The 53,374-nt window shown below is 29.1% G+C and overlaps 5 protein-coding genes across 5 annotated transcripts; all 5 read right to left on the reverse strand.

The window, feature by feature from the left end:
- Positions 1 to 6,399: 6,399 nt before the first annotated feature.
- On the reverse strand, positions 6,400 to 8,742 carry LOC119666720 (pickpocket protein 28). Its single transcript, XM_038076003.1, has 8 exons — positions 8,670 to 8,742; positions 8,443 to 8,596; positions 8,169 to 8,369; positions 7,932 to 8,037; positions 7,544 to 7,692; positions 7,279 to 7,483; positions 6,618 to 7,209; positions 6,400 to 6,551 (listed from the first exon to the last, which is right to left on the reverse strand). The coding sequence occupies exons 1-8, from the start codon at positions 8,740 to 8,742 to the stop codon at positions 6,400 to 6,402; spliced, it is 1,632 nt and encodes a 543-aa protein (XP_037931931.1).
- Positions 8,743 to 10,915: 2,173 nt separating this feature from the next.
- On the reverse strand, positions 10,916 to 13,307 carry LOC119666721 (pickpocket protein 28-like). Its single transcript, XM_038076004.1, has 5 exons — positions 13,212 to 13,307; positions 13,004 to 13,152; positions 12,149 to 12,942; positions 11,862 to 12,086; positions 10,916 to 11,127 (listed from the first exon to the last, which is right to left on the reverse strand). Exons 1-5 carry the CDS (start codon positions 13,305 to 13,307, stop codon positions 10,916 to 10,918), a joined length of 1,476 nt encoding a protein of 491 aa, XP_037931932.1.
- Positions 13,308 to 16,678: 3,371 nt separating this feature from the next.
- Positions 16,679 to 20,734, reverse strand: LOC119666722 (pickpocket protein 28-like). Its single transcript, XM_038076005.1, has 6 exons — positions 20,577 to 20,734; positions 20,320 to 20,520; positions 20,097 to 20,205; positions 18,166 to 18,314; positions 17,134 to 17,927; positions 16,679 to 17,064 (listed from the first exon to the last, which is right to left on the reverse strand). Exons 1-6 carry the CDS (start codon positions 20,732 to 20,734, stop codon positions 16,679 to 16,681), a joined length of 1,797 nt encoding a protein of 598 aa, XP_037931933.1.
- A 1,912-nt stretch (positions 20,735 to 22,646) lies between these two features.
- LOC119666724 (pickpocket protein 28-like) lies at positions 22,647 to 26,140 on the reverse strand. Its single transcript, XM_038076006.1, has 6 exons — positions 25,956 to 26,140; positions 25,661 to 25,861; positions 25,482 to 25,593; positions 24,680 to 24,828; positions 23,105 to 23,901; positions 22,647 to 23,041 (listed from the first exon to the last, which is right to left on the reverse strand). Exons 1-6 carry the CDS (start codon positions 26,138 to 26,140, stop codon positions 22,647 to 22,649), a joined length of 1,839 nt encoding a protein of 612 aa, XP_037931934.1.
- A 4,940-nt stretch (positions 26,141 to 31,080) lies between these two features.
- Positions 31,081 to 33,595, reverse strand: LOC119670181. The gene is made up of 3 exons (XM_038080346.1): positions 33,208 to 33,595; positions 32,569 to 33,152; positions 31,081 to 32,510 (listed from the first exon to the last, which is right to left on the reverse strand). The coding sequence occupies exons 1-3, from the start codon at positions 33,370 to 33,372 to the stop codon at positions 31,160 to 31,162; spliced, it is 2,100 nt and encodes a 699-aa protein (XP_037936274.1). The 5' UTR covers positions 33,373 to 33,595; the 3' UTR covers positions 31,081 to 31,159.
- Between the last annotated feature and the right edge of the window lie 19,779 nt (positions 33,596 to 53,374).

Raw genomic sequence — 53,374 nt, forward strand, 5'->3', positions numbered from 1 at the left:
GAGTCATGACATGAATGAAAAGATCGAAGCCAATTGATTTTCTTACTGATGTTTACTTGTACATATTTTGTTAGTAGCAATTCTTCGTTTTTATTTTTTCTATATGTTTTTCTAAATAAGTTTTAAACTACATTTTTTTTTATTTTTATTTTCAAAAAATATTTTATTTTTTCCTTTTTCTGTTGAATGCGTGTGAATTTTGCCGCCCTGGAGATAATGTCGATTCTATATATATACATGTCAAATATCTCTAAAAAAACTGCTGGCCTATCTTATAAGTGTATACATACGTTAGATGCGTAAACTAAATACTTTGTCTTCATATCTTTTTAATATTTCCTTCAATTTGTGGCTAGGCGATATGTGAAATTTTCCAGATGTTATTTGTTGGATTTGGTACATTCGAATTATCCACAGCTCGTGGCTCCTAAGAACGTACAAGTAGTTTTGTTCTATTTTTATTAAATTTTTAAAAAAATAGAAAAAAACTCATATCACTCTCACATGGTAAAGTGTGTAGCAAAATATGTTTGAAGAGTTTACTTGGCAATTATGATTGAGTTTCAAAGCCACTTTATATGTCGTTAAGTGCGCTGTTGTTACTAGCAAAATACATTTGCCAAATGACACTCTGTAGATAAAGACACAGATTTCTTTCAATTAATTGACATTTGACATATTTTGTCATTTGTTATATGTTATGTTATATGTTGTGTCGGAAAGTGGCATTTGTTACACATGTTTAGATATTAGCTTTGAGTGTTAAGTAGCGAATTTGATGAAAGCATTTATTGCAAATTATGTTATTTTCTTCAAATTTAAATGTCTGATTTTGGTACTTAATAATTTTTGTCGACATATTTATATTTCAGCACATTAAGTTTAAGAAAATTTCTTAAAAAATATTACCAAACGAGATGGTACTGTTAGGAGAGATTTCGAAAAGCGGTACTTGGTAACCGTTATAAATGGTAGACTATTATAAATGTTAACAGATTTTGCGCTACGATCGCAATAGGTGAAAAGCATCGAAAGCCACAATGTGAGACTTGAACCCACTAAAACCACCTCTTAGGTATGAAAGGAGAAGATTTCCACAGCAATGATGAAACATCATTCCAGTAATCATGGGTTCATCTAAATCAGAAAGCAAGGGCATGAACTAGGTATTTCTTTTAAGTCAATTTTCTCTATAAACTGAATTATTGAACATACATTACAGAGTTCTTTTTCTTTCTTTAAAATATTACATGATAGTAGACATCATTGATTTAGGTGTTGTGACTAATACTTCATTCATTCTATTCACTCATGTATTTTATTAACTCAAATTTGTGTTTGGTGTTTTATTGATGTGATTATTGCGATTTTCAAGCATTCCAATTTAACAACGGAATGAAACTCTATTAAATCTGCTGTCAAATCTGCGTGCCCAGGAAACTTCATTCATCCTATCTGCTCATACACTTTTTTAACTCAATATTGTGGATCGGGATCTTTTTGATGGTACCATTGCAATTACCGAGCACTCGAATTTAACAACGGAATTAAATCCACTGTCAAATGTGTGTGCTCGGGAAAATTCATTCATCCTAACTGTTCATGCACTTTTTCTTACTCAATTCTGTGGATCGGGATCTTTTTGATGGCACCTTTGCGGTTTCCGAGCACTACAATTTAATAATGTATTAAAATCCTACTAAATTCGTTTTCTTGTGGAATAAGTTTATGATAGAAATGAATCATAATTGCATAAGGTCACTAATAGCTTAACATTCCAGTTAACTATTCAAATAAAAAGCTAAATTATTCAGGAACTATGCCAAAACGCTCTTCATCTTGACAATCTTGTGTTGCTATCTTAACAAGATTATCGTTTGAGTATACAGAACGTAAGTTCCGATGGGGCACATATCTGATAACTGAGCTTTCTGTCGCTGTATGGCTTTGATTTGGTTTAGGAACAAAATGATATAACGAGATCATATAGCTCTATCTGCTAACAGATATTTTGGACTTAATTTGAGGGACTGGGTTTTCAACTGTTCGGTAAGAGTCAGTGATCTCCCATAATCGCAATGTTTCACTTCGTTAGAAGCTTGGAATCCAGTTAATTTTTATATCAATCTATTCTGTTCGGATTAAGTTGGATTTTTCAATTTCAAAAGTAATCTGTGCAAGTGTCCAGATGCTATCGAATTGGTTTTGTGTTATTATACGTCAACTTCTCTGAACATGGCATGCATTTGTTATCCGTGTATTGAGACTAAAGACAAATTTCAAAAGTCTTTATCATCGATTACTCAGAATATTGAATTTGTTAAAAGATAAATATTTATAAATGATCAAAATATATATATATATGTGTGTATAATTATTTTAAAATTAATTTATGAGTAAATTCATTTAATTTTTATAAACAATTTTCCACTATATTGTTTAAAATTATCGACAAAAAATAGCGGAAAATTCAGTTAACATTTGTTTAAATAAAATTATATTTACTTTAAACAAAATATCCAATTAACATCAGGTAGTGCTGTATACCTATATACTCGTACTAATAATACATTAGATATGTATTCCCGTTTAAAAATAAATTTTGTTATTTTCTTTATATAGAAAGAAGCACATGGATGAAAGCATGGATTCGATTAATAGAATTAGTCATAAAGTAAGAGTAGAATATTTACATTCAATTTTTATTTGCATATTCAGGCTAACAAACGGTTCTCGAATCCATTCAAGAATTAAAATAGGAATTCGATTGCGACTTTAAGGAAAATATGCAAATTATTTTTGCTTTAATTTGGAATCAAATTAGTTGCCAAATACCAATTACTACACTTGTTTATAATTGCAATATTATTTTAATTTACTTAATTATTTCGTATGTGTTCAGGAAATTTTAATTGAAAAGGTTTCGGTTTGTTCAAAGAGATTTTTGCGAGCTGATAACACGTAATGTGGCGTCAGAAGTAATCGATAAATCGAAAATATACGTTAACACGGTGTCACTATCCGATGATGTCCAACCGCAGCGCCACTGCCAATTCGGGTCAAATTTTTACCCACTTTTATACCGTGTAGTTACCTTAGCCCGACCTCAATTTCCGGTTTTGTTTAGAAATATTTTCTAATTTTGGAATGGTTTGCTTATTTTTTGGTCTCAGTTTATTTTGTTTTGGTTAATTTATTGCTTTTAAAATGTTCCAGCTCTTTTTGGTTTTATTGTTAGATGTTTTATTTTTTTATTTTTTTATTTTTTGTTTGTAATTTTTTAGAATTTCAGCTAAGTATTCGAAAAATATTTAAAAAATTTTTTTGCTACGTGCACATTCTTTTGAAGATACATATTTTAAGATGTAGTCTTCATGAGGTGTTCGCCACGTATAGTTTTTTAAAATTTTTCCGAAAATTAGAAAAATTTTTTTCAAAAAATAGAAAATTTTTTTTTGCATAAAAAGATTTTATGGTTTTATTTTTTTAGCTATACAAATGCTCAAGTTCGCAGTTAAAATTTAAAAAATTTAATATAAAATACATAGACAATAAAAAAATGTGTTTATGGTTGAATTATTTTAGTATTAACAAATGGTTATTGTTTATGTTTTGCTTTTTGTAATATTAATAGGTTGGACTAATCCGGCTGGCCATTAGCTACGCATACAGCTATTGATCTTTAGCGATATCACATATAATAAAACTACTAAGTAGACTTTATAATAGATATTTTTGTGCATTTAAGGACTATTTGAACCTGTACTTGTGAAACGAGTCCTTAAGCAGTTTTTTAAGGTTTTAAAAGTGCGTTTTTAGACCAGTCCTTAGTAGGCTTTAAACATAGACCATATTTGAACCTGTACTCAGGCACAGTGCTATCAACGCTGTATTGAATATTTATTAATAAGAATTGCAATTAAACTGTACTGTACATTATATGTAATACACTTTAAGTTATTATGATTGTTTTGCATGTCCTTCTAAGCATTATTCCTTGTTTTCAGCTTTCGTCCGTTTTGGTATTTGCAGCTAGCTTACTGGTAGTTTTTACTATATTATTGACCTAAGTCAGTTATACCTTGCAGTTTATTTTCATAAATCTGGTTCTTATATTTTGTTCTTAAAGCATGCGTATACTAACTTAGTAAGCAGTTGTTCAATTTTCAATACTCTTTGATATTCCCACAAATCAAGGGCTTCGTTAATCTGTATGACAGATATTAGAAATTTCAATATACTAAGCTTTGTAAATTTATTAATGGTCCATATTTTTATGAACTCTTAGATAGGTAGTTCAGAATAGTTCAGAATATTTGCATAACTATTAGCTTTAACATGCTTCTAATATTCAGATGTAAAACATAGCTAAAACATAGCAACTAAATAAAATACAAAGAGATTCATACATATACTTAATTAAAAGCAAAGTAAAATGGGTCATATTACACTTATCACATCAATTAAGATACTCAGAGTATCTTCCGTATTTGATCAATGATTAACAAAAACCGGGAAAATCATCTTACCGGTATATTTGTCGAAATGTTTTCTATTTCAAGCAAAAGTTTCTCAAAATGATAGCGAGAGAACCTACTAATGCTGGCATCTAGCTTTATTTTACTATTATTTTGGGAACTTTAGTAACAATTTCTTAGACAAAACTAATTATTGAATTCTTTTAAAGGCAAAAAAGAAACACACAGCGTAAATTATGGTTTATTTACCCAAAGAATTGTTAGTTCTAGATCTGTCTCCATTGAAACTGTTAAATTCAAGTCGATCCGAAGTAAGGAAAATCTTATATCTAGGTTAATTATTATTAGACTTGCATAACACTTGTATGGATACATGGACTCGACGATATAAAAACATTTGAGAAATATTTAAAAGAAGCGGCTATGGAAGGTAAAATAAAGCAGCTGCTTATTTTATGTAATGCGATTGTCAGAAAACGGATCTATTACCTTATCTCAATTTCTATGAATCGAATGTCTAGCTTTCTGGGGTATTTAATACAGTATTTTGATGATTTAAAGCGGTATTTACGTCTACATTAGCGCGAATAAGTAAGTTTTCGACACCATATCATTATACTCGTAATCTGAAAGATTTTATCGTTACAGAAGGTTATGAGAACTGTATAATAAGTTACACAATAAATAATACTGACCGATTCCCTGGAAAGTATGAAAAATCAGTAAACATTTAGGTCCCTATATAAATCCTTAATGACTTATTCTGATATTATGATAAACTTTGATTGAGAGACCATTTTCTTCCTCTACATTTTTGATTCATGTCGGAAAATGTTCTTTAATCTATCAAAGTCTATTACAAAATTCACTAAATCGTATGAGTACACATCGTACACATCGAACTACTCCCGTGCATAGAATTTTCTTCAGCCCCTCTTTGATATGACATATTGCCAGTGACTTTATAATTGTAAACTGTTGTAAAATTTTCAAATTTGAATAAGTAACTTTGATTATTCCGAAAATAATATGAATAAAAAGATAACGTGAAATGTATATCCTAAATAAATATGTTGCATTTGTTTTGAGAACGATGGAGACATCCTGTGTGTTCAGATATCTAAACATCTTGTGTATATGACCATAACATGTTTTTGTTATTTTTGCTGTAATATTAGTTCCTAATCTTGTTCCAACTATATTCATTTATGAATCCACAAATAGTTAAATTTAAATGGAATTTCTTTTCGCATTCATAAAGAATTTTTTATAAATAAGATAACCGGAGCACTCTTTGGTGGGATCAGTATTTATTTTTTAGAATAAAAGAAACCGAGAAAGTAGTCTATAATGTCAAAAGTAAGGTTTTAGAATATATAATATTCTTTGATCTAAAATCGTATGGGTGCATTAATGAATAGTGACCTACATCTTAATACTATACCTGGTGGTATTGATAAAAATAATTAAAAATTATGAAAAAAGAAATAAAACAACAGAATAGTAAAATTGATAATTAATGTATTATTTATTTTTTCTACAATTATTAACTTTTTTTAAGGGAACTAAGATTAAAATGTTTTATAATTTTTTGATATATATAAAATAGTAAAGGCTTCTAACATTGCGTCTTAATAAATCATATAAAGTATATTTAATATTAAAAATAAATTTTGTTTTTTGTGAGTAATTTCAATCAACATAAGGATAAACGAGAGTATTATCGAACTTAATTTTATTTTGTTGCAAAAGTATCTGATCTAAATTATTTTTGTATTTTAAATTATTAAAGTTTTTTTTTGGTGTGTCCATATTCCAGATTTTTGAAGTAAACACTTTTTTGGGTGACTTACGCTTTAAAAATTTAGGTAGCTAAAAATAAATAATTAACCCTCTCATATACAATTTATATATATATATATCAATTAACCGTATGTTTTAATCGTTTTCTACGACGTGAAATATCCATGGTACGTAAAGCACAATAGGGTCGCACAGTCACATAATAAACCAATTCTATTAAGGAGAAAATGCTGAAACCCATAAATAAACCCAACAAACCACCAGTATTCGCTTTATAAAGAGACAAAAAAATTAATTTAAAATAAAATTGTATGTAAAGTATAATTCAGTTCTCACATAGGAACTCTGTAAATCCAAACATCTCTGACTTAGTAGTGCTGCGAATAGCATTTGAAGTATAATAAAAATTCAAAATTGATAGATCACCAATATCTTTGTTGCTTACATTCAGTATTTCAGAAGGATACTCATCAGTACAAAGAAATTCTGCATCTGTCATCTTAGTAGAAGTAAGTGTAACTCTATAGCTTAACTCAAAGCAAGCTGGCAAACATGACGCACATGATATATTATTATCAGTAGATTCAATAGCCGCTTGTATACGATTTGTGCAAGTATTATCTTTCGGTCCACATATATTTACTGAAGAATTTAATAGTGGTAAATAATATAGCATACAATCACATTCACGTATAAGTATTTTAGCTTCACATTCCAGTTCACAGTTTTTACGTGAATATGTCTTGAAGTAGATGAGATCTCCTTCATCCGAAAACAAACATCGGCGTACTTGTTTTTTGATGCTACGTATGCTTGGTATAGCATCTTCATATATTGGCTGAATGGGTATGCGTGTCTCACGTCCAGCTGTTACCAAGAAACCGTAATTGCTTATTTTAGGTAGCTCAGCTGGATTATGCACTAGAACCTTTTACATTTGTTGAGAAACGATTGATTTCAAATTTATTTTATTGCAAAATTATATAGTTGGACTTACTTTAAAACCATGACTTTTAGATTTGCTGCAATAATATTCCGAAGAAGATGCGTTTAGGACAACTGTTAGACCCATGCGTTTACCTGTGCCACCAGAAGTTCTTGGATAATAACGATCTGGCAAGTTACCGTCATAGCCTTTTTCGGCTGTCCATGGTATTGCGGTATAGTTATCATTTACTTCTGGGGATATGCGACTTTCATTGCTAATTAAAAATTAAACAATTTAATAATATTTTATGATATAAACAAATAAATTAGTTAACTCGTTTCTTAACATAAACACAGGATCTAATGCATTAAAAGTACAACAAAGACCATCGTCAGTAAGTAAGGAATTAAAAATTAATGAACAATTTTCATTTTTAGCACCAAAACTACAATATAGCAACATTTGTTCACAGGGTTGTGCTACCTATAATAAAAATAAATATCTTATGTGTTAATATATTTCAGTAGATTTATCTATATTTATAAATATAAGTATAAATCTACATATAGATTTATGTATTTATAAGTAGGTCTATAGTATAGTTATAAATTTAAGTAGATTTATCCATACTTATAAGTATAAGTATAGATCTATATATAGATTTATGTATTTGTAAGTAGGTCTATATTACAGTTATTAATTACATCATACTTTTAACTTACATCTATTAATACTGCTCTAAAATTCTTCCAAGTGCCTTTGAATGTAACTTGCAAATCATCTCCTTGATCACATAAACTCATCAGCAAGGAATAGTTTGCGCTCCGTCTGGCAAATTTTCATTAAAAAAATGGTTTATATGATAGATAATATAATAATACAAATGTATAATTAAAATATTTGCAATAAGTAATAGGTTATATGTGTTTGATTTTAATGAAACTCTTTGTTTGATTTACTTTGGTATTGTTTTTACTTTACTCTTCAAAGCCAAATTTAGATTACAAATCGTGATTGCTGGGAATGGTATTTTAGTTGCCATAGTTTGCTTAGCACTTGTCGATATAATAATTGGTGAAGCTGACCACTTAACATATACATTCGATATAAAGAACCCGGATAGTAAGACTACCAGTAAAAACGATAAACCGAAAAAAATTCTATTAAAAATAAAAATGAAATGCTTTTAATAACTTTGTATACGTTGATGTATTATGGTCAATCTTTAACTACCTTTCTGTAATTGTAATCTTATCCTCGGCAATATACTTTAAACCATGTAGTGTTGTATTCTGCAAATAATATTTTATACTTCTCTTCACTGTTTCTTGACTACAGACAAATTCATCGTCGCTGGAATTGATAGCTTCTTTGATTTTATTAGAAACTAAATATAAATATTTTAATTACAAATTTAATAATTAATTAATTAGTTTATATCTGATGTGCGATTTATATACCTTTCTCCTTGTTCTTTTTAGCAGTAACTTTGGATTTCTTCTTCGAATTCTTATTTTCCGTTTGGATTGCCATGTTTTTCAATCAAATTCTGAACAGAAACTGTAATGTAAGTACTCTTCGTTTTACTTTAAAAATCACTGTTCGATGGCATTCACAGATTACAAAATAGTTGAAAAATTTCAATTTTAATCGAATATCATCAGGATAATCATATTGACTTTAGGCAAATAAAACTTTTACAAAATATTTGCAGTCATGCCATAAAGTGGATAAATATGGGCGTTATACTTCTATAGTATTTATGTATGTCTCTCCTCTGTTCAGTTCAAAATTTGAAGGTGTATGAATTAGTTTATAGCAATGCAAAGAGTTTTTAATCATAAAATGTTTTACTCCTACTTTTACCATTATAATTAAGAAAGCCTATACTTATATAAATTTTTTTAAGATATTTGGAAGGGCCCAATATTTATTTCAACAGTGTATAGACTAATTAATTTAATGAAATTTTTAGTCTATTAAGAGTAATCTTTTATACTCGTAATCTAAATTCTAAATAAAGTCAAATCTGACGTTGACCCTACTTTTAAATAGAAAAAAGAAAAATAGTAATCAATTGCAATCGCAAAATTTTATTATATATTTCTATTAAATACATAATTAAATAATTTTTTGGCTCCCCACATAGATGTTTTTTATGTTCTCAAATACCGAACACTAGTCCCACTTTCACATCTAATTGTTTATATACAATTTTATATTGCAATGTTTGAACTGAAATTCTGCAAAATTTGAAGCTCAAACCCTTGAGGCTTGTCAGTTTATTGCAGTTGTTTCACTTACTCATTTACTTGTTCTGTTATATTTAAATAATCACATAAACCACAGCTATACAGAAGTGCTTTTTAATATGAAGAAAACTTTATTTTGTTAAATTTTGATAAATTGAAAATAGGTAGTCTGGTCTGCTATATTACCAACACTATTCTAGGTTACTTAGAAATAGTAATAAAACTAAAGTACGAATACATCGAATGGCTATAGTGCCATTTTAGACCTTGATACCACCTAATCCAAAGCCAAGAGCATTCTGGAGACTTTCCAATTAGGTTCAAGAGTGGAGGGAACCTCCAATTGGAGGTTCAAGAGTTCTCCCCTCGTGAATAGTTAACGAGGGGAGAATTCCCAAAGAAAAAAATGGGTGTTTTAGTTCATATACTACATAGTAGGAGCCGGATACACTATTCCGGTGACGGTTGGTTTGACAGTGCATAAAGTATTCCACTTCATTACCCTCAAAAACAATAAAATGCCAGTTTTACGTAAAAAGAGCATAACACTTAAAAAAGCCTTATCATTCGAATCAATTCAGATATATTAATTATATGTGTGGAATTAGTTAGAGTGTTTTATTTGTATAGGCAATCAAAAAAATCTGACGCAATTCAAAAAGGAAAAAAAACGAGTTTATATGCTTTAGAATAGTAGGAATATGTTTATTCTTTATTCCTTAATATAGGAATACAAACTGAAGATGAAAAACTTCTTTTTCGATGGAACTACAATGTATACTTCAGACCTCTTGTGTAATATTTCTACTCTTCTCAGTCTGTTTTACAACCATTTGTCAGTTAATATTGTCTGAAGTATATTTTTATCGAATCAAGTCGGCAGGATGTGGAAAATCTTACCATTCTAACTTAACCAAATTTAAAATAGAACGGATCTTATATAAAGCTTATCTATGTATTGTATCTAGCATACCTTTATTTATTTAACAGAACAATTATTAAATATTAAAATATACTGTTCAGATATTTGAGTGTTATTTGTATATGAGATTTTCAATTAATTAATTATATATTAATAATACGTTTAAATACATTGGTTGCTGGCTAAATGAAGAGTGGACAGATCAAGAAACCAAATGTCGATTAGAGATGAAAACTCTTTTCACAAATTCAAGAAATTGCTATGCAATAGCAACATGAACTTACGTATTCGCTACCTTAAATGCTATGTCTGGCCCATTCTACTCTATGGCTTGGAATCTTGGACTTTAAAAATCCAAACAATAAACAAAATCGAAGAGTTTGAAATGTGGTGCTACAGACGTATTCTGAAGATTCCTTGGACGGACAAAGTTTCAAATGAAGAAGTTCTAACAAGATTAAGAAAAGATAGAGAACTCCTAAAAACTATCAAAATAAGAAAAACAACGTATTTTGGTCATATCATCCGAGGTTCAATATATGAATTGCTGCAACTGATTGTGAAAGGCAGAATCGAAGACAAATGCCGCATGGGAAGAAAACAGATGTCTTGGTTGAGAAACATCAGACACTGGACTGGGTAAAAAACGAGTGGAGAGTTGGTACATACTGCTAGAGACATAGGGAACTTCAACAACATTATTTCTAACATATTGTAATTTATATGATTGTATAACATACAATTCTTGGAAAAACAATTAAAGAAGTAGAATAGCATTAAAATTTTAAAAGATTATTCGTGTAATTGAAGAAACGAGAATGAATTTTTAATATATGTAACTACGTTCTATTTTTTAGGTCAATGTAATAGAATAAAAATGACAAAAGCACATTTCTATAAATAATAATTAGTTAGTTAGTTAAATTAATTTCAATTGAATGATAAATTTGTAATATTTTTATTTCATTAAAATTGCTTTACAAAAACAATATCAGATGGATTTGAATATTTAGGTCGGTTAGATTAAGATATGATGAATATCCTAGCATCCAGTTAAACCCGTTGATAGTCAAAGTCATCGTATGAATATCTAAGAGTTTAAAATCACTTCAAACTTTTAAGGTAATATAATGTCCTTTTTAAGAGGGGGTATTGTTAGTTATATAGATATTCGAGAAAGTAATACTCTAGTATGTAAAAGCATTATTCAGTTTTATTTAATTAGATTTTAATTTAATTTTTTTAAGCATAATAAGTAATTACTTTCACTTTTTTAAAGTGCTGTACTTATATAACATATGAATTAATTTAATTAATTTTGATAATTGAATTGTTTTAATTATAAACTGCAAAATATGTTTTTAATTAATTAATATTTCCGTTGGTAAACAATTGTAGTTTACTATCAGCGCGTTTGGAATTATTTTTGATAATAACTTCATTTAACAGTAATTTATCTAAATTGATTTTTCTTTTACTTTTGAATTTGTGTTGATAGTCGGAAAAACTTTCTTGAAAATTATTGCGATAATTTCGATTTGACTCATTAATATTTTGTTCATTTCCTCCTGCACTCTTAACCTCAATTACATGATTATTGTTTCTCAAAGTTTTCCATGGGCGTATCATAGCAAAAAATATGAACTCTGCAAGTGAAATGAAACTAAAACCAAAAAATAAACCTATAATGCCACCGACACTAGCTGGAAATAAATAATATCACATTAAAAGTATAGTATGTTATAATTTTATTTTATAGACTTACATAAAAAATCAGTAATGCCTGTGTATTCAGTTTGGAGAATACTTCTGTAGGAGTTCTCTTTAAAATATAAGTTCACCACAGCCATGTTTCGTTCAACGTAAGCACTACTATAATTATTTAATTTTTCACTTGATATTTTAAAACCCAGATGAGAAATTGGTGCGGAAAAAAAATCGGGAAAGTAAGTGACATCATAACAACTCGGCCAACACTGATTGCTACAATCTAACATATCGCGATCGTTCAGTATACCCAAACGTACACTTTCTACACAATTCAAATCGAAAATACTACAAATACTTTCGTTTCCATACATTTTTGGCATGAAGTGCGAAATGCAACCACAATGTTTGTACATAATCCGTGAAGTGCACTCAATTTCACAGTTCCGCTGTGAGTAGTGTGAAAAAACGATTAATTTAACTTCATTTGCGAAACTACATTGACGAGATTTCATTGCCATAGTGCGGAGTGTATGCATTGATTCTGTTCTTTCGGCACGTAAACGAACTTTCGTCTCGCGTCCTGGACCGAGCAATAAGCCAATCTCACGCATATTCGGTGACTCGGATGGATTATGCATTAAGATTTTAAAACCAATACTGTTCGAAGATGAGCAATAGTAATTTTCCGATTCGGCATCTAAGATAAGTGACAAACCTAATGATTCGCCTGTACCAGCAATAGGGCGTGGATAAAAGCGTGAAGGTAATTTTGCAGGATAACCATATTCCGCATTCCAATCGACAGGCACATATCCATCATTATTCGTCACATTCATATCCAAATGAGACCTTAAGATTTAGTGAGAATACTACTTAAATATATTTTTTTTATATTAAAATCCATATTTACAATGTATTATAACGAAAAGAGGGATGTACCATATTGAAGACACAACACAGACCTTCATCGGTTACAACGGGATGAAATAGATCATTACAATTCACATCCGCTGCTGCATAACGGCAGGCGATAAGCATGTAATTGCAAGGCTGCGATATCTTAAATGAATAAAAAATATTGATTAATGTAAAACTAATTATATTTTGAGAAACCTTACATTTATGATAAATTGCTCAAAATTACTCCAATCTGTAATGGAATTGGCTATAGACGTATTTATATTATTGGTGTGCTTGCATAGCATTTGTAGCATTGCGTATTCCTGTGAGGAACTATTAAGAATTTTATAAATGAAAATAATTATTATTAATTTTTTTATACACATTTTTGAAGGGTTAATTGGTCAATATCCTATTCGATGATGTTCTAGATCGACATTGACCAATTAGCCTGTGCACAAATATATGTATAAAAGAATAAATTAATATTATTTTAAATATTACAAATTACGCAGAAAAACTTACACCGATAAATGATTAACTCTACTTTTATAAGCTTGATTTAAATTACATATGGTCACTGCTGGAAAAGGGTCATCACTTATAAAATTGGGTTTAGGATTAATACTAAAAATGACTGGCGTTGTAGTCCATTTCTCGAAGACTTTCAGCAGAAAATATACTGAACATAATACGACTGATATGAAAGCCAGTATAAAATATAACCTTTAAGAAAATTATTGTTATAATCATTATATTCCTGAGATAGATAAAGAATATTATTATATACTTTTCAAATTTATTAAAATCCTCATTATCAAAATATTTTACTCCATGTATTGTTGTATTTTTACAAAATTCGCTTGTATTTTCTTTAAGAATATTCTTGACTGCTTTTAATTTCTTTTTATCAAATTTTTTTGTAGAACTTATAACCGAAGTATCGCGTATCTTAACCATGTCTATGTTAATCGATCTTTACACACCGAACTTTTAACTAGAAATGTTTAAAAGTAATATGTATTAAGGATTTTATTTACTTTTTTAAGCAAATTAGCCAAAGGTTTTTTTAAGGGCAAGATAATATTATGAATTATGGGTCTTGCAGTTCACTTGTAATTTGAATAAAGTATTAACAGTCGCGACTAGTCTAGAACAGTTAATAACTTAATTCTATGTTCAAGTAGTTGATTACTTTCAAACTTTTGTATTTTAGTATTAATTTTTTAAGAATTATTTCTTACCCTTTACTTATATTACAAAAGTTCATAAGGCATACATACGAACACATTTTTTAAGTCATAAACTTAATATGTAAAATAAAATATATATTTTCAATATAGTATCAATTCTAAAACTTTATCATTCATACTTTGAGTTTGCTATATAGTATGTAAATGGGATGTTTGAAAAGTATTGCTTCAAGACATGAAGCAATTTATGAATAATACTTTAAAATCTTATTTTGACAAACATGACTTGTTTTTACAGTCAAAATTATTTTTAATAATTTTTTTGACCAACCGACCATACTTGTTTATCTCCGTTTTTACAAACACTTGAATAAACAAGTATGGAGTTGTGATTGAATTTTAATAGTTAGAAAATAATGTGACATTACTAATTAAATTCGAATTACTCTAACATAAAGTTTATAGGGTTTATAGGTTTATAGGTTTATGACTTTAAAGATGGTTGCAGCAACTTAGTTCTTGTAGATTATTGTGTCCAGTTACATAGTGACAACATTTATGAAAACAACGAAAAGTGCATTAAATGGTATTGGATATAAGCTACTGATATCATAATCGGCTAGCTATGCATCAAAAACTCCATGATTCAAAGTGACTGGACAACATAAACCTTTTCCGTACAGTAAAGAAATGCTTGTCAAAAACAAAAAGATATCTAAGATTTTATTAAAATGTGTTAAGTTTAACAAGAATAATGAGTGAATCTTTGAAAACAAAAGATTCAAAGGGACGAAGATTGTATTGAAGGAATCTTCAAACTATCTAAAGATTCAGGTCATTATGACCTGAAATAACACCTTCATAAACTACGATTATCTGCTAATTCGGAATGCAGATTATACATCAAAGATGAGGAAACTACTATGCATATTTTTTGTGACTGTGCTGCTTTAATAACGCACAGAAGAAACTTGATTCATATGGAATTTCTATTACCAGAACAGATTAAGAGCTGTTCTCTTGATTTAGTTCTGTTTACAAAGTTTTAAAAACTTTGGGTAATTGTTGATGTAAATGGTACGATAGGATTTCACGTCAAAGCTTTACTAATAATAATCTAAAGATTCAATTCAAATGGGCTTCAGTTTGTACTTCAGTTACCATGGGCATATACATATATTAAGGGTAACACATTTACCATCTGCCATCTGGAAATGCGATTTCGTTCGAATTGACTAATCGTCACAGCGACTATTTATTGTTCCCAAACAAAACATTGTTAGAGAATGTCTATCGATTAAAGAAGATATTAGAATAAATTCAAAGAGCATAATAAAATATTTATAGTGTTTTTTCTATACTAAAAGAAAAAATTTTTTCTAACACCCCTAGTGTTTATACTTAATGAAAAAGAGTATAAATTTTATAACAAATTCGTTGAATATATTTAGTTTGGGAATAAATTATTGTATTGGATTGCTCACTCTCACATTTATTAATTCAGATATAATTAAACTATAGATTAAGGCTTATACACATCTTAGTCATTCAATTATTATAATGCTGATATATTTAATGAAGTATACAATAGTGTAGGTATCAAGTCGATTCTACCATTTAGGAACTGTATTTACTTTATAAGTAGCCTAACTGTTGTAAAATAATTGAAAGTTATATAAAATAAAGCTAAATTTTTCTTGACTGCTAGTCTAATATAGTAGTTCAAATTGGTGAAAATTTTATATTTTTCTACTAGGTAGGTAGGGAGATTGGCCAGCTTTGATGGTCAGCCAACTAATTCGGTAACTGATTTAATGACTTCCAGTGACCTTTGATTGATAGATTATTTTAAACTTACAAGGATTTGATAGCCTAATATTAGCGATATAACACCAGACAACGAATTCGATAACGTATCACAAACTGTAAAGTCATGAAAAATGAAAAAAAAATGAAAAGAAGTCGGTGATGTTAAGAATTAATACAGTACTTTATTTAGAAAATTTTTTCTGTGTAAAAAGTGTGCGGAATTTGATATTCGAAAAACGCATGGAAGAGGTACTATCATAATTTTGTTTTGGTATATTGGTAGCGATCTGGAATTCAGTTTATATCAGTTGCTTTTGCAATTATATATAAGTTTTAAGTGTTTTATATGAAAAAGCACATGAATGGTCACTTGGTTTTGATTTCACGAAGTCATTGCTTTCAATTTCACAGGTTGAAAGTTCTAAGCCTGGCATTTTAGATCTAAATATTATGTACAAACTTATAGAACCAATAAATATTTTCACAGTCATCTGATGGTGAATATTTGGTAATATGACAAAATAGCTAATATATAATATGGATAATGACAATATTTGGAACAGCTCCTTTCTCAATCGAAATATTCAGTTAATTGGATACAGTTTTTGTTGTTTTTTCCGGAAAAATATTTATTATATTTATAAATATTTATGAAGATTGAATCTAAACAATTACAATAATACTTATGAAATAAAATCTTCTTGTTTGTGTTCCTTGGACTCCAACGACTTTGAAATACTTAAGAGATTATCGTCTTTATATTCAAAAATGTTATCCTCATCGCACCGTTGAGATGCCATAAATTTATCAAAAATCTTACGTTTACCAATTTTTTCACAATCAACAAAATGCTGTTTGGAATATTTTCGCATATCAGATAAATGATTTCGTTGAGATTTCGATATTTTCTTGATTGTACCACTAACGGGTATTGAATTCACTGCAATTCCTTTGGAATTTTTTCGTTTTAGAAGCGAACGACATGGACGCATTATAGCGAAATAAAAAAATTCAGCAATGGATATGAAACTAAAACCAAGAAATAGACCCATGAGGCCACCAACATTAGCTATAAAAATATAATTTAATGTATTAGTATTCTATATTAGAACTACGTATATTGTTAAAACCAACTTACATAAGAAATCCGATATACCAATAAATTCTGTTTGTAAATGACTTCGAAAGGAGTTCTCTTTAAAATACATATTGACTACACCGATATTCTTTTCCACATATATATGATCAAAATCCTCTACTTTTTGATTTACAATTTCAAAACCATAATGTGAGATTATTGCAGTGAAAACGTCAACATAAAATGTCAAATCATAGCAGCTTGGATAACATTTATCAATGCAGGACTCGATTGTAGGATCTTTGCGTAGACGTACTTTTTCTACACATGAATTTTTGTAAATTGAACAAATAGTAACATTTTCATAAACTTTTGGCATATAAAAACTAATACAACCGCAATGCTGGAGTACCATTTCTGCGATACATTCCATCTCACAATTACGTTGTGTGTAGTGAGCAAAGTATTTCAAGCGTCCTTCATTGTGAAATAGACAGTGTCGATATTTCTTTTTTACTGTACGTAAATGTTGATCTGTCTCAATTTTTTCTGGACGTATTCTAAGTTTAGTTTCACGTCCCGGTGCTACCAGTACACCTGTTTCAAGTACATTTGGTGATTCATTCGGACTATGTATGGCTATTTTGAAACCAACGCTATTACCAGAAGAGCAATAATATTCATCATACTGCACGTCTAGTGTAATTGATAAACCTAAAGATTCTCCGACTCCAGGTGTAGTACGCGGAAAGAAGTTCAAATCCTTAGATAAATCTTTGGGATATCCACGTTCTGCATACCAATCAACTGGAACATTCGTGTCAGTAGAAAATCTTTTCACTACAAAAGGATTTCTAAAAATACAGATACATATATAGAAAGATAATAATATAACAATAATATAATAATATTAATTGTAATATTAAATGTAATTATGTATTAAAATATAATATATGTTATATATAAACATAAATATTACATAGATATATATGCACATATAAATTAATAATATGTGGATAGTTTTATAATATAATTTTTATTAATAAAAATTTAAATATATTATTTTAATTTAGAATAATTTAGTTTTCTTACTCTCCGATATACATGAATTTCGGGTGCAGCATATTAAATACACAACAAAGTCCTTCATCTGTGACAATTGGATGAAAAACTTGACTGCAGTTCAATTCGCTACCTGCAAAACGGCAGCCAACCACCATCTTATGACAAGGTTGAGAAACCTGAAATTGTTGAAATTATAACTATTAAATAAAGTATTGAAAGAGGTTTTTCGAACAGTAGTGAACTACAACAACAAATATTGATTTTATATTATTTTAATTATTTGAATTTATTTGTTTCGAGTATTGCCAAATACCCATCATCAGTGGTCTTCAGTGGCGTAACTACATTTTTTAGGCCTATAAGCAAATTCTAACTAAGGGGCCCCTACTAACCTCTTTTTATACCCTTTACACGAAAAAATTTAAAAAGGGTAAATAAGGTTTCTCAAGATTTTCATAATGCATTAAAGGAAACGTAGGAAATACCATTAAGTATATATCACTACAGTATATATATACTTTCTCAGTTCAAACTACTCTCTCAGCTTTTGAACTCTCCGAATGAAACTTTACACACATACTTTTCGGGAGCGGATGCTGTTCACCATTTGATTGAAATTTGACGCCTATTTCTTATAGCTGCGATATAAACTTAACAATCAGATATGAGATTTCTCCGTTTTTAATAAAGATATTCGAATGGAATTTGGTATATACTGTACTGATATTTGCATAAGACAACGTACAAATCCACATAAACTCTCGATTAAGACACATATTTTTCTTAGAAAAACTTTTTTATTTTATAAATAGGTTTAATTTAAAAATTAAGTATCTTTTATAAAATGCAATATGGAGCAGGTGCAATATGGAGTTATTCCAACAAAAAAACGTTTCGTCCTACTTTTGAGAATTTATTAAAAATAAATACAATGAATACATAAATTCATAATGGGGCCCCCTAAATTCGGGGGCCCGAAAGCGTTGCTTCCAGTCGCTTCCCTGTAGTTACGCCACTGGTGGTCTTAGAAATAATTCTTGTATTTAATTATTCGTAAATAAATTTTTGAGACTGCGTGTCAGGTCCTGCCAAATTTGAAGCTCAGAGTCAGCACACCTTAACCAACTGAGTCAAAGTCGTATTTGACTTTTATGTTCGCACATTTTTCTGGAGTTTTGTTACTTTGCTGTGAAAGTTTTATTAACAAATTAACTTGCTGTGTTTATATTAGAACGAAATCATAAACCAGTTGTAGAATAATTGAATTAATTAATTAATTATAATTTTATTTTCAATTGTTAAATTTCAATACTATTCTGTTTGTAGAGGCATTATTTGTTGTATGATTTTTTCTCTCTTATGCTAGAACCTAATCTAGGAACGTAATGCTGAGAAAGTATTGCAATAATGTCTCGAGTTAATTGAGGCTTTAAATTATTTTTAATTTGGCTGTATATTCACATATTAACTGTTTAAGGTTTTCTAAGTTCCACGTGTATTGTCACCCTCCCATTTAGCTAACAATGTGCGATTAGTGCGTAAATTGTATTTTACCTTACGTTTATCGAAGAGAGACAAAACTGGTAAATTACATTAGGAAAATATCATAGGTTAAAAACACATCACTTATCAAAGTCAACTAATTGTTAAGTACCTTGAGATTTGATTAGTTAAATATTTTAAAAACATTAAAATTCTCAAGTATAAAAAATTAGTTATCACAGGTTAAACATTTTATTTTGGAAATTTTATGGATTGAAGCCAAATATAATATATATACGCCACATAGCACTTTTTAACAATTAAATGTATAAATAATAGGTTAATTTACTACGTCCGTATTTTTATTCAAGATGGAGCATTTAATTTTATATCTATGAGCATATAACGTACTAGACCAGAAAGAGAATACTACGTGGAAGCATCAACCTCGGTCTTATTATATTAATATCACTTACATTAACTATGAATTCTGGTAAATCATTCCAGGTTTTCTCACTATTATTGTTTGTTGCATTCACATTGTTTTTGCAGAGCATCTTTAGCATTCTATTTTCACGAGATGAACTGAAATTATTTGAATAATGAATGCAAAAGCTTTTTAGCATTAACTTTTTAGAAATAATAAAATAAATATAAAATTATAATAATAAATTGTATATAAATTTCATAAAAGTTTACTTGGAAAATCTAGATGCTTTCGATCTCAGTGCTTGATTTAAATTACAAATCGTTACCGCTGGGAAAGGTTCATTTGTTATAAAAGTAGGTTCAGGATTTATGCCAAATATAACCGGTGACGTTTGCCATTTATCATAGACTTTAAATATGAAAATACTTGACAAAATCAATACCAAAATAAATGAGATACCAAAGAAACATCTGAATTAAAAAGAAATAATTTCAGTAATAATCAAAAGAGTAACGAGATAATATACCTCTCTGATGGATAGAGTTCGTCACTTGTTATGTATTTTAGTCCATGTAATGTTGTATTTTTGCAAAACTCATCAGTATTTCGTTTAAATGTCTTTCTTAGACTGAATTTATTTTTCTGTTTCAAGCCATTGGAAACACTTCTCTTTTTCATAAACATATCCCTTCTCGGCTATGACCTAAAACTTCCAGTCAAAATGTAGTACAAGTTGATACTGCGAGGCGGTTGTTGCAAGTTTAGAAATTTAAACGTTTTATTCAGTGTCGACAATAAAAAACATTTAATTATATTAATGCATTAAATGTAAGCATTATACGAGTTATATAAATATAATTAGATACACTGTAAAAATTTACTGTAAGGCTGTAAGCCTGCAACTGCTTTTTTTTTTGTTTGAAGTTAACTAAAAATGATGGAACTTTGTTCTAATACCGTTCAATGTAACAAATGATTAATAGTACAGAACCTATTTGTCAAACACAAGTCCACAAGTCCATGAAGCAAAAATTCAAATGAGTTAGTTATATTATAAATATGTCTAAAGACCGATTACAGGAAGAAATATTAACAGAAATTTTTCATGGTACAGTAGAGGAGAACGGCAACGCAGAGTTCGAATAGATGAAGAGAATAATTGCTTACAGTGAACAAGCGGATTTGAAAGGCGTCAGTTCTTCAAGCAAGGCTATGCCAACAATCATGAAGACATAATCAATCATGAAGTATAAACAGACACTAACGACTGTCTATTGTTAAAGGGTGTTTTCAGTCGAAAAATACATTAAAGATCATGCTCTGAAACTGTTCAATATAATTGACAGTCACAATAATCCAACACTCAGCATCCTAAAAATACAGCGAAATTTGATAAACACAGGCAGATACAAAGATATCAGATCCATTATATTATAAAGCCCCGTATTCAGTTATTCTTAGTGTGACTTAAAACTGTCCACAGATAAAATAGAGTAAAGGTGCTGATTCACCAACTCAGACATCTGAATATCAATATACTAAAGCAATTTCCTATTCCGAACTGCATCTTCCTAGCAATAGAGTGCTTAACACACGTACGTGTATTATCTTTTGGAACTGTCCTTCTTATGCCGTTTTTGATTGTTAAGTCTGGGGTAATTTTTTCAATCGAGATTTACTTTTAGTGCAATTTTCGTTTTCGATTGGTAAATCTCGAACAAAATATATAACAAACGAGATACATTTATAACACTCTAGATATTTTGCCAGATTAACAATATTACACTGAAATTAATAGGTGTTTTATATGGCTTGACCAATAAAGGGTGCATTGATTCGATATATATATTTATGAAAAATACAAATGTCTACTGACACTATTATAAAAATATTAGATTACACTAAAAATGTTCGATTGGGCAACAAAATTTGGTAGATCGAGAGTAAAACTAATTGAATTCAGATTTACCAATCGACAACTTTATTAGTATATAGTCAAATGGTGAACAGTTTTCTATCACAAATAAACTGACTGAATATAACTGAAGTTCAGCACCTTATTTTCTACCTCTCTCAAACCACATAGGTCCACTTATTTACATTATATGTCTTCAGCTTATTATAAAACCCAACGTTCATCCTCCTTCTTACTTTTAATATTCAAGTAAGGTTATTCATTATTTGATTAAGTTTCCTGCTTACTCGATTTCTTCTAGAATCGGTGTATATTCACAAAAAGTACGCATATGTATGTTAAATATTTCAATAAACTCTAAAAATTTTTGGCAGTGTATAGATAGTCATTAATGCAGGGGTTGAAGATAAAATTAATGTGGTAGCAACAAGTGCAATCTCACTATTTTTGTAGACTAAAAACAATGCAGAATATTTGTATACATCTTTTATTTTTTCAATGTACTTTTATTAATAATTGATCGAAATTTGATTATTATATTTATAAATAAGTTTTAAAGTGAAGTGAAACTCAGTGTACCTTAACGTTTTTGTTAACAAAGGATATATGAGAAATTTGTGTGTTTATTTAACGTATTCTGTGCGTACACGTCCTGGCATGCTTGACTTACAATGCTGTAATTCAATTAAAATAATTGTCCAAGGGTTTCATGCTTGTGTGAGATTTCCTGGCCATCCACTTGTTGACATCAAGGATATAATATTCGTCTCCGCGTATAGGAAAGTTTATTTTGTCTGCGCTATTCGGAGTTACAATAATTTTGTTCATATTTTTAGTTTCAGACTTTGTCAAATAATCACCGAAATGCCCATTGAACCGATTATATAGCTGTTGAGTAAATGAGTGCCTTTGAGAAGCCAAATTACTGTTTTTCGTCGTACTTTTATTCTTTAATATTTTAGCAAGCCTACGTCTACGCATATTATAGTAGGGTCGGATTAAAGCATAATAAATGAATTCAGCTAATGATATAAAGCTGAAACCAACAAATAAGCCCATCAAACCACCTGTACTTGCTAATGAAGAAATGAAAATTATTAACTACTATTAAGATAAATAATTATTATATTATTTATTACATAAAAAATCAGTCGTGCCAATGAATTCAGTTTGTCTGCTGCTTCTGTACGTTGTCTCCTTAAAAAACATATGTGCAATCGCTATATTATTCGAAGCATATTCACTAGACATATTGTCGATAAGCGGATGATCTACCGTAAAGCCATGATGCGATATTGGTATACTAAAGAGATATGGATCAAATGTTAAATCAAAACAACTTGGCCAACATAAATCATGACAATCGTATAATTGATCGTCAGGCATCATCGACAAGCGACGATATTTTTCCACACATTCCTCATCTTTAACACTACACACTTTACTATATTTGTACATTCTGGGCATATAATATGTTACACAACCACAATGTTTCATTATCATATTTGTTAGACATTCCATTTCACAATTTCGTTTAGTGTAATAAGAAAAATATACCAAATCTCCTTCAGTGTCGAATAAACACTTACGATAGTCCTTACGCATTGATCTTAATTTTAGATCAGTTTCAAATTTTTCTGCATGTATACGCAATTTACTTTCCATTCCGGCTGCTAAAAAGAGTCCAACCTCTTTAACATGTGGAGTTTCGGTGGGACTATGTAAAAATATCTTAAAACCCATACCATTAGAAGATGAGCAATAATATTCATCTGGTTCTAGATTTAGCATCACAGTGAAACCAAGATTTTCTCCAGTACCGACGGCTGTTCTTGGATAATATTGTGGTGGTAAATTTTTTGGATATCCATGTTCGGGATCCCAATCTACTGGTGTAGAACCATCAGTATATGAAATGTTTTCAATGTTATTTACACTAAATAAGAATATTATTAATAATTATTGAAAATGAAACAATCTTGAAATAATTAGAGAATTTAGATGGAAATAATAAATTTGTAATATTTTAAACATTGGTTCCGAAATATTGGTTTAGCCCAATATCAAATCTTATGGTTGTTGATTTGATAAATAAATGTTAGTCCAGTTTTTAAATCATAATAACTGCTTAAAGCATCGTTTATATATATTCGACTTATATATTATGTATAAGTCTATAAGACTATAAATTACATTTGAGATTTTTTTTTTAAAATGTATCGTTCTGGAATTTTAATCATAAAGCTGATGTAGTTTAAGACACTGTTATGAAAGTAAAATGTTCTCTATACATTCCACCGTTTATTCTATCGTTCTGCTGTTATAAATCTTTAAGACTGTAAGATTCATTGAGAATTCTTTGATAAGAATTCATTTTTTTGAGATTTATCGTTCCGAAATCTAACTATTAAATAACCTATAGTATACGACTTACCTACTTTCGTAGTAGAATTTTTGTAGATTTTACACTCAATATAAATCATTTTCAAATCTTATAGGTGACCTAGATTGGCTAAGATATCTAATAATCTTAGATTTATTTTAGGGACTCCCACAATTTTTTTGAAATTTAAAAGAGAGGTGATCTAAAACTTAACTTGACTTCGCTTCCACTCTTTTCTAAACTAATAGGTAAAATTCAGAATAGTGGAAAAGTCACTATTTAGCATGCAATAGTTTTTAATAAAGAAAGTTGTATTAAAATAAAAACTTACTCTGGTATATACATAAATTCCGGATGCACCATATTAAAAACACAACAAAGACCAGCATCTGTGACTATTGGACGGAAAATAGTTTTACAATCATAATTTATAGCTCCAAATCGACATGATATTAATAGTCTAGAACATGGTTGTGATACCTGAAATTAGAAGGTGACATCAAACTTTTTAAAATAAAGGATTTAATATAATACTGTGCTATAGTATTGTATCAGAAACTATTTTTCACGGCATTAGGGTCTATCCTGTGAGCTCTGATATTAATGCAAAAATTTAAGTAATACTGAATTGTTAAATAATGCATGTCATCATTAGTACTATGAGTCCTAGAACTAATCAATTTTAGTTATTCAATGAAATCAACGATATCTCACTGATCTACGAATAGCAATGCAGACTTACTTGTGCAAACAACAGCTATGGGCATAATAATCGATCTAATAAATAATGTTAATCTATTTATAAATATTTGAAAAAATCATTTCAATGTAAGGTATATAGTAAGTAGGTTTTGGCTGAAAAATCCTGCAATGATCCGGTAGTCAAAAAATACTTTTAAATGTAGTTTCTGGAAGAATTGTAATTTATTTGTAAAAAAATCTACTTCTTAGCTGTAATTTTTGTAATAATTTCTCATGCATGTTACATATTTCAAAGCTGATTTTTATATAATATTTTATTCTATTTTAGGTTTATATAATATATAGGTTAAAGTGTTATTTTTGGAACCCTAAGTAGTTCTTATAATTATGGCTAATAGTTCTATTTACAAGTAGTATTTACAAGTACTCACATCAATTATAACTTGATCCAATTTTTTCCAATCGTTTATTGGCACTGAAGCATTTTTAACCGATGACTTATGTCCACAAATTATCTTTAATATTTCATATTCAGTAGTGTTCCTGTTATATAAAATATATTATAAAATTTTTTTAAAGAAACATTTAAAATATATAATTTTTCTCTCACTTCTTATAACTTTTGGCTTTACTCTTTAGTGCTTGATTCAGATTACAAATAGTAACAGCAGGAAAAGGATCCTCTGTAATACTTGTTGGTTCTGGATTAAGTGATAATATTACCGGAGTTGAGCGCCATTTTGAGTAAGCACTAGATATAAAAAACATTGAGACGACTACAACTGCAATAAATGAAAGCGTGAAGAATATTCTATAGAAATAATAAAACAAAATATTAATATAAAATTTTACATCACTACATTGAAATGATATCACCACATTGAAATGATATCACTACTAATCACCTTTCAATTGGATGCAATTGCTTGTCTGCAACATACTTCAGGCCATGTAAAGTTGTGTTATTACAAAATTCATTCGTGTTTTCCATAAATAATTTTTTAAAATTATTTAAGCTAGAGTCACTGTGACGTCTAATAGGTATCACAAATTTTGGTTGTTCTTTTCGAAAACTTTGTAAAGTACTCATGATGACTGCTTAAGTAGAACTGCTTTACTTTTTTATTAGTACATCGAAAATATTTTAATATTAGCTCTGAATTCAATTCCATTAGCCAAAAATATGGACGAAAGAACTTACTTGACCCTTTTTCATCAAAAGAATTCTAAATAAACGAAAATATTTGTTTATTTGTTTGTGATACCTTTATTGTGTTCGATATGCATGTCTCGTGATATGATTATCAAGTGAAGCATAAAAGAAAATGCCTACCAATGATAGGCATGAGTGATACATTGTGACCGAAAAGTTTCCGGAAAATTTTAAATAAAACGCAAAATTCTTAATCTTCATCAATATTTATTTTATCTCCTTCAAAATATGCTCCATTAGAAGCGATACACAAATGCCAACGTTTCTTCCAATCATCAAAACATTTTTTATAGGCGCTTTCCGGTATGGCTTTGAGTTCCCTCTGCGAATTCTGTTTTACGTCTTCTATGGATTCAAAACGCGTTCCTCTGAGTGGTAATTTGAGGTTGGGAAACAGGAAAAAGTCACACGGTGCAAGATCAGGTGAATACGGTGGCTGTTCGATGGTATTTATTGAATGTTTGGCCTTAAAATCGTTGATAATGTTGAACAAATTGAGGTGAATCGGAACAAGCCGGGCGTTGACACGTCGCATACACAAATTGTCCACCAAAATCAAACGAGCCATCTCACGACCGATGCCTAGCTCTCGTGCTATCTCTCTAACACTCACATGAGGATTTTTGAACACGATTTCCTTTGCCTTTTCAATGTTTTCGTCGGTGGTAGAGGTCGAAGGTCGTCCAGAACGCGGCATGTCTTCGACGGTCGTACGACAGTCCTGAAAGGCTTTGTACCACTCATAAACTTGAGTTTTCGATAAAACTGATTCCCCATAAGCCTTTTGTAGCATTCGCAACGATTCTGCACACGAAATTTCGTTCGAAAAACAAAATTTGATGCAAACTCTTTGTTCAATATTTTTTTCCATTGTTTTTTTCGCAACGCACTACTGAGGTGAACTGGTTTCAACAGCTGCCGTAAACGAACTGTCTGACAGATCGCGCTCATTTTTGGCATAGTAATTGAGGACAAGTGCTGCCAAACTACATAAACTTAAAATATCGAAAAATATACAGCGCGCGAATTTTAAATGAGAATTTCCGAAAGCTTTTCGGTCACAATGTATTTTGAAAATATTGACTTTGCGACTACTTAAATCCAATAAAATACAAAGTCAAGGTTGTACTCTACAAGTTTAAAGTATTTTTCGCTTTAAGTATTTAAGAGAAAGTTCTTTTAGGATTTATACGGTTTAATAAGATAGATTCGTAATCGATTAATTCAAAATAAACTTATTCATTTATACCACCAATAATCTCAGAAGCAAAAGTTTTCCATTTATTCTAAAGTTTGAAATAAGATATTTTCCATAATAGATTCTTGGTAAAATGATAAAAAGAGATACCCCGTAAAGCAGTATTTGATTTTTACTACGTAATTATTGAGGGGAAAGGCAACTGCCTTTGATTGAAGTTTGGAAAGCAACTTCAATAATATAATGCTTTGATCAGTTAAATATCTATATATACATTTAAATGACAATAATCTCTCGAAAGGTTTGAAGAGACTCTTTATTAATATAATGCTTTTATCAGTTGAATATCTATATAAATAAATATATTCGCGCTCTTAAAACTTTTAAAAGGATAAAATGAGGGTAGACCTCTGTGGTGTCAGAGCTGGAAAATAGTGAGCTAAGTACACAACGCAACCGATATTGTGGTGTTGGGGCTATGACATTTTTGTTGAGTTTAGAAATTATATGTGTAACAGAAGATAACGTTCAGTTCCAGGCAAGAAGTGTTGCTCTCTCATATCATACAATCAATCTACAATGCAGAGGTAGAATTTCACAGCATTTAAAAAAAATTCTAATTGTACTTAGTGTTGTAGTTTTTATAATGACAAGATGTAAAAGAATTAATGTACCATTATTGTATCAAGTGAGGTAAATATTTTATCTGTATTGGCCACATATGTGATTACTTTTTTTAGCACATAAAAGAAACATAAGTTACCATAGGTTATACCATTGATACACTGTATAATATAGCAATTTAATCTATATGCCTTATAGATTGAAAATTATAATAGTTTCTTAAACACGAGTCGCTCTAATACGGAGATAAAGAAATAGATAAATTATATTTTTTGTGCTAAAATGATAAAATATCTATTTTGATCCTAAGTTAAAAAATCTATTCGACATTGAATTAAGAATATTTAATAGAGTAAAGACTGATATATACCTACAATTTAAATTATCTAATTGATATCCATTTTAAAGAAATTGAGGATTTGTTTTCGATAGACTTTTCTCGTTAAATATTAGAAATAGATTAACCCCTCCAACAAAATTTTTTCGTTTCCTTAGTTGAAGGAATCACGTGATTTGTCGTTCCATCACAGAATTTTCGGAAACATTTATAAAAGATAAATAGGTATACTCTTTTTAAACAGTAAGCAAGTAATAAAAAATTACTACCTAAGGACTGATAATAAAAGTATAATTAAAATTAACATTTTTTGTATATTAAAACACTTTCTTCTATTTGAAATATAATATTGAATTTAATATACAAAATATTTTTAACGATATCTTAAATAAAACATCTGACCCATTTATATAATACTCTGCGTATTTCTCTTATATAAATCTTAGAAATATTGATATGTCTTATGAGTAGTAAATACACTTATATATACATATGTTTTCCTATATCATTTAAATAAATCTTAATTAGTGCATTTCAAGTGTGTAAATCTTTCAACATGAATTTTTTATATCTGCACAATATTTACGGAATATTGACTTATTTGTTTATTTTAAAAACTGTTAGTTTACGTATTGATGCTCTTTTAATAGGTTCATCGAACTCAAATAGAATAGTTCAATACTATATGTATCTGCAAACCTAATAAAATTTATTTAAATGATATAAGAATTAATAGCGAATTAATTGGAGCTTTAACTAATGGTTTATTGACCAATAGTACAATTATTTGTAATATTGCATTATTTCTTTCAATTTAACAAATATTTGGGGCTAATGGATTTTTTATTAGTCAAAATAAAAATTTCATGAGAGTTAGGTGTGTCACCCTTATGGAGCGAAATATAATAGAACTTATCCATTGTTATATTTACATCTCATGTACATTTAATTCTTCGCATTAGTCGTAAGGATATTTTAATTGGGGTTCTATAAGCCCTGGAGACATTTGTAATGATAAGCAAGTACCTTTAATCCTTGTACTAAGATTTATAATAACATGTATATACTGTCGCTTAAGATTTTTATAAAAGCTATCGAATAATTGAAGTTGCTTAGATGTTTTTATATGATTTTGTATGATTTAATTTTTGACAGACAGTTATAGAATCTATTAATGGTAAAAGTCCAGCAGAAATAATAACGGCATAAAGTCGAAGAGATGACCAAATTTGAGATGTATAAAATCTGTTAGCACCATACTATTATAACCATACTGTTATATAAGTATATAACTAAAAAAGGTTAACGAAATCGATAAATTGTACCTTGCTTAATCGAAAAAAGTTTAAAACTGCCAATGGCAATACCAACATTTAGTATTATTTACTTTACTTAGTTGATTCTTACAGACGTGAGTCATTCTTTGCCGCATGCAGTAGCATCCGCCAGCCAGCTTGATCAATGGCTTGCTGTTGCCAGTTGATAGCACCAAGCGCCCACAAATTGTTAGACACCTTGTCCTTCCCATAAAGATACGGAAGTCTTCTACTGCGATTTTTAACTGCAGGTACCGAATCAAACCCCTTTCTAGCCGGAGCTCTTTGTTCTATTCGCACGACATGACCAAGCCAGTAAAGCCGCTGAGTTTTTAGGCGCTATGTCAATGCCGCGGTATAGCTCATACAGTTCATCGTTCCATCGAATTCGATACTCGTCGCCAAGGCGTACATGACCATAGATCTTCTGAAGCTCTCGAATGCTCCTAACGCCTTTTCATCACTATTGGTAATTGTCCAAGCTTTTGCACCATACAGCAGGGCAGGCATCATTGAGTGTGATTTATGCTTGCTGAGAGAGGGTTTTATTTCTCAATTGCTTACTAGGTCCCAAATAACATATGTTCACAAGAGTGATTGTTCGTCACATCTCAAGGCTGACGTCATCTTTAGGGTATACGCTGAAGATAAATAAACAAAGTTTTTCACAACTTCGAACTTATAATTGTTAACAGTGACGTGGATCCCATGACGCTCAGGGAATTTGTTTGTTGAGTGAAAATACTTTGTTTTGTCCTTATTTACCACAAGTCTTACTTGTTTCGCTTCATTCAGTATTACTCTATGAATAAATCTAGAATATGGCCACTTGTTTCACTTTATTCTGTATTACTCTAGAAACAACTCTAGAAGATGGCCACTACATTAGATCTTCACTTGATTTATTTTGCTTAATAGAAAACTTTAAATGTAATCGTAAAGACATCTGGTTCTACGCATCAGATCCACTTAACAATCATGCAGGAGATGCACCTTTCGTAAGAATAGTGAACGATATGAATTACAGCTGATATATAACAAGTATCACAATGTTTAGTTTCAGAAATTTACATCATCATTTCACTTTTTCTAATTTATTAGTTTTTATTCAAATTAATTATTTATATAATAAAAAAATTAAAATTCATGATTTCAAAAATTTCACACACTCATATACATCTTATAAATATGTTCAAACATTATTTCGATTTTTTCATACTTAACATATTTAAAAATAATAAATATCATTATGCTTAAAATATTTAAAATCATTATAAAATCTAAATATACAATAAACGAATTTTAAAATTTTAAATCTAAAAACTTTTTAAAACACATGCGCGCCTGACATCCTTTCGCATAACTTAAGGATATAAAAACTTATAATCTTTAACATATCTCTTCATATATTATTTTCAGCATTAATTTTTGTTAAATTTAAAAAAGTCGACCGATAGATCCAAAATTGGTGGTGCTTGCGGATTGACAACTGTTTCTTTCATAGTCATGGCCTCAACGGCATTGTCACTCACATGATCGTAATGTGGTACTATAGAACTTACATTTGATCTGCCATGGTGACCGCTTTGATTAAGTAAACTGCCATCTACCAATTTCTTTATACCAACCAAATCATCAACAGCACGCAATAGACTTTCCTCAGATGGTGGCAGTAATTTACCGCCAGCTGATAGATTTAACTTTTGTGCTGCCTCATCAGTAATAGTGTTATCTAAAGACATGCTCAATGCTGTATAGTCAATATTGCGTACATTACTGAGTGGTGCTTTATGGGATTGCAACATATCATAATTACCGCAAGATGTATCTAATTCTGGTGGTGCTTCAATAGCTGTCATATCGAGCGCATACTGACCTTCGGGTATACCTAGGACACGTGCTGTACGTGATGTTACTAAGTGTAAACCAGATGTATTTCTAATTATACGTGAGCTACGCAGTTGCAGTTGTTCAACAAAATCGTTTAATTCATTAAGAAATATTTCGGCTCGCTGATCTTCATTGAGATTAGATTTCTGCAATTTTGATATGAAAAAACGAAACAATGACATTTCTTCATTTGGCGGGATTTGTTCATTCATAATATCATTATTGGCTGCTATTTGGTTGTCTTCATTGGAGCTTAAATGCATTTGTTTCATATGATCAGGATGTTGTATGAAATGCTTTTGTAATCGACGTCCCAAAAATATTTTATTACAAGTTGGACATATCGATCCTGGTGGCACACGACGTTTACTTTGCGTTGTAGTGGCTGGAGTTGACTTTTCTTGTTCAGATTCAAGTATTGACATCTGAGGTTCAGTAGTTTGTGGTGTTTTTATGTTTTTACTGCATTTGTAGTCTTTGTCGGTAAGTTGCTCTATGAATTCATGTACGAAATTGCTTGTTTCTTCTTGACTAATTGTAGTTTTTGAGGTTTTTATAAGACGTCCGGAACGTGTGCGTATTGAAGTATCTTGACTTTTATCTGTTTTGGTCTTGTCACATGCAACTCCTTGAGTTTTATTAATGTGATTCACATTTTTGAATGTGAGTTGTGATTTATCTAAAGCATTAGCAACTGTTGATGTTTTCTTTTTGTGACGTCCAACCCTTGATTTTGGCTTTACGGATTCATTTGTTGCATTGATTATTTGTTTGTTTTTACATGTTTTCCTAAGTTTTAGTTTAAAATCTTTTGGTAATAAAAAACGATAAACCGTTTTTTGATTTGTACTTAACTCAGTGCGTAAAATTTCATTACGTTTCCTGTGAACAAGAGCAAATTTATAAAATTAAACTTATTTATTGAGCTAACATTTAGTACCTATCAATAACGATGCGATCCTGTTTCGAGAATTTAAGTATATTATATGCTAGTTTCGACAATGTATCCAAATTGTGTGGTATTAGATTGCTTTCTTCTGCACCTGCCAGTTCTGTTACCAATTGTGGTACATTTGCTAAAATAGTTTCACTGCTTTTGATTGGAAGTACTTCGGGTAAATCAATACTGTTTCGATTATTTACATTTCTAAATAAGTAAAAATTATAAAATTCCTTTGTGTTAATGATACGACCGCGTTGTTCTAGGGGAGTTAAATATACATTTTGTGTTTCATTGCTTTGTTGAAGATTTTTTAACTTTGCATTGGAATTGGAACCATCAGTTTGTTTTCGAAATATTCCTGATGTTATAAACGACGTCCTTCCCGATTGCAGTTCATAATCATCTTCATAACAAAGTATTGGGTTTTCCTCTATATCCTTAACATTTTCAATAAATGAATAATCTGCAGTTTGTTCACAATGCACTGTGTGAAGATTATTCGGAATGATTGCATTTGTATGCGACGTATATGCAGCAGATAGTTGCTGCTTGTCCGTATTATTACCACTGAGTTTATTAGACTGTAATATATAAGCATGATTACATATAAATATTGCGATGAATTACAAAACTTACATCATTGAATTTCAATAAGTATTCCAGTTCTTCATACAAGTTCAAGGCATCGGCTTGAATATCCAATATCTCATGTTGTTTGGGCACAGACGGTATTGGCGTCGCGCCTTTCTTACAGGAAACGTTCTGTACAATAGTGTGGAATGTTTCACCTTCATATTGCATACAGCTTTGTATTTAATTTATTTATATTTGAATTTGATTAAGGATATTAAAATATTATTTTTATATGACTTGTATTGCCAGTGATTTCATGAAACTAATTATCCACCGGTCGGTGAAGTATATAATATATATGCACAACAACGCGTTTATAATGCTCTGATATTCTTTAATTTAACTTCATTATTATTATAAACCAACAATACTTTTAGTTATATTACATGACATTCAATAAATTTTATATACTTTTAAGGCAGATGCCGAGTAATTGTTTTTGTTTTATTGCAAAATTTCTAACGTCAAAAACAACAGCTGGTGTTTACATTTTTAAAGTGCTGTCAAGATTTTTACACGTACTAAAAACTCAGCTGCGTACAGTATGAATAGAAAGTATGATACGACAAACGAAAAGTTGCTATAACAATTATAATATGGAAAAATTTACATTGCTTTATTATTGTAATATAGTTTAAGTACAATATGCTGTACTATGTACTATATATAATATAGTATATAGTATAATATATATGTACATTATAATATAATATATTATAATACATATTATAATATAATATAAGTTTTTTATATACAAATAGTCTCACCGCATTTTCATATGTTAGTAGTCACATATAATTTTCTACTCTAGCAGTCTTTCTTATAATTATTCACAGAGTAAATATTAATTTTGATATCTGGATAATGATTATATTAGCATTAAAATTAGATTTCTGCTAATTAATAATTTAGTAATCAGCAGTTTAAGAAATATTTACATAGAAGAGAGCATATAAGAGATATTCGTACGCATTCCGTAACCTGGTAACTTCATCAAATGATAAAATTTCAAATACAGAATTACTAAACTATAGAGAAATTAATGTCCAGGGCACGATTATGCTACAGATGCTCGCTACAATAGTTCACGACTTTCAATTTAGTCCAATCACAGGTGTAGTAAAATTCTTGCAGTAAAATTCAAGCAAAAAGATGCAAATTGCAGAAAGATCAAAAGTGCTGTTGCGAAGCGTTAATGATCATATTTTCTACCGATTGTAGAAGTTTGTTTTTATCGCTCCTATTAGCTATTATTGCAACATTAAAGAGAATTGCCTAAATTGTGATGATTTCTTTATCTGTGATAATAAGTTTCTTCTTGTTTAAATTTGCTGTCGTTTTCCATTAGAAATCTGGAAAATGTGTCTGCATTCATATGGTATGTCGTTGCTCTGATATTTATAGAGTTGCCAATGCATTGTGGTCGCTTAATAATTTGAAGTAACGACCATAGACGAATTGATGAGATTAATCATATTAAAAACGATAGAGATCTGTCAATCTGTGAATATAAACAGTCACTTAAATAAATTTTAGCTGCAAATATTATACAATTTTTTTTTCATAACATACACTGTTCGTTCATATTGGATTTATATTCCTAAGCTCGATATTTCAAATGCCAATATTGAATATATGACAAGCGTTCCAATTAATTTCAGTATCACAAACTTAAACAATTCCATTATAGTTCGTTCACACAATCAAAATTGAAGCATTTCCGGAATTGATTTGATTTCCATCATCGTTCTTGTAATTCTGGTGAGATAAAATTATATTTCTAAAAATTAAGTTTATTGTTTCTGTGACTATTAAAATGGATTTTCAACATTTAAATTCATAGTCCAATTGCTCGAATATTTCATTCTTTAGTTTTATGGAGTGTATTCTATTATAAACGAATAGGGCACACTACCTAAATCTCAAAAGGTAGTATATGGTATAATGACAAAACAAAAAAAAAAAAATGGTATAAAAATCATTTTAATTTTTACTATTTTAAAAAGGTCAATTGGATCACAGAATATATGGTATTTACAAAACTGCACATGAAACCAAAATGTTTTATATTAACCATTTCATTTCTGTATATCTTGAATATAGCTTTATAAGGTTTAGATTTTTCAAATTAAATAAGAATTACAATTTCAAAAAATCTGTATTATGTGCATAACATCATATATTATATAAACTTTAATCGTTGAAGAGTTGTTTCCGAATTAACTATATACATATTTTAACTACGAAAACTCAGCCCTAATTTAAAATTTCGACATTAAACAGGTGTATAAGACAAACGAATCCTTTCGGTGTTAACTTCTTTCTGTATACCATGTCTGTAATCAAGTCATATCAACTCATAATTTGTAACTTAATCGCTCAACTGTCATGAAATTTGTTATCCTATATTTTATGTGTCATGCTATGGATTTATCAGCTGATGTCTTAGCTGTGATATTACGAGTAAGATTACGTTCGTTTAGAAAATTTAACATTTCCGCATTTCTTGCTGTAATTCTCGATTTTCAATTAATTTAAAGACGTATTTTGAATATAGAGAAAACTTCTTTGCTTTGCAATATCATTACATGCCTATGTGTTGAAGGTGTTATATGTAGACTGTTCATGAAGAATTGTCCCATTTACTTTTCTTAAAGCTCTCTGAAAAGAGAAGTTTATGTCACCTTAGTCGAAAGGCTCAACACACAATATAAGAAACTCAACTGGATTAGTTTAAGGAATACTGTATAATTTACAAATATCTATATATCTAGTCAGTTAGTTTTATCAACGAATATCATTTTATTTGTACCCTCAATAGATTAAAGTGTTTAATATTGAACTTAATCCCGTAATATTTTATATATTATAGAAATAGCAGCAAAGTTTTTAAATTAATCATTAAGTGTTCCAAAATGATTACAAATTTCGTCTTTATATAATTCTGGTATATTAAAATATTTTTTAAAAAAAATTTTTTTCTCAGTATCTTATGAACTACTAATATTTTATAAACTATTCAATTTAAATTTAATTTCAAATGAATTCAAACTTAAATTGCATAAGATAATTTTTTAAGATCCATGTAGCTACAATGTCAAACTTTCCATTCAAAAACTTGATGGTAAAATTCCATACCACAAAACAAGAGAACTCGATTTGTCACTTATAAAAATAGGAACAAAAGTCAATGTCGTCGCGACAGGCCGCACCACACTTGTACCCAGAAACCGCAAACATAGTACTTAGTCCGCTTAAAGTCTTAACTGTCAAATTTAATCAAGGTAAACTGCATTTGCCGCATTCGTTATGGCGGCAAAACTCAATCCTTACCAGCACTGCGAACAGGATGAGCGGTGCTATGAAGTTAGTTATTTGACGAATGCGTGCGGTGGAACAGAATTGAGGCGCTCTGAGGTCGAAAGAGTAAATCAATGACAAAAAAGCTAAAACAACTGATGACAGTTGTTTAATTGATAAGAAACTAATGAAAATTGATGATATCGGAATAAAAACAAAAATAAAACCCAAAAACGGGTAGGTCTAGTCGATTTAATAATGATTTCATATTTTATTAGCACAAATTTAAACAGATAATGGTAATGATTAAAGCTATCACAAAATTATTTGGTCAATAAAGTTTATTTTTTCTTTCACTAATTTCTAAACATTTCAATTTTTCATCTATTTTTGATCTAGTTTTTTTTTGTCAATTAAACTTATGACAGCTCAATTAAATTCTCTTTTGACAGAATAAAGCGCCATTATCCTTAATAGTCAACTGGAATCAGTCAGTCATTTTCTGTGCTGTTGAGTTTTAACAAACAAATGCCAAATGTTGACAACATGAAAATACCAATCTCAAAAGCCACAAATTGACAGGAGTAATCCGAAAAACGTTGCTGACTGTCTGCAGTGCTCTGTAGTTAAGAATTACGATGCCGGAGTACGGGTCAGTTTTACAAAAGCTCAAGCAAATCAGATAAGTACTTCAATCTTCTTGTCTACCGTTACTGGTTTGCTACTTTAATCGAATTTTCGCATTAAAATTGATGAAAAAAGTTGCCAGCACAATATTGCCAATGTCGTATTACAACAAGTGCTTATCGTTGTCGCAGTCGCTGTTAGTCAGTTGCTCATATTAAAATATTTTGGCACCCACTAACTTCTAAATCATCCAACAACTGCTACTTTACTATTGTTGTTGTTTTTGTTGTATTGGAACTGTGTAATGAACTAATCAACAAACTCACTTAGATTAGGTCAATTGGACTTTGTTGAACTTCTGCAAATGCTGTTGTTAGTGTTTGTGCTGACAGTAATGCTTACTTCCTTGGCTTGACCATTTTTGATAGCCAGTCAAGTTGATACTTCCTTTGGCAAAAGTTGCACATTTATTGCTACCGTTCTAGTAACAGTTTTTTGGTTTCCCTTTCCCTTCTTTGAAGGAAAGTAGTTCGACATACGCATTGTTGTGCGGAGAGGTTCTTTCAAATTCCTGAGGGACATATTGAGAAGTTAAGTGGTTTATGAACTTCCATAGTGAAGGTGTAAACCATTTGGTGGGCAGTTGCTATGTAATTGCCAACCAGTTGCAAAAGTCAATTGTGTAGTTGACGGAAAATTTTGCGATGAAGTTAAGGTACATTTTGCTTCTGGTACAGACATTTTGTTGCTGTTGTCATCAGCTTGGCATTTGAATTGTATAAAATTGAACGTTTTGTGAGTATTCCATTTTATTTGAGTGATGATGATTTCTACAATTCTATCCTGAGTTAATATATAACAAATCAAGGAACAGAGATACCGAATGTAGTAGTACTATTTTTGTTAATTTATTGTACTTAATAAAAACCAATTAAACGAATAATAGTTCCTCAAGCCCATCTAGTCAAAATAGTGATTTAATTTTTATTGATTTTCATTAAATAAAGGATCTAGATATGACAAACATAAAAGTATAGGTATTATATAGCAGGGTGAGTAGAGTAAGTGATAGATGTTTGTAAAAATCAAGTCATAGAATCGAACAGATGAGAACAAAACTAACTGCAATTGTTTTAAATTTATGAATATATTTCAATTTGCGGTTTCACTTATGATTAATCTCATTTAAATTAAGTATTTCAATATACTGTTTCGTCGTTCCATTAGGTGTGAAAGACATCATTATTCAAATCTTCTTCTTTTTTGGTATTATCCTATTCAATGACTTGTTGGGAATAGACGCTTCATAACTTGTAGGTTGTTTATTTGCAAAGTTTGAAAAATTTGATCATAGTCTACGTAAATATTAGTCTTTGCATAACCAAATATAAAAAGAAAAAGGGTCTTGCATATCGCTTGACCCTTGTGGACAAATCACATCACTAAAACAAAAAGAAAACATTTACGCGGAAGAAACAACATGTATTGATAAATTTCTGAAACCTCATTGTTTAAAATTATATTCGTAATTTTGCGATAAAAAAAATTGATGATTATAAGGTTTTACAATTTTAACGGTTTAGGTCACAATACTCGTTTTTTTATGAAAAATCGGAGCTTATACATCTCCTCATTAATTGTCACTCCATACGATGACGTTTTGTGAATGCAATAGCCTTTTGACAGTTACTTCTGAATTTTTATTGCTCCAGATGCCACATGCAACCAAAATGGTTGCTGACATATACATCAAGTAAACGGCTAAAATTTATTTCTGATGGTATTTCTGATTCAGTTATCTACAAAAATTTACTAGTTATATACAAATAGTAAGATAAGTAGACAGTTATTAACCGCTTTTATCATTTCTATGCTGGCCAACCAGTTTTATTAAAGCTCTTGGTCTCTTTAATTTCATTGATTTTATTGATTATTTATCTTTAAATAATTAAATTATTCAGTTGGAGAGCCTGATTGAATCTCCAACTCTAACAATCTCTTCAAATTCTTAAAGTAATTTAATTATTAAATTGGAGATTCTGATTGAAGAAGTTTAATTAGAGAAAAATTATTGGCCAGGACAGCTAAGGATGCGGGACCTAACCTTTGTGGTACTAGATTCAAACATTCAATTAAATGCCATAAGTTGAACTCACTACTACCAATTATCCTCAAAGCTGCATCGGGTGGTGCTTATTAGATTTTAGTCGCTTCTTACGATGCCTTATCTTGAAAATATTTCAACATTGCCTTATCTTGGAACACATTATAAGTATCATATACAATATGGTGATCGATAAGACATTTGTAGATTATTAATGACATAGATGTAAGAGGAAAAACGCACAGAAAGTAGCAGAATATGTTAAAACAAATGTTAACAGTTTTATAATTTAAATAATATCAGTGACGGTATAGGAAATTCCTCTTAAATTATTATATATTGAATGATTTAGATTCTTTGCGTTCTGTTAAAATGATGAATTTATAATATTATTTCAATATTACAATATTATAATATTTATAATATTATTTTGATCCATCCATTATTTAGGGATAATAGTGTCATAATTGGTAAGTTTTAGTATAGTTCCCAAATCACGCAGGTGATAAATTGTTTTGGAATAATAATTTTATAGGTGGTAAATTTTAATATAGGTTAATTTCATTTCTTATTCTTCTTATTTGGGACTACAGTCTGGTATGAACCTTGGCCTCCTTCACGATCTGTTACCATCTATCCCTTCTTCTGTTACCCACTTCCAGTTCAGTACTCCAATCGTTCTTGCATCACCATACACATTCTCATCTCATCTTTTTCTTGGCCTGATTGTGCTAATGCTTTCGTTTAGCTTCTTGAAGACATTGGATAGGTCTCTTACGCTCTTTGCAATGACTGCAATATCATCTGCCTACGCACAGATCTGGTACAACTTTGTTATAATATTGCCGAGATTTTCAAGTGAGTAGACCACTTTCATTTAATATTCAAAATGACATATTTATAATATGTATATCGACATATTTATGTTCATATTTATCAATATTAATAAATTATAATAAATTTATTAATATATATTAATTAAAATTTTAAAATATTTTATATATTATATTCGAATGTGTACTGTTTATTATTTTGACTAACTTTAATTTTTCCTTGTACTATTTATAAAACATTAACACCCAACAGGATATCATATATTAAAATATATAATTTTTTTTTCAAATTTATTTCCTTCCTTAATTTGAAGTTCAAATGATAATGACAGCCATAAATGCTTAACTATTTTAAAATAATTAATTATGAATTTATTGTACAAGCTTAAGCCCAAAGGATAACATGAATTTAAATAACTTAACATATATTTATTACACATTCATAAACGGAGCATATCATCAAAAACAATGGTAACAAAAATACTATTCCGAAAATGAGATGAGATCCTTTTCAAAATGGTTTTCCATTTGGCAGCATCAGCAGCGCATGTTGGAACTATTGTTTTTATGAAGTGTCGCATAATATGGACCCACATAAACACTTCAAGTGGCAACATAACGTAAATGACATTTGCTTCTTCCACCAAAAAAAAAAACAAAAAAAAAATAATAATAAAAAGGACAAAGTAAAAATAATAGAAAATGATTTCAATGCTTTTTCGAGTTTTATATACTAATGACCAACATTTATTTGAGCGAGTGTATAAAATACAGTAAATCGTTGAAAAGTTGTTTGAGAAATAGTTTCAAAATCCTTTCCGAACCCAACCCTACTTCCACTTCATATTTTGAATATTTTAAGTTACATTCTGTCATTTTGAAAATTGTCTGCATACCAAAACTGCTGAATGCCTTGCATCTGCTTTTGCCTCTTCTCTGTATGTGTGTGTGTGTGTGTGTTTGTGTGAATATCTGTGAATATCCTTGTTCACCTATGTGTGCGTTCAGTTTAAGTGATGAATTTATAATTTTATTCCAAAGTATTTTGTGCTTTTTGCACATTTTGATCCTTTGGTCTTTTGATAATCACACTTACGTAAATTCAATGCAAGAAAATTAGTGAAAATATTTGCAAATTCATTTTAATTCATTAAAATCTCAACTAAATTAAAACTCATCAACATTTCACTGTGAATGCAGTACAATGAGTTGAACACCTTATTCTTTGCTGATTTAAGGAAATTATTTTCAGCATCCTTATTCCTTTTATATGCACGTCATTACAGCACAATAATGTGAATTAATTGAATTGCAGTAATGCATTCGTTAATTTGATATAGTAAAATATTTTCATTCAATACGAATATCCATTGGATATTAGAATTTAATGAAGTGCAATCAATATTTAATGACTTATATTACATTTATAAATACCATTTTTTGTTTGCAATTCTGTTGTATATTTATTTGAATTTATTTACAATTAATTGATTATTTTAATTATTTAAATATTACTAGGAAATGATTAGGAATTAGATTTCTTCCTTAAGGCTTTTACATATAAAATAATGAATTCAATTAAAATATAAAATTAATTTTCATTAAATTAATAATACATCATGTAAGTAAAATTATTAAGAAGCTTAAAATTGGATCAAATATTTAAAGCAGTTATATAATACTCTAAAACTACATCTCAACAGTGTTAAATATAACAATGAATTCTGATATTTGGAAAAATATTTTTAATTTTTTTATATACACATATTAACATTTCTTTAATAACGTAGTAAGGTCTTAAATACATTCTTAAAGGCAGGATTACAATCCATTTAAATATTAATAAAACAATTTTTGCCTATGGAGCTTTTCAGCTTTATAAAGAAATACAATGCAGTACATACATTAATTAAAATAAAAAAATTAGACCAAATTCCTTCAATATTGTACATCAATTATACAGTAAATCTGTTTTAATTATATTTCTAATCTGTTATTGATTAGAAACAAAAAAATTTTAAGACCCAATTAATTCAATATTGTACATCCATTCTTATGAAAATAATTCAATTCTAATTGAGAAGTTGTTAAGTTGTTTTGTTTACATTGGTAGACTTTATTAACAATATAACTATTACTATAGGTTGTCGTCAAGGATTTGGCATGTTTTCTTTTCTATACCTTGTAATCAAAAAATAACTTATTCGTTCTTTTTTTATTTGAATTCCAGCGCTTATCCAATAGGTAATTTTTTTTTATTTTCACGCTGGCAACATTATTATACACATTCTGTCAAATTTAAAGTCAGATTTCCACTCCGTTGGAAAGAGATGATTTCCATTCATTGAACGCATCATAACTACAACCAAACAACAATCGACCGAATGGTGCTTCGAAGGTGAGCCGAAACCGAAAAGAGAACGTCAAAATCGGTCCAAAATCAAGATTATGCTGACTGTTTTCTTCGATATTCGTTGTGTGGTACACTATGAATTCCTTTCGGACGGTCAAACGGTCAATAAGGAGTATTAATTGGCCGTTATGCGTCGTTAGCGTGAGGCTATTTGCCAAAAGAGGCCAGATTTATGGAAGGAAAACTCATGGATTTTACACCACGACAACGCACCGGCTCACACAGCGTTCGTTGGTCAATTCTTTGCATATAGTTGAGGCAACAGAATTGTTGTTCTACAGTTTTCAATGTTTATATCGTCGTCATTTGTATGCTATGGTTTATAGTCATCGCAGTTTTGAAACTGGATGGGATCTTCCCACATATATTTTATATAGCTTTTCAAATGCTAACACTAGCAATTTTTATAGCTTCTATAATCATTTTATCATCTCTTAATGCGCTCTCCCCTTTTTATATTATTAATACAATATGTAAGATAATTTATCAAAACTAAGTATTAGTTCTTCTAACCTCACATTTATTGGACTGTATTTATACAGCGATGTTTAGTTTTTCTTGTTATTGTATTATATTGGGTATATAAAGATTTTAGAAATTATGTGATGATTTTTTACGTATATTCAGTTGATATTACTTGACTACGTATATTTATCTTTTCATCTGAATATCTAATTTCTTCCATCTGTTAAATTTATTCTCATATGAAATCTTAACTGTATATTCTGCATTATCTGTGAATCCAAACTTTTAAATATTAATCGAAACTAAATTGCTACTGTATTCAACTACTTGAAAAATTCAATTTATTTGCTTTAAAATTTCATAAATTAAAACTCATTAAATATTTTTAAATATATTAATTTTAAAATTTAAAAATTTATGCATATCACTACAGTCAGAAGCTGTTGCATCGATGCCATTATTCTCTATGCCTGGTACTTGGTGCGACCTTTTAACGTCACTCTCGCTGATTTTTTCCCTTCGTTCTTTGGGGTATTGTTTGTGCTGCCCTCAGATACTCTGTGATGTGAGTAAAAAGTTTAATTTGTCAATTGCAGATGTTGTATTTTTAAATTTATATTCATAACTTACGCTTGTAGAAATCGTCGCATTTTTATTTTTATTATAAGTTTTTTTTCAGTATTAACGTTACTTTTTAGACTCTCCATAGGAAAAATTAATTTAAATATAATATAAATATTAAATTGATGAGGTTTTTAACACTGTGATGAATTGTCTACGTATCCTAGACTTTTTTTAAGTCTCAATAATTAATTGTTTTTAAAATACTATGGGATTTATTGTAAATAATTTAATGAAGTGAAATTTTATTCTACTAATAGGATTAACATAAAAATTACTAGTAGTTCATTTTTAAAACTTAAAATTATTTAAAACTGTTTTCCTTAAAAAAAAAGTTTCATCTATCCTTTTTTAGTTATTTTAAAACCTTATTAAGTATTATTTAAAAAAAATGCATTCAAAAGGTGCAGTAAGTGAAAAATAATTAAGTGAATAAATTAAAAAAAAGTTTATTATAACACAATGTATACCTAAAATAACTCTTTCACGAAGACTAGAAGAATAGTATTTTATATTTAAAAAAATTTTAAAAAATTGTATTAAGAACAGGCGCCATAAACTTAAGAGAATTGTTGCTGTAAGATCACCAGATAATATCCTGACTATACCGTCCGATTTTTTGGGATGAATTCCCTATAAATAGTTCATTTTAACTCGAAATAAAGTTTCGATTGGGTTTTCTAATAAATTTCGTACTAAACTTTAAGGTTTTAGTTTCGAAAAATGTAGAAAAAGTCTATTGAAATGCTTTAAGCTTTTTATAATATAAGACAGTTTTTTGATAATATAAAAAGCATTTGTACGAGTATCAATTTTTTTTCATAGATTGTTTAGCAAAATTATAACAGCAGTTGAGTGGGCTTTAAAAAACTGCATTGCCTACTTCAAAGTAAATTACTTTATTCTGTTTTTTTTTTATTATTTGTAGCACATAATATAGTAGAAACTGCACACAAATGAAATACACACACTCTGCCAAATGCATTAACATGTGCATAATGCATCATTAATATCCTCGTAGTCAGCATGTGCGTTTGCAGTAACGATGACTGAACTGCTGCCAACTCCAGCAATTAATCATTTTTCTATCATTCTCAGATTTTTCTCAATACTAGTATATACATATATGTATACAAGTATATTGAAAAATTATATTCACGTAAAAGAAATATATAGAATATTTTTGGGTTAAATTTTTAAACTTCACAAAAAATAGGAGTATTTTATTTAGTATAAATTTAGTATATATTTAGTGTACAAAAAAAAAATTACTCCATTTCTTTAAATTACTTAAAATAGAAAATATGACAAGAAGCAAATTTAAATGATACAAGTGTTTTCTTCATCCCATATAGCTCATATGTCCATAATTTCAATGTTACTCACAAATTCTACTGACTTCAAGAATGTATATCAATTTATTTACAACTATACCTATACTAAACAGGTAGTGGAGTTTTCCCGGAGGGACTGAATAAATCTGTTTATTAGGCATTTTGATCACTTCAGGTAGAAGTATTCCCTATTAGGATAGCTATATCTTATTTTGAAGTGGATAATATATTTAATCGGAATACATATATATATGTATATACCATCAGACAGTCAAGCTGCTATTAAATCATTGTGTTAAAAATGGTACAAGATGGTGAATGGAGTATTTGATTGATACAAAGAGGTATAAAGATTTTTATACCTGTTATCTTTAGTTGTATATATTTAAGTGGACTGTATTTTTATTACATTAAAGATAAAAAGGGTTCATTTTCAAAAATATAAATTCATGCATTCTCTTGCTATAATTAATTTTCTCAGAAAATCCCGGCATTTAGGATAGTTGTCTCAATTATTGTAAGTTTTACAATATTTCAGAATGTTTTAAAAAATATAAATTCATGCATTTTCTTGCTATAATTAATTTTCTCGGAAAATCCCGGTACTTAGGATATTTGTCTTAATTATTGTCTGTTTTACAATGTTTAAAAATGTTTTACTATCCTAATAATGATATAGGTGCTTTATTTTTCGTAAAATGTAAAACTATTTTTACTAGATCAACAATTTTTGTTTGATAATTATTCTTAGTTATTTTAGATAAAAAATATTTTATGATTTGTGTTTTTATTTATTTCACAGTTCTGAGGATTAAATGATATAAGACAAGGGTAAAAAAATATGTTCATTATTAAACACCCTGAGTTCAGTCCAATTTACATTAAGGACAATACATAACTACAATTAATAACTCAGTCAATAAGCGTTAATAATATATAAAATGTATTATCGTCATGTTATTAGTTCTGAGTGCAATATGGACAACAGAACTAATAACGGCGAATTAATATACATATGTATATTACATATTATTAATAGGTTCATATTAACGTTTATTAATTGTAGCGTTCTTATCCTGATGGTGACTATCAGGGAGAATATTTTTTTTATATATATGGAATATATATTATAAAAAAAAAAACTAAACGTTTAATTTAAAAAAGTTGATAAAGTAAAGATAATTTTAAAAAATTTTAAATTTTATTTTGATTTTATTATATCTATAATATGAAAAAAAGCAAAAAAGGCGATTGCACTGTCCCTGCAGTATTTTGTATTTTTTTTTTCAGCCGTTTAGGTTGAATGTATGTGTTTATTCATATATGAACAGGCGCTTATAGATCATTACGTTGGATCGAAATGAAGATTTTTTTGTTTTGACTTTTATATTTAGTGTTTTTTATGATACATTTAATCATATTTTTTTTGTAAATTGTAAATTATTTACTTAAATTTAGCACAATTAATGGGATGTGTTCAACCATTTCAACTGAGAGATTTCAAACCGCCTGAAAGTGCTTGCAATTTAAATCATATATATAACACCGTTTTTCCAAAAACGCACATGAGAATTATAATTATAATATGAAGTATGTTAGACTATATCAAAACATAACACAAAGCAGTAGGTAGAATGTATTCTAGTCACAGAAATTCTTATAAATATTTTACTAATTCATTAATTTACTTACAACTATATACTAAACAGGTAGTGGAGTTTTCCCGGAGGGACTGAATAAATCTGTCTGTTCTTTAATATTTTTGTTTTGATATTAAAGATAATTTTAAATTTTATTTTGATTTTATTATATCTATAATATGAAAAAAAAGCAAAAAAGGCGATTGCACTGTCCCTGCAGTATTTTGTATTTTTTTTTTCAGCCGTTTAGGTTGAAAGTATGTGTTTATTCATATATGAACAGACGCTTATAGATCATTACGTTGGATCGAAATGAAGATTTTTTTGTTTTGACTTTTATATTTTGTGTTTTTTATGATACATTTAATCATATTTTTTTGTAAATTGTAAATTATTTACTTAAATTTAGCACAATTAATGGGATGTGTTCAACCATTTCAACTGAGAGATTTCAAACCGCCTGAAAGTGCTTGCAATTTAAATCATATATATAACACCGTTTTTCCAAAAACGCACATGAGAATTATAATTATAATATGAAGTATGTTAGACTATATCAAAACATAACACAAAGCAGTAGGTAGAATGTATTCTAGTCACAGAAATTCTTATAAATATTTTACTAATTCATTAATTTACTTACAACTATATACTAAACAGGTAGTGGAGTTTTCCCGGAGGGACTGAATAAATCTGTCTGTTCTTTAATATTTTTGTTTTGATATTAAAGATAATTTTAAATTTTATTTTGATTTTATTATATCTATAATATGAAAAAAAAGCAAAAAAGGCGATTGCACTGTCCCTGCAGTATTTTGTATTTTTTTTTTCAGCCGTTTAGGTTGAAAGTATGTGTTTATTCATATATGAACAGACGCTTATAGATCATTACGTTGGATCGAAATGAAGATTTTTTTGTTTTGACTTTTATATTTTGTGTTTTTTATGATACATTTAATCATATTTTTTTGTAAATTGTAAATTATTTACTTAAATTTAGCACAATTAATGGGATGTGTTCAACCATTTCAACTGAGAGATTTCAAACCGCCTGAAAGTGCTTGCAATTTAAATCATATATATAACACCGTTTTTCCAAAAACGCACATGAGAATTATAATTATAATATGAAGTATGTTAGACTATATCAAAACCTAACACAAAGCAGTAGGTAGAAAAGAAACGCGGATATTTTTCTACAGCAAAGAAATAACAAGTTGAGCAACGTAAAGAAATATAAAAACTAAAATTTACAAACAGACTGCACGTAATTTGTGGGCATTCACTGCGAGTATGACTGCAGTGGAAACAGAGGGTAGATTCATTGCTGTAGCGCTCAAAAAGCGAACAAACACACAAACTCGTATTGAATGTACTCAGTCACGAATGCTATTGAATCAGAAGCTAGCAAAACCAAAATTAGTTTTTATATTATTTTTTTAATGCACACTACCGTCTGTCAGCTGAGAAGTATATACTGAGTTTAGAGCAATGCATTACTCGTAGTAAACCAAATGTAGGTTTTTGATTATTAGTATAAAATATATTAAAATATAAATAATTCAGTTAATTTTATTATAATAAAATAAAAATAATAAAATAAAAATAATTAAATAAAAAATAATAAAAAAATAATAAAAAATTCATAGTAATAATATAATAATGAATAATTTTTTTTATTCTTTTTAATATTTTATGTTTTTTTATAAAATTTTATTAAATAGGAGAATCAAAGTTCTAGTATTAAATTTTTTTTTTGTAAACCGTAGCTTAGTTTTATCTTGATGAGATCATGTATAATGTCATTCTTTAGGGGCAAAATTATATTATAATATATATTATTGGCTTTACTTTTAATATATTTATAGGAAAAAAATGCGCAACTGCTGATTGCAAAATCTAATCGCCTAATAGATTTTTTACTTTCACAATTTCAACCGTTATATTCAGAAGTAGTTTTCTGTAAGATCACATGGCATTTAATTTAATTTAAGCAAAAAAAAAACTGGTAAAAAATCGCATAAACTAACACCATTCACTATAACAGTATTACTATTGTTATTTAAAATAATCATACCAGAACTTTGCTGTTTTAAAAGTTCAGTAATATAAATACTGTAAGGGGTCTAGGTTTCTGTTGTTCTTATTAGTGTATCAATTTATGTGGCAGTGTCTTATTGCTACTTTTTTTATTTATTATTTGTAAATACAATCTGTAAAAAACATTTAGTAATACTTATGGATATAAGATAGAATAAAATTATATGTAGACATGTGCGTGACACTCAGTAGTAAACACCGCTAAAGATTAAATTACAACTAATAATAAATAAGAAATTATTTTTAATGAATATTTTGTTGTGATCAATAATCAACATGAATTTATTGTTGTTTGATCATGTAGTCAACAAAAATTTAGTTGAGTAAATGATACTTAGGCAAAGCTTGAGTTCCAAGCATTAAAATATATTCTTAAATAAGTATATAATAACTTTCCAATTATTTATACATCTTAGCTCTCCAATAATATTCTAAAAATACTTTTCAGAGCCAATTTAATTTTACTAATACTGTAGTGCTAAATAGTCCATTCTCGTCATTTATTGTCTGTTGTAAAAATAATAGATTACAATATTGATGGACAACATAGATCTGCAGTAGGAGTTATCACACATCCGATATGTTACTGCTATCTTGAGAATATGAAAAACTCAGAACATTTTCTCTGTTATTGTTTAGCATTTGCAATAACGAGGCTAAGACGGTATGATGTGCTGACCATGAATAAAGTCCAGGTTTCTTTCTTAAATTGATCTTTTTAGGTTCATTCAGGATACTAAAAAAGTCGAGTTAAAGTAATTAAAGTTAGGTATTTGGTATTCGAAAGGTATAGGACAACGTGGAAAACCAGTTCTTAATGACTCTGGTAAATCGTTAAACAAACTTTGAGTAAAGGCATGCAAAAAGTAGAACTGGTAGCTTTTTGTATAAAATACTGAAATGCTAAAATTAGCAAATTCTGAAAAACTATTAAATTTTATTGGCAGTAATTAAATATAGGATACATTAAAATTTCCTTTTATACATACCTTTAAATATTTACATCTTCTTCTTAGTTTGTTAATCAAACTGTCTTGCCATTGAAGGTTGTAACCTCAATAGTGTTTAATAAAAAAAGTATTTGCTCAAAAAGTATCCGGATTTTGTTGTTTGTGTACTACTCCTTAAGTAATAGACGTTTTTCAAAAAATTTTTTTTGTTATGTTGGTACACTCTTTGTTGACATATGGTACAAATTTGAGCGCCATCTGTCAATTAGTTTGTTTATAGCAGCTGTTAATGTGAGACTACCTCAAGTGCATTTAGCGATTTTTACTATGGAAAATTCTTGTTGTACGCGATTTTTCGACCAAACATGGCACCACTGTCATCGCTCAGTCATCATATTCGCCAGATCTGGATCCGTGCGAGTTTTTCCTGTTCCCGAAACTCAAATTGCCCCTTCGTGGTAACCATTTTGAGTCGATTGAATCGGTAAAAGAGAATTCGCTGAAGGAACTAAAAGCCATGCCTTCACGGGCCTACGAAAAGTTTATGGAAGATTGAGTTAAGCGTTGGCATATGTATATCGCTTCAGAAGGAGCATATTTTGAAGGAAATAAAATAAATTTGGAATAAAATTTAAATTTGTGTGTTTCATTTACGAAATCCGAGTACTTTTTGAGCAGAAGGTATATAAATGTGAAGAATCAACATTTTTTTTGGAAATATTGCTACATTTATAATATATATACCTCTGAAAATATTAGCTAATTAAATACTCAATTTTGAAAAACTTTTAACAGTTTTGAAAAATATATATGTATAAAGTTCACAATATGAATATTTACATAGATTTCATATTCTAGTACATATTTAGGACATTATATTAATTTACAATTCATTTTAGGAATTCAGTTACTTTAAAAATTATTGTATATCTAAAAAAAAGTTTTTATTGACGTGGCAATATAAGAGTTATCAAAAAAATATTGTTTGATCCTTTGCTTTTATTATTAAATATTCATGATATAGTTCTGTTGATTATACTTAAAAGTAGTAAAGTTTTATTTATTTAATATTTAAAGTTTATTTGGTGCTATGAACCATAATAAAATTGTGCCCCTTGACCTATGTTAAATTTATGTACTCGTACACTTGTGTTATCGTAAACTGAAATAAGCATTTTCAAAATGTCCTATTTTCTAATATGTAAATGCCTAGTTTTGGAACTTTTGCAGGGCACTTGTTCCAGTTCTGGGCATACAACACTTTGTTCTGTTATTTTTCTATAATTTGTTGTTGAGAAGACATTATAAGTATTGCAATAGTATATATATTGGTATATATGTATATTAGTAATAGTAAAATTTATTTGAACATATTTATTTTTTCTATAATTTGTTTTATATTTTATTATGTATTTAAACAATTTTTCACACATTTTTTTGTTTAAAATATATTATATATATATATTTTTTCCACCAAATCAAGCGCACAGACTCTTCTAGTTTCTTTCCCCAGTCGTATTATTGTATCTTATTTTCGGTTCGACAAATTCGAAATTTTAGTTGAAGTAAAATCAGTTAATATGCTTTCCAGACACGTTTTCAACAAAAATTTGAGTCACGAAAACAATTTTAAGAATTGGACTGTTTGTTGTTTTGAGTTATAAAGGATATTTTAGTGGGTATCCTTAGCGCAATTTTGGTTTACACGCAAGTGTTTTGTGCATCGAAATATTTTCTCTTCAATATCTTCAAAGCGGTTTATTTGTTTGTAAGAGCAAAATAAGTACAATAAAAGGACAATGCACGATTACTTCATTGCAGTAGAAATTCTTAAAAGTTTTTCGGTTTCCTCAACGATAAGCACCAACCATACGCAAATTGGTTTTCTTTAGCAAATTGCAAATAAAATTCCAATAAGACAGAAGAAGTTTTAGCATAACTAAATTGTGAAGAAGACTTCATTTTACTGTATTGATTTGAAGTTTATGTGAAAATTTTGACTGCATTAAGTTCCAAGCATGAAGTTTTGAAAATAGTGTCTGATGAAATTATAATAACATGGATACACAGTAATTAGTATTGAGGTTCTTTTATACTATACACATCTTAGAGAAGTAGTTTTCAGATAATGTTTTGCTTAAATTCCTATGATAATTTACTTTATTTACTTTAAAGTAGTCTAGTAAGTAGGTATGTAGGATGGAGTAGTGTCCTTGTTTCCAAAAAAAAAAAGCTAACATGAGCTCAAATAATAGCACATTGTGGTACTACAGGAATAGCGCGGTACGTACATAGATTTAAATCAGTATGTAGCCAACGCCGAAAAAGGTAATGACTCCCCCATTAGGTAAAGGAAAACTAATCTGACTGTTCTGTAAACTTGATCAGGTTTCTAATATTACAGGATGACAGCTCAGTCAGGTCGGTGAGAAAATGCGATCGGAAGATTTTAAATCTTCTTCTTGCTAAAGAAGAGCACTAACACATGAAATTGAGCATGGCCTCCTCTTCACAGAGCCACAACCTCGACAAAGGTCATTGTAGGATAGACCCAGTCTCATAGCATGCCTTTCTATATCGCAATGGCTCGTTAGTATAGATACTGTGGTGTTAAGCAGGTTCGGCCTTAGTTAAAGTAGCTGACTAGTTCGTTTCTTGTCTAAATTAGACTAAATCAACCTAGATATCTGACAATGAGGTTGATTACCCCAGTATTGCTTGGTCATGTTAAGATATTTTTGTTTAATTGCCAGTTTAAATGAACAGTGTGCAGCTGTAAGTTCGGCATTAATCGTTTGTCTCTGCATTTTTATGGGTCTCCTGGAGGAGAGCCTAATTTGTTTATGCATTGTGTTGTTTTGATTTTTCTAGAGGGCGACTCTAAAAAAAATTTTTTTCGAAGGTTTGGTTTACCTATGCTTTGTGTTGTGTTGATTTTTTTTACTTTAACCCATCTCCATTATACTTTGTGGAGATTCATACACCGAATGATTAGTAAGCATAATAGCAATTTTATAATAAACATATGAATCAATTTGGTATAGTATAGTTAGAAAGAAATCTTTAACGAAATATAATTAATTAATTCATTATCACATGTTTTAGAATAAATGTTAAATACTTTGTCTCTTTAATGATTTCATAATATAATTACTTATAACTAATTTCTGTGGACATTCGTATTATTTTTATCGACAAGCTCATCATAGCAATATGGGATAAAATATATACCCTGAATACGGAATTTAGTCACTTGATTACTTAGCAAGCCATGTTCTGCAATGGCAGATATAAACAAATCTATCTGATTTCTTATTAAACTTTTAATTAAATGAACTGACATTTATTACTATTTGCTAATGTAGTTTTTTTATTTAATAATTTGTTTAAAAGTTGTTACAGCGGATTGCTGGATATTGCAATAGCGTTATAATGTTCTATACCGTTAGTGTGACTTAAAATCGATATTAAGTCCGTGCTTTACTTATGTTTATGAGAGATGACTTGAGCGATTTGATGTGAGCTGCGTTCAAAGCACAATTTTCTACATCAATGGATGTATTTCATTATTATATATGGAGAATTTGGGTTGCACATCCTTCATGCACTTAAAGTATTTCTCCAAGTTCAACTTTCTTTATAAATTTTAGTATTGAACATGCATTACAGAGTCTTAATTCTTCCTCTGAGTAATGGATTTGCCTTTAACTTCAAATTTTGGAAAAAAAATTTTCAGAGTACAGTTATTATATAAATTATACTTTAGAATTAATTATATATAAT

The sequence above is a fragment of the Teleopsis dalmanni genome, chromosome 1 (assembly GCF_002237135.1).
Source record: "Teleopsis dalmanni isolate 2A chromosome 1, ASM223713v2, whole genome shotgun sequence".
Taxonomy (NCBI): domain Eukaryota; kingdom Metazoa; phylum Arthropoda; class Insecta; order Diptera; family Diopsidae; genus Teleopsis; species Teleopsis dalmanni.

What these genes read in the sequence shown, in the direction of transcription:
- LOC119666720 (XM_038076003.1), bottom strand. Translation starts at nt 8,742, where the DNA reads ATGGCAATCCAAACGGAAAATAAGAATTCGAAGAAGAAATCCAAAGTT. An exon ending in AAGATTACAATTACAGAAAG is followed by an intron (nt 8,370 to 8,442) that starts GTAGTTAAAGAT and finishes TATTTTTAATAG; the next exon opens with AATTTTTTTCGGTTTATCGT. An exon ending in CTAAAAGTCATGGTTTTAAA is followed by an intron (nt 7,210 to 7,278) that starts GTAAGTCCAACT and finishes CAAATGTAAAAG; the next exon opens with GTTCTAGTGCATAATCCAGC.
- LOC119666721 (XM_038076004.1), bottom strand. Translation starts at nt 13,307, where the DNA reads ATGCTACAAATGCTATGCAAGCACACCAATAATATAAATACGTCTATA. An exon ending in TTGAGCAATTTATCATAAAT is followed by an intron (nt 13,153 to 13,211) that starts GTAAGGTTTCTC and finishes TATTCATTTAAG; the next exon opens with ATATCGCAGCCTTGCAATTA. An exon ending in TCTTTTCGTTATAATACATT is followed by an intron (nt 12,943 to 13,003) that starts GTAAATATGGAT and finishes CTAAATCTTAAG; the next exon opens with GTCTCATTTGGATATGAATG.
- LOC119666722 (XM_038076005.1), bottom strand. Translation starts at nt 20,734, where the DNA reads ATGTTTATGAAAAAGAGAAGTGTTTCCAATGGCTTGAAACAGAAAAAT. An exon ending in TACCAGAATTCATAGTTAAT is followed by an intron (nt 18,315 to 20,096) that starts GTAAGTGATATT and finishes CAACAATTTCAG; the next exon opens with GTTTCTCAACCTTGTCATAA. An exon ending in AAATTCATGTATATCGGAGA is followed by an intron (nt 17,928 to 18,165) that starts GTAAGAAAACTA and finishes CTGTATTTTTAG; the next exon opens with AAATCCTTTTGTAGTGAAAA.
- LOC119666724 (XM_038076006.1), bottom strand. Translation starts at nt 26,140, where the DNA reads ATGAGTACTTTACAAAGTTTTCGAAAAGAACAACCAAAATTTGTGATA. An exon ending in CAATTGCATCCAATTGAAAG is followed by an intron (nt 25,862 to 25,955) that starts GTGATTAGTAGT and finishes TTATTTCTATAG; the next exon opens with AATATTCTTCACGCTTTCAT. An exon ending in TGGATCAAGTTATAATTGAT is followed by an intron (nt 24,829 to 25,481) that starts GTGAGTACTTGT and finishes TTCTAATTTCAG; the next exon opens with GTATCACAACCATGTTCTAG.
- LOC119670181 (XM_038080346.1), bottom strand. Translation starts at nt 33,372, where the DNA reads ATGCAATATGAAGGTGAAACATTCCACACTATTGTACAGAACGTTTCC. An exon ending in ACTTATTGAAATTCAATGAT is followed by an intron (nt 33,153 to 33,207) that starts GTAAGTTTTGTA and finishes TATATATTACAG; the next exon opens with TCTAATAAACTCAGTGGTAA. An exon ending in GATCGCATCGTTATTGATAG is followed by an intron (nt 32,511 to 32,568) that starts GTACTAAATGTT and finishes TCTTGTTCACAG; the next exon opens with GAAACGTAATGAAATTTTAC.